The following is a 72,089-nucleotide window of genomic DNA, read 5'->3' as shown; positions in this document are numbered from 1 at the left end:
TTGCATATGTCACTTTCAAAGATGCACAAGGCGCAGAAACTGCACTTCTTCTTTCGGTCAGTGCCTGGAGGCCTTAGTATGATTCAGTAGTGTTCTTACAATACTTCATAGTGCTACAGCTAGTGTACCCCTTTGCTTGAGACAAAAAAATGTTGTTTTGTATTAGAGTTACGAGCAGATGCGTTACCCAAATAGATTGTTTGTGGATCTCTTTAGCAGAATTTGCAAATTGTATGGAATTTGCTGTCCTTGCAACATTGTGTTGTGTTCATGCTCCTATATAAATAACATCAATGCAATTTTATATGATTGTCACAGGGTGCCACAATAGTTGATCTTTCTGTGATCATTGGACCTGCTCCAGAGTATCAGCCACCCCCTATTGCCTCTGCTCCACCAATGGTATTATATAACTCTAGTTTTGTGCTCACCTTGTCTGCATTTTAATTGTTTATGTGAGGTTGTAGCTTGAATTGAACATGATACACAATTACAAATAGTCAAATATTTATCTTATATGTTGGGAAACTTAGTTTTTCTTTCATTTCGTCAATACCACAACATTGTACTTCTGCTGTCTGCAGTGTCTTTGACATATATGTATATACATTGCTTCTTCACTTCAAGTCAGTAGGTCAAATGGATGTTTATCTCTGTTCTAATTGTCAAGCACAACCTGTGGTGTTTTTATTTACATTCCACCGTCGTTGTTCTGTTAAGTAGTTTTGAAAGGACGCCCTCTAAATGACAAAATATATTTCGTTCCGCATTTCTAAGAATTAAGGTCCCCCAGGCCAAGTATAATGGTAAATTGCATATGTTTATCAATTTGATTGACATCCAGTTACCTTTTTGCAAGTCACACTTTTGAAAGTTATCTAGTTTAGATTTCCATGCACCAGAGACCAGAGCTTGTTTCATTATCTGTCCAGAATTGTATTCATGACATTGAAAGCCATTCCTTATTTTGTAGTAGTCAGATATGAACAGCCCCTGTATGTTTATATTTTTAACAAATACATCAGTATCTTGTGCTGAACATTATATTCTGCTGTCAGAGTGGAACCAGAGTTCCAGTTGGTGGAGACAACAACGTTGTCCACAAGGCCGAGGATGTTGTGAGCACTATGCTTGCCAAGGGTTTCGTGCTAGGAAAAGACGCGGTTGGCAAGGCCAAAGCGTTCGATGAGAAGCACGGCTTCACATCCACAGCCGGTGCTAAGGTGGCCTCCATCGACAAGAAGATTGGGCTGAGCAATAAGATTACCACAGGCACTTCGTTGGTCAGCGGGAAGGTGAAGGAGATGGACCAGAAGTTCCAGGTCTCTGACAAGACAAAGTCAGCGTTCGCGGCTGCCGAGCAGAAGGTGAGCAGTGCCGGGTCCGCCATCATGAAGAACAGGTACGTCTTCACCGGCGCGTCGTGGGTCACCGGCGCGTTCAACAAGGTCGCCAAGGCTGCCACGGACGTCGGGACAATGACCAAGGAGAAGATGGCGGCCGAGGAGCAGCAGAAGGGTTTCTCTGGCCCATCGTCTAGGAGCCACTCGTACACGCCCATCCGATGATTCGTTGGCTTTCTGTTATGCGCCCTCCCTCAGACAGACAATGTTGTATTGTATTACACATAACACATTGGTGGATGTAAGACATAGATAGCTATATATAGAACAGATCATCAGGCCCCCTCGCACCACTTGTTCACCGTTCCATGTTCTGTTAAATTTCGTACTGCAGGGATTTGTTTCTTTAGGACAAGCAAGTATGGTGGTGATACCAATCTGTTGGTTTTTACAAATCCATGTTCAGACTGTTTGTGGTTTGAATGAACATTTTGTAGAAGTGGTGGGAAGTTAACTGGATAATATGATGTTGCTGAAACAACATGCTATCACTATTTGCAGTTATTTGGAATGCTTCTTGTTTAAAGGGTGTTTCGGACCATAGCATGTACAATCTCCAGATCCGTATGTAACTATGATCACTCAGGCTTTATTCGGTTATTTCATTTCCATGTGGATTGGAGTGTATTAGAATAGATTGGAATGGATTTTAACTTGCTATAGATTTAAACCGATTCAATATCACCCAATCCACATGGATTAACGGGCTTTATTCGGTTATTTCATTTCCATGTGGATTGGAGTGTATTAGAATAGATTGGAATGGATTTTAACTTGCTATAGATTTAAACCGATTCAATATCACCCAATCCACATGGATTAACGGCGCTCAATTAGAATTGAATTGTAGGGAGGGCTGTGGTTTGTGTTCATAGATCCCTTTAGAAAATCCGGTAAGACGCACTGGCATCGAAGTCGTTGTAGTATAGTGGTGAGTATTCCCGCCTGTCACGCGGGTGACCCGGGTTCGATCCCCGGCAACGGCGTTTTTTTCCGTATTTTTGTCAGCTTCTATTTTTTTTTTGGTCAGTTCTGCCAGGGCCCTGCTTGGCCATGGCAGCCACTCACCGAGTCACAGTCACCCGTTACCGTCTGTGTATGTGCATGTGTCGCACTCAGGTCAAGATCAACTCAAAAACATCCCTTGGCAAGCTACACAAGTGCCATCAGCAGACACGGGTGGATGCTGCTGCAAGCTACAACCTTTGGCACTTTCCAATCAACCATGTGTAACTCACTTCTCCATTGGCCTCACCTGACCAATGCAAGCCATCAAGCAGCTCCAGCAGCATTTCAGGCTCCTAGCTGTGCTCCCCCAGTAGTAATCATCAGGCCCTGTTGCTAGTCACTCTGCACTCATGGATGGGCGTGTCACTGTCGTGCTCACTGCTCATGGCTTCTCCATGCTTCTCAGCTGACTTCATTCATCACAGGCTGCTCCTCTTCTCGCCTCCCAAAGAATGACATACTGCATTTTTTTTAGGAATATCGATCTCCCAAAAACATCGGTGTCATGCTTGCTACATTGGCTAAGTGTCTAATGTATTATTGTAAGAGGTAGGATTGCATGCATGGTCTCAACTCTGAACTATAGCATAAAAAAGAAGGGTCTGAAGCCACATTGTTCATTGGATGCAGGCCAGATAATACTTCCCCGTTATTTTTTTCTTCTCTCAAGTCAATCGTGGATCTTGCTAGTTCTATGCCTCTCATTGGTATGAATTGTAGTGGTTGATGGTTTCCTGCTCATCATCTGCCGTGTACACGGAGTGTGCAGGGTTAACTACTCACAGCTATATAAACAACAGATTCAGTTAACTAACTAAGCGTCAGCTTCAGCACGTAACAGCTAGCCTCCGGGTTACTTGGACAGACTTCATCGGCAATAAAAGTACACGAGTATAATAAATTTGCAAATGTTTGGGCATACAGGTGGTGGGGGTGGGGTAGGTAATTAGGTTACTACCTGCTGCCTGGTCTGGATTTGGGGGTTAACGTGTTTAGTACCTTACTTAGCTTAGCTCAGATGAGTTTAGCAAGCAGCCATAAATGCAACCGATCCTGTCTGTGCATGCTCACAGATCACAATCATCTCACTGAAGCGCACACACATAAGACGACAACAAGAAGACAGCTGAAAGAGTACTGTTCCGCAGATGATTATTAACTCTGTTAATGAATAGAGCCATATACCCTGAAAAAGGATTGAGCACACAAAGTGCTGCATATAATATTCTGGCATCTTCAGAAGTTGTGCAGGAACATTTCAGAGATCCACACTGTTGGTACTTGCTAGTAGGTGTATGGAATACCAGAATCAGGTAGCTTGTGCCTGTTTCCAGGCAGACACAGACACAGACACAGGGGTTCATTCAGGATTTAAACAGTTTCCTGTGCTATATATTTCTAAACACAGACACAGACTACCACAACAGTTTCCTGTGCTATATATTTCTAGACACAGACACAGACTGAAACTGAATTCCCTGTGCTATATATTTCTAAACACAACTATTGCTGCATGCCAGTAGGACCGACATGCTCCGAGACAAACTACCACAACAGTTTTTGCTTCATCCGCACGCACAAGCATCAAAGTTGACCTGACATGCATCCACTGAAACATGCATCACTCAATCAAAGACAGTTAGGCCTACAGATCTACAACGATGAAGGATTTGTTTGGGTTTTTTTTTACCACAGTTAAGTTACTGAAAGAAGAAGCACATATCGTCGTCGTCGTCGCTGTCCATCGGAGAAAAACGTCGCAGAAGCAAGCACAGTTGGGTTGGGTTGTGTGTCCATCTGACCATCTCGCGCTGTCCATGTCCATCGGAGGGGAGGGAACCTGCCCCACGCAAACTATTCCAATGGACACCGTGACACCATGGAGATCAGACTGTGCATTGCAAGTTGAACATCTGAAGATGAAAATGAGATGCATCGTCGGCCCTTATATATATATATATATATATATATATATATATATATATATATATATAGTATTTAGAGCCCTGGGCTCTCTCTAACTAATGGAAGCCCCGACCAGAAACCGACCAGGTGCGCTGACCGCACCGTACCGACCAGGCGCGCAGGCTTTTTTGGCTCACTGTACCACCTAGTTACGTCAATTAAAACTTCGCGTTATGCTCAATCTTGTTACGTTTTACACACTTTTGGTGTGCGCATGTTTCGTGACATCCGGGCCCACAAAAAGATCGTGTCCCCGCAATCTGGGCAGCTTACGTCTATCGGGCCCACGAATCCAGGAACCGAGCACTCATTTTTTCAGCTCATCTCTCCCGTAACTCTAGCGACGGCCGAACCCTAGCTAAATCGCCGCCGTCTGATTCTTCTCTTCCGCGGCCGTCGAACCCTAGACTAATCGCCGCCGTGAGCTTCTTCTCTACCGCGCCCGCCGAATACACAGAGATTCTCCCACTGTCGTTCCACCGCCGTCGCATTCTCCTTCTCCACCGCAGAGACCCGGACTCGCCTTCTCTGCCGCATAGACGCCGTCGCCTTATTCTTCCTCTCCGGGAAGGGACCCGGAATCGCGAAGGCGGTTGTTCCGCCCCTTCGTTCTTCTCCTCCGCAGAGACCGAGACCTCGATCTTCTCCACCGCGGCAGCCGAACGCCGAGTCCCCTACGCCGTCGCGAGCTCCGTCCCCAACGTCGAGTCCCCTACGCATTTGACACACCCGCGCGTCGCCTTGGGTTGTCCCCTGCAGAGGGGTCCCGAAATCGGCCGGCCTCCAGGCACATCCACACTCCGGTAAGTCATCAACCTTTAACTCTTACATTTGCATATTTACACAATCTGAATATTTTGCCAATTGTTTGATTTATCAAAAACCAATTCAGCATAAATTTATAGTTAAACGGAGACACAAATTTATACTATGCAATCTCTCACACGTTTATGCAGTTTACAATACTCTGTTATGCTGCTTTGTTGACAGAAGTATGATACATACATCAATATGTTATGCCATAAACATCTCACTGTTCAATTTGGGTCAGCACGCACGAAATAACCAGGTTATACATTAATTGGATGTCGCATATGAGCAGATTTTTTATTGATCCATTTAGTCTCACACGTTTATGCAATTTACAATACTGTGTTATGCTGCTTTGTTGACAGAATTATGCAATTTACAATTTAGTAGTGATGCTGCATGATTTGTTGGGATCTAATGGAATGCATGGTGTTGGAACTTGCTCTCTGCTGCAAGTGGGCCAACGGGGGTGAACAATGGCGACAACAGGGTTACGTGCACGGGGGCAATAGCTCTGTTGATCTAGCCTCTCACGGGCACTGTGCGGGGGTATTTATAGGTGTCTGAGTGCCCAGCGTCTTGTCTTAAGGACGCATGTGCCCTCAGACGCCTAGTTTATCCCCGGAATATTCCCATAAAGCAGGGTTACAAGCTGTAATTACAAGTATGCCTTTACAAGTCAGGCCCGTAAGACAGAGGCGGCCACGCGGGGCCCGTTACAATGGGCCAGATCACACGTGGGCCTTGGGGCTGAATGAGGCCGCGCCGTGTGAGGACGTCGCCGCAGGTCTTCGTCAAAGTGTCGAGTCCTGCGAAGGGTGTCCCTGCCCGCTTTGCCTCCGTCGGACCAGCGGCTGCAGCGAAGGCCTGGAGCGAAGGGTGGCGTCTTTGCCTTCGCCCCAACATTTGCCCTCCGAGGGACCAGTTCGACAAAGTCACCTGGTGCCGAAGACGTCGCTAGATGGCGGAGACGCTGCCCTCGCTCGAAGTGGTTCCGCGGGGGTTTTTGATGTGACCGTTGATGGACGGCGTACTGTTGGATTGCGGGTTTCCCGAAGCGTCGCGGCCTGTCGGGTTGTGGGTTCCCGAGGAGCCGCGCCCTGCCTATAAAAGGGGGGCGGGGGCGGCGCTGTTTGAATTCTGCTTTCCGCGCTCCGTAAAACCCTAGCCGCCCGCCGCCTTGCTGCTCCTTTTCCTCCGCTGCTCCCTTTGCTCGCCGTCGTTCTGGCTCGAGTGAAGCAAACCGCGCGCCGCCGCCGACGGTACGTAGCCATGCCATCCTCTTCTTCTTCCGCCACCGCCACGCCGCCGGCCGCCGCCTCGTCTGAGGAGACGTTGAGTGACGCGATGGTGGAAGAGTTGCGCGCCGGCGACTCTGTTGAATTCGGTGTGTCACGGATGACGTCAGGCCGTATTGAAGATATGCAGCGGTTGGGCTACTTTGGCGACGGAGTCGCTCGGGCCCCGGGGACGGAGGAAGTCCCCGAGCCGGAGGGCGAGTTGGTTGTTTTCGAGGCGTTCTTCGCCGCCGGACTCCGCCTGCCTGCGCACCGGTTTGTCAGCGAAGTCCTGCGCAGATTCAGTGTTCAAATACATCAGCTTACGCCGAACGCCATAGTGGCGCTGGCGAAGTATGTCTGGGCGACGACTTCGTACGGCGGGCAGCCGTCGGTTGAAGTTTTCGTGAAGAATTATTGCTTGCATTGGCAGAAAAGGGTGGTTGAGGGCGGAGTTGCGCAGTTCGGGTCGTGCACTTTCACGCCGAAGACCGGCAAGACCACGATGCCAGTAGTGGAGTTGGTCCCGTGCGCCCGCAACAAGTGGGGCAGTTGGAATGAGTTTTGGTTTTATGTTTCTGAGGCGACTGTCGAAGGCCATCAAGGGCTCCCCGTGTCCTTAATGTGCTCTCACTATTACTCTGCGTATCCGCCTTTCGAAGTGGCAGAAGAGGATACAGACGAAGAGGCCCTACGGTACGCCGCCGGTCAGAGCAGCGGGCGTGATTTGGTTGAAGAGTTTGCGGCGTACGGGGTCTGGCCCTTGGCGCACGGCTGGGCGCTGGGCGAAGTATGCCCTCGCCAGATGCCCTTTCACGGAGGAAGGGAGGTGCGAAGTCCTGCCTTCGCACTGAGTTTGCGGAACCGTGACCCGGCCGCCTTCGTGCGTGATGCAGAAGACTTGGCGGTGCGACTCGTGGGGCGCTACGTGCCGAAGACGGAAGGCCAGCGCAGTTTCGATATCCGTGGGTCAAACGATCGCTTGAACAGGGTCTTTGAATTAAATCAACTGCCGTACGACGGCTACCCTGGTCAGGACGAAGCAGACCGCCGCGGGAAGAAACCGGCGGTGGAGGCCGGAGGCGACCCTGCGCTGGCGGCCGCCACCTCTTCGAAAAAGAGAAAATTAGGTACTGCGATGGGAGGGCTTGGGGTGTCTGATAGTTTCGCTAGAGAGTTAATGAGGACGTGTGCGGCCCCGGGGGAGAGGATGTCTTCGCCCGAGCTCCGGGAGTCTTCGGCTCGGATGCTGAGGGTTACCGGGGGTTGCTGGCCTAAAAACATTCCTATCCCCTGGGATGAAGAGGACTGTTTTACATCTCGTATGGCTCGTCGGTGGAAAGTTTTTCCTTATGGGCGAAATATCGGTCATGTTGTGTGGGCAGTGATGGACAAGGATCGCCAAGCGGCGGCGCGGAAACGCCAGGCGACCGTGAGGGTTCACGAAGCCCGGCCGAAAAGGCAGCGGGGAGCATCGAAGGCTGAGGCCTCCGGCGGAGGCAAGCCGCCATTGCCGGCGAAGGCGGGTGCCTCCGCGCCTGGCAAGGCGCCGGAGGCGACGGTGGGCGCCGGAGGCCCCAAGCTGTCGAAGGTGGTGCCGTCCGCCAGCGGAGTGGCGGAGGCTGCGAAGGCGGCCCGATCGCTACCGCCGCCCGGCAAACGCGTTGCTGACTTCGGCACTGAGATTGATGTGGAGGATTATCTTGGGGGTGAGTCTATATGTATACACTTTTTTTTTTAATCTGTTGATGCGTTGCAGGGTTGGACGAGGGCTCGCTCGCTCTAGTTGTGCCTGGCGCGGCGGTCGCGACGGCTGCGCCAGCGCCGAAGGCGGGGGTAGAGACCCTTGGCGCTGGAGGCGAGGTGACTGCCCTCGCGCTGGTCAGAGACGAGGCGGACGCGGCGACCCGCCGGCTGAAAGGAGCAATGGAGGCGCTGAGTCAGGTCTGCCGAGCTTTTTTTTTTTTTTTTTTTTAACACGGGCCTTATGTGTGTTCTGCAGGTGGCTGACTTCACCAGCCGTACTGCGTCGGGGGCCCTTACGGCGACGTTGTCTGCCGAGGTCGAGAGACTTCGGACGCAACACGCGGACGCTGTCCGTGAGAAGTCGGCCTCCGACAGCAAGTGCCGCAAGCTGGCGGAGAAGGTGGCCGCCCTTGAGAAGGAGAAGGCAGACCTCCGGCGCCAGCTGATGGAGGAGAGAAGGGAGGCCAACGAAGCCATCGCCAAGGAGCAGTCTGCGCAGGCGGAGGCCAGGCTGGCGCGGGCGGAGGGCAATGTCGCCAAGGAGCTCGCCGGGGAGCTGCAGCGGCGGCTTGCTGCCTTCGAGAGCCGCGCGGAGGGGGCCGAGGCCGCGGCGCGAGCGGAGGCCGAACGGACGCGCACGCAGCTCATGACTTCATATCGCGAGCTGGGTGTGCGGACGAGCGACTTCGAGGTGCCGGAGCGAGAGGCCGGACTTCGCTGTCTGGAGTGGGTGCAGGAGGAACTGCAGGAGCTCCCCACTGTCTTGGCGGGGTTGATGTCGTTCACCTCCCTGGTCACCTGCGAGGCAGCGATGAACGCGCTCTCTCGCGAAGGCTGCCGGCACTTTGAGGCCATCGACCAGGTGGATGAAGATTTTGGGCGAGATATCTTTGAGGTCGAAGACCCCGTGGTGAAGGAGTCCGGCGGGGCCCTCTTTGACCGGATGTGGGGTTCGTACGGTCGAGAGGTGGTCCGGGCGCGGGCCGAGGCTGCAAGGGCTCAGGTAACGTTGTCGTTTACTCGGTGCTTGCTGGATGCGGTTTGTGCGTGTGTTTGCTGAATTTTTTGTACGTTTTGTCTTAGGCGGAGCGCGGCGAGCGGGTGGACGATTTTGGGGCGCTGAACAGCGCGCCGCCTGAGCCGGAGACCACCCCTGCGGAGGCCGCCACTGGAGTCGCCCCGGTGACCGCGGAAGATGCACCAGGCGCCCTTGTACCTGCTGCGGCCGGCGAAGGCCTACTCCCAAGGGTGGTCGAAGGCGCGTCTGATGCCCCCGCAGCTGCTGTGCCGGGCGCCGAAGATCCAGCGGAGACAACGGCGGAGGCGGCGGCGGAGGCTCCCGCAGCGGCAGGGCCTTCGCAGGTGGCGTAGGTGGTGTTTAGGGTTGAGGGATTTTTGGATGATGTACTGAATTTTGGTTGCTGCGCAGGTTCAAGATTTTGGGCCTGCGCACGCAACCGCTACTACTGGTTTTTTGGCGGCTTTGACCGCGGAAGGTGGAAATGAATGTGGTGGGTCTGTTTCTGAGTTTTTTGATTTTACTGACTCTGGGAGCTCGGCTGAATGGACCGAGGAGTCGTCGGAGGAGGACTTGGACTATTTTGCGGCCCTGGACGAGGCTGCGGCGGAGGCTGCGCTACATGCTGCGGACGCGCCAGGCGTGCCCGGTCCTAGCACCGGGCACCGACGACGAAGGGCGGTTGCGAAGCGTAGGATTAGTGCGGAGGAAGGGGCTCGTCTTCGCGTTAGTAGGGTTGGTCGGCAGGAGCTGCTGTCTTTGCCGGCCGTCTCGGGTGTGGGGGAAGGGGAGCTGCGAAGCCTTTTTGCTGGTGAGGAGCTTAGGATAATGTTATTTAATTATAGAGAGATGGGGATTATTCCTAAGGTTGAGCCGATGTAGGGCGTGGTGCCCTCGCTTGTGTATGTGCAAGGGTTTGTGAAATGGAGTGTTGTGCCCTCGCGTGCTTGTGCCTGCGAGGGCGCTGTGTACTTTGACTGGTGTGATTGATTGTGCTGTGCTAGTGTGATTATAATTGGTCTTGCTGTCGCTTCTGCTTTTGCCATACTGGGTCGGCTGCGCCCTTGGGCGGTTTTTGCGGTAGGCTCCGGCTGCGCCTTTTAGGCGACTTCTGCGCGAAAAGCCTTCGCGATAGACTTTGATTTTTGCGCACTTGTGGAGCTAAGTCCGGCTGCACCCTTGGGCGACTTCTGCGCGGTTAGTCTTCGCGATAAACTTTGATTTTTGCGCACTTGTTGTGCTAAGTCCGGCTGCACCCTTAGGCGACTTCTGCGCGGATAGTCTTCGCGATAGACTTTGATTTTTGCGCACTTGTTGTGCTAAGTCCGGCTGCACCCTTAGGCGACTTCTGCGCGGATAGTCTTCGCGATAGACTTTGATTTTTGCGCACTTGTTGTGCTAAGTCCGGCTGCACCCTTAGGCGACTTCTGCGCGGATAGTCTTCGCGATAGACTTTGATTTTTGCGCACTTGTTGTGCTAAGTCCGGCTGCACCCTTAGGCGACTTCTGCGCGGATAGTCTTCGCGATAGACTTTGATTTTTGCGCACTTGTTGTGCTAAGTCCGGCTGCACCCTTAGGCGACTTCTGCGCGGATAGTCTTCGCGATAGACTTTGATTTTTGCGCACTTGTTGTGCTAAGTCTGGCTGCACCCTTAGGCGACTTCTGCGCGGATAGTCTTCGCGATAGACTTTGATTTTTGCGCACTTGTTGTGCTAAGTCCGGCTGCACCCTTAGGCGACTTCTGCGCGGATTGGTCGCACGCGAGGGTGGCTAGCGCTTAGCCTCGCGGTGACTTCGAATTGGTCGAATGCCGAAGACCGTTGTCGCGGTCTTTTTTCGACACATGCTTTTGCGGGGGATTTTTCTCACATATATTACATGGCTCCGCCTCGTTAAAAACCTCACCCCCCGGGAGGAAAAGAGTGCGGGCCGGTACAAGATTGTTTGCGGTGAATTACAAGGGCGAACTCAGCCCTAGGAATTAAACAAAAAATTTACGAAGGTTGTCAATGTTCCAGGAGTGCTCCAGGTCCTCGCCATCTGGCGTTGCGAGCCTGTAAGCGCTGGGGGAAGCTTTTGTCTTGACTATGAAGGGGCCCTCCCACTTGGGCTCCAGCTTGCCCTTGGACTCCGTCCGAGCTGTTCGGATGAGTACGAGGTCCCCCGCGCTGAACTCCTTTGGGATGACTGCGCGGTCGCGCCATGCTTTGGTCTGGGCTTGGTATTTGTTTAAGGCCTGCAGGGCGAAGACCCGGTCTCCGTCAATGAGATCTTTGGAGGTTGGCTCATCCACGTCAGGGGTGGCTGACGGAGCTGTTCGCGGAGACCCGTGTTTTATTTCTTGCGGGGTCATTGCCTCTGATCCGTATAGAAGGCGGAAAGGAGTGAACCCGGTCGCCCTGCACTCGGTTGTGTTCAGCGCCCAGACTGCCTCCGGTAGCAAGTCGGTCCATCTGCCCTTTTTCTCGTCGAGGAGCATCTTCTTGATGGCTGTGAAGATTTTCCCATTGGCACGCTCCACGACTCCGTTGGACTGCGGATGATAGACTGAAGCGAAGGCAAGCTTGGTGCCAATGGAAAAACAGAAATCCTTGAAATCTTGATTGTCAAACTGCTTGCCGTTGTCAACTGTTAGCTCGGACGGTACTCCGAAGCGGCAAACAATGTTCTGCCAAAAGAATTTTTGGGCAGTCTTTGATGTGATTGTGGACACAGCCCTCGCTTCAATCCACTTGGTGAAGTATTCGACGGCTACGAAGGCGAACTTGAGGTTCCCCTGAGCGGTGGGCAAGGGCCCGACGATGTCCAGGCCCCAGCGCTGAAGAGGCCATGTATGGGCGACCAGCTTTGTGTATTGCGAGGGGTTGCCTGACCGAGGAGAGAACTTCTGGCAGGCTTCGCAGGATCTTGCGACTCGATTTGCGGCGCAGATCATTGCAGGCCAGTAAAACCCTTGTCGGATCACCTTAGCAGCCAGGGCCCTTGGCCCCGCGTGTGAGCCGCAAGTTCCACTGTGGACCTCGCGCAAGATTTGGATGCCTTCGGTTTCGGTGACGCATTTAAGCATTGGCTGACTGACCCCCTTCTTGTATAATTGGCCCTCGATTAGCGCGAAGTCCCGGCTCCGATGCTCGAGGCGCTTCGCCTCACTGACGTCGGTTGGGTGATAGTATCCCTGTAGAAACAGGGTTATTGGGGCCCGCCAGTCCTCGGTCATGATTAGGTGGACTATACGGTGGCCCTCGCTATCATTTGTTATTTGGAGCCCTTCGGGGCTCCGGACGGCTGGCGTGCCGATGGTGTGAAAGAATACGTCGGAGGGCAGGGGCTCGCCCCTGGCGGCGGCCTTGGCTAATGCATCGGCCTCCTCATTCTTGGCCCTGTCCACATGCTGTAGGGTGAATCCCTTGAACTGCCTCTCGAGACTTCGGATAGCCGCGAGGTATTGCATGAGCGCGGGGTCTTTTGCTGCATAGTCTTTTTCGACCTGACCGGCGACTATCTTGGAGTCTGTTTTGATGATACAGGTGGTGACTCCGAGGGCCCTTAGCTTGCGGAGGCCGAGGATGACTGCTTCATACTCTGCTATGTTGTTTGTACATTTGTCGGATTCCAGAGCGAAGCTGAGGCGTGCTGCATATCTGTGTTTGACTCCGGCTGGTGAGGTGATGACTGCAGCGACGCCTGCCCCCGCATGACACCATGCACCGTCGCAATGGATAGTCCAGACCTTTTCTGTGGATGGGTCCGGCTGTGTTACTGGCCCAGTCCAGTCGACGACGAAGTCTGCCAGGACTTGCGATTTGATGGCTGTCCTGGGCTCGAAGCTGATATGGTAGCCGGAGAGCTCGGCTGCCCACTTGGCGATTCTCACTGATGCCTCCGGGTTCCTGAATAGTTCGCCGAGTCCCCTGTCCGAGGTGACTCGGACCTTGAATGCTTCAAAATAATGGCGCAGCTTGCGCGAGGACATAACAACTGCGTAAGCAATCTTCTCCAGCTCTGTCATGTTGCATTTGGATGGTGTCAGGACCTCGGAGACATAATAAACAGGGCACTGTCTGACTGCGCCCTCGACTGTCTGCTCCTGCACTAGTGCCGCGCTGACCGCGTGCGGCGAAGCCGCGACATAGAGCAATAAGGGGAGCGAGGAGTCTGGGCTTGTGAGGATGGCCAGCTCCGCCAGGTACTGTTTTAATGAGGCGAAGGCCGCTGCTTGCTCCGGTCCCCAAGCGAAGTCCTTCGCGCCGCGGAGGGTTTTGAGGAAGGGGAGACTTCGCTCAGCGGACCTGGAGATGAATCTATTGAGGGCGGCCATCCTGCCTGTCAGGCGCTGGACGTCCCTGGCGGACTGCGGAGGCGACATGTCGACGATGGCCTGGATCTTGGTTGGGTTGGCCTCGATGCCTCGGCGGGACACCAGGTAGCCCAATATCTTGCCCTGGCGGACACCAAAAACGCACTTTTCCGGGTTTAGGCGGAGTCGTGCATCTCGCATGCTCGCGAATGTTTCCGCCAGGTCGGCGAGGTGGTCCTCCTTATTTTTGCTGGCGACGACGATGTCGTCCACATATGTGAATACGTTTCTGCCGACCTGCCCTTCGAGCACCGTTTTGGTGAGTCTGGAGAAGGTGGACCCGGCATTCTTGAGACCCTCCGGCATTCTGACAAAGCAATAAGTGCCGAAGGGTGTTATAAAGCTGGTGCTGGCCTTGTCTTCCTCCTTCATGTATATCTGGTGATAGCCGGAGAAGCAGTCGAGGAGGGACATGACCTCGCATCCGGCCGCGCTATCGACTATTTTGTCGATCCGTGGCAACGGGAAATTATCCTTTGGGCAGGACTTATTGAGACTGGTGAAGTCTATGCACATGCGCCATTTTCCGCTTTTCTTCTGCACCATCACAACATTGGAGAGCCACGTGGGGTAAGCCACCGGCTCGATGAATTTAGCCTCCAGGAGGCGATGCACCTCCGCCTTGGCGGCTTCTGTCTTTTCATCTGACATCTTGCGAAGCTTCTGCGTTTTGGGTCGCACCGAAGGGTCAATCCCCAGGCTGTGTTCGATTATGGCTCGGCTGACTCCGACCAGATCGAGGGCAGACCAGGCGAAGACGTCTTTATTCTTGGCCAGGCAGCAGAGAAGTTTCTCTTCTTCAAGTGACGTGAGGTCTTCGCTGATAGTTACAGTCTGCTTGGGCGTGGCCTGATCGAGGGGGACAGTCTTGGTCCCGTCTTGGCACTGCAACTGTGCCTTGTCGTGCTGCTTGTCGGCTGGGCTAGGCGGCGCAGGGACTTCGTGCTGGGTCGTGAGACAGTGTACATTTCTCTGACCGGGCACGAAGTCCCGCTCTATGTTGCGCGCCGTCTGCTGGTTGCCGTAGATTGTGATGGCGCCCAGCGGGCCTGGTATCTTCATACATAGGTACAACCCGTGGATGGCGGCTTCGAATTTGTTGATGGAGCCTCGGCCCATGATGGCGTTGTACGGATATACCATGTCGACAATGTCGAAGGTTATTTGCTCACTTCGGGCATTGGGTGCTACACCGAAGGAGAGGGGCAACTCTATCTTGCCAACTGGAAAGGTGCCCTTGCCGCCGAAACCATACAACGGGTTGTCCGAAGGCTTCAGCAAGCTGTGGCTTATACCCATGCGGTCGAAGGCGTGGAGGAAGATGATGTCCGCCTGACTGCCGTTGTCGACAAGGACTTTGTGTAAGTCCCAACCTGCCACGCTGCAGTTGATGACCATTGCGTCGATGTGGGGGGCGCTGCGCAGGTCGACGTCTCGCGCGTCGAAGGTTAGCGGTATGTGGGACCACTTCGTCTGCACGACTGGGCCAGTGACGGCGACATGGTTGATGCTGCGGTAGTGGTCCCGCTTCTGCCGCTTGGTGTCGAAGTCGGTGCTTGACCCCCCTGTTATCATGTGAATGACTCCGCGATAAGGTTGATCGGCGAAGTCTTCTTGCTTTGGGGGATGGGGAATGTTTTGGTGTTGCTGGTGTGGTGGTGGGGGTGGAGGAGGTACGATTTGTACTTCCTGATGATGTTGGTAAGCGTGGTGCGGTGGATGCGGAGCGGGGGCGTGGACGTATGGTGGAGGGGGTGGCTGGTAGTTATGCGCGACAATTCTGGGATTGTCGGCCGGCTGCGCCCTCGCCATTCTATCTCTGGTGGCCTTCGTCTCGGGGCAGTCTTTGGTCTGGTGGGCGCAGTCTTCGCCGTGGAAAAGGCAATAGAACCGGCGCGGCGGCTGCTGCGCCCGCCCTCGACCCCTGCCGCGCGTTCCATTTCCGCGGCCTTGGGGGGGATATTCCTGGCGGCGAGGGGGGTCAGTAGCAGGCTGTTGGTTGACGATGTTGTGGACTTGCTGCTGACTGCGGCTGTCTCGACTGGAGTCTGGCTGCGGAGTCCTTGTCCACGTGCGGCTGGACTGCGGAGTCTGACTGTTGGGTTTCCGTTGCGACTCGACCTTGCGCTGGTGGAGCTCTTCGGATTTGGCATACTTTTCGAAGAGCTGATATAGCTCCTGCAAGCTCTTGGGTGGATCCCTGATACAATGGCTGTAGAGGACGCCGGCCCGAAGGCCATTGATGGCGTAGTGGATAGCGATCTGATCGTCGACAGAGGGCAGCTGTGACTTGAGTGTTAAGAACTTGCGGTAATACTCCCGCAGAGTCTCCTTTTCCAGCTGTTTGCAAAGCGAGAGCTCGGCCAAAGCGTCGGTGTCTGGACGGTACCCTTGGAAGTTGAGGAGGAACTTGTCCCTGAGACTTCGCCACGAATCAATGGACAGCGGGGGCAATCTGGTGAACCAGGTGAGTGCTGGGCCCTCTAGGGCGATGATGAAAGACTTTGCCATTGTGACGTCGTCCCCTCCGGCTGATGCAACGGCGACTTGGTAACTCATGATGTATTGCGCCGGATCGGTGCTGCCGTTGTACTTGGGGTATGCCCCCGCTCGAAAGTTGGCTGGCCAAGGCGTCACTTGCAGGTGTGGCGCCAGGGGACTTCGCTCGTCGAGGTAGTTGATCCCTTGGAATGGCGCGCCGTGCTGGGGGGCGTAGTCATGCTGGGGGAAACGCGGGTTCTCCGGCTGCGCCCGGTGCTGCAGGGGTTGGCCGTGCTGTCGGCCGAGGTAGCCTTCGCGCATGTCCTCCGGCTGAGCGCGTTGTTGGAGGGGTGGTTCTTGCTGCAAACCGAGGTGGCCTTCGCGCTGCATCAGCGCGATCTCGCGCTCGAGGTCTTGGGCTTTCTGCTCCTCGTCGCGTATCATTTGCCGCACTTTGGCTAATGCGGAAACACGTTGGCGCTTGGCCTCCAGTATCTCTTTCTGCCTCTGGAGATTGCGGTTCCTGAGGCGCAGGGCGCGCAGCTGCAGCTGTTCTTCTGTTGAGACGCCGAGGGCCTCACCATCTTCGGTGAGGTCGGCGCCTTCCGGTGGGGCGAAGCCTGGGGGCGGCTGCGACTGTCCTTCGGTTCCGCAGGTGCGGAAGGTGTCGTCTTCGCCGGTGTGGGGAACATTGTCCTCGATGGGCTCTTGGTGGGTGGATTGGGTGAGGGCGAGGGCCTTGCCCTTTCTTGCGGCCAGCAGTGCTGCCTTCGCAGCCTCGTCAGCCTTGGGGTTAGCTCTCTTGGGTGCCATCGCGGGTGGTTTTGTCGTAGCACGAACGGTGGGCGCCAAATGTTGGAACTTGCTCTCTGCTGCAAGTGGGCCAACGGGGGTGAACAATGGCGACAACAGGGTTACGTGCACGGGGGCAATAGCTCTGTTGATCTAGCCTCTCACGGGCACTGTGCGGGGGTATTTATAGGTGTCTGAGTGCCCAGCGTCTTGTCTTAAGGACGCATGTGCCCTCAGACGCCTAGTTTATCCCCGGAATATTCCCATAAAGCAGGGTTACAAGCTGTAATTACAAGTATGCCTTTACAAGTCAAGCCCGTAAGACAGAGGCGGCCACGCGGGGCCCGTTACAATGGGCCAGATCACACGTGGGCCTTGGGGCTGAATGAGGCCGCGCCGTGTGAGGACGTCGCCGCAGGTCTTCGTCAAAGTGTCGAGTCCTGCGAAGGGTGTCCCTGCCCGCTTTGCCTCCGTCGGACCAGCGGCTGCAGCGAAGGCCTGGAGCGAAGGGTGGCGTCTTTGCCTTCGCCCCAACACATGGTCATGAACTGAACTGAATTGACTTGCGCTTATCTTTTTATTAATCCTTTACGTATTTTATGTATATGTGTTGTTTCATTTGGCAGGAACATCAGACATGAAGAACGTAGACCGACCTCCTTCTAATCTAAAACGGATTATAATCCAGTCTACTCAAGAGTGCTTCAGCGTTGACATACCCCGTGTTCCGGCGGAGACTGTTAGACACGAATCAAGGCAGGCTGCTGATGAGGATGATGACTTTATGCCATTATCCAAGAAGCGTAACTTCGACGACAGTCCTAGGAAAGTCTTGAAGAAGGTAGTCACAAAGCGGAGGAAAGTAGTGCCCCCCCGACAGGTTAGAGATTTATGGTCTATGGCAATATATCATTTTATGCGTGAAATCATGTTGTGTTGAGGTTTGAGCTAAATATTGAGTTGCGATTATGCAGATGTAAATGTTTACGATATTCATTGTATACTTTTTTTCAGCAGAGGCTTAACATGAGATGCAACCCCCAAGATGTATTAGTAAGCATCCAGATATTAAATGACAGACATCGCCAAGCAATTGCACGGAGGGGATTTTCCAGTATTCTTAATATGAGACTGGACGCACTCGGCAACAGATCACATTTAGCTTGGCTGATGGAAAAGCTCGACGATAATGACATGACAATTCGAGCCGGCCTAGGGAAGGAGCTGAAAATTACAAAGGATACGATGCACCTTATTTTGGGGTTACCAAATGCTGGTGGAGGAACTGCATTGGGCATCGATGAAGCTGTTGCTGCCAACAATTTAAGAGCTGAACTTGGTTTATCGAAAGAAGATTTTGGGGTTGCAGCTCTTCAAGATCGTCTGAGGAAAGGGTCTGACGATGATTTAAGCATCAGATCCTTTTTCTTGATACTGTTCAATAGGTTGTTGTTCCCTACTGCCAGCTGGGGAATAACCAACCATGAGGTTCTTTTAACCGAGGAGATGGATCGTTTCCACCAGATGGACTGGTGCCAACTTATTTTCAATGATTTATGCCAAGCTGCCAAGAAGTGGCATACTAGGAGCGTTACGAACGTTTCTACAACCATTTACGGATGTTCCATCGTCATTCTTGTAAGCATATCCTTTTTTTGTCTGTTATATGTAGCCATAATCTTGTATGCAAAATCCATATACACGTAGATTATGCTTTTGTTATGTCTCATAATGACTCATGTTATGATTTTTGTAGCTGTATTATTTGGATCATCTTCATGACTCAGCGGCACCTCAGAACAAACGTGGAACACCACAAATCAAATATTTTGATAGGAATATTATTCAAGCCCTGACAAGAGCTGACAAGGGCAAGATACGTAAAGGAGAAGAACCATTTGGACATTGTTCGGTATTTTTTTATGTGTCAATCATTTTTTTACATGCATATGATAACGCTCACATACCTTTATGCCCGTTTGTAAGCATATTTATGATGCTTTTTTGCATTGTCCATTAAACATATGAATCACATTTATCAATTTAATATGTGTGTATAAGTTTTACTCCATCTTTCACGCCTTTTTTAGTTCCGAAGCTCCACAGAGACCTGCTACACAGCTGTACCACCCGTTGAAGCACAATTCAAGGCATGATTCTATTTATATATTTTTTGTCATAGAATTTCAACATAATATTCAGTGATATGCTATGTATTTAATAATTTTCAATTTACAACAGCATAAGACCAGTACAAACACTTTTGATGTACCTCGTCCTGACCCATCTGGACAGCACTCAATTCACATCGAACTCCCGCTCATCAGGGATTTGATATCAAGCAAGCTGAATCAGCTTCCATCCCGCCACCGCCTGGGTTTCATAGAGAAGTTGTCACATTTTGATACGGAGGTTGGTAAGGCGTGTTCAGTTATTAAACAGACTCTTCAGCAGATTGTTGAGAAACAATACAATCTTTCTGATGTTTTTGGCGAGTTAATTGATGAGGTCCTCCGTGCTGAGTCGGGGGACAATGAAGATGGTTATGATGTGCAGAAAACAACTTCAAAATCAGATGATATTCTTCCCCAGACAACAGGTTAGTCAGTTTAATGTCTTTACGTCAATATAAAAAAGTTATGCAATCATTTGTCGATATCGTTTTGATGCCATTATTTTAAACAATGTTTTTTATTTACATGTGACGTACAGAAGGATGTACGTGTCCGGCCCCCCAACTGTACCCGATATGTCTACTCCAGTTTCCCAGCAGGATACGCAGTTTATAGACACACAGGTACATGAATTACTGTTAAGGCAACAACATATTCGTGTACTATTAGAAAGTTGCCCCGATGAAGCTGATATTGATCCACTGGTTCATACAAATATAATGAAACAGAACAAAACACCTACAACCACAGTGGTAATGTTTTTCTTATTAATTGTATTTTTCATTCTAGGGTTGTATTCATCGTTTTCTTTAAATAGCATATAACCATTACAATTTTTTCAGGGTAAACATGGTGACAGTGGCAAGAACATGCCGACCAACACAAACGTCACTCCTAAAGCAACACCACATATGGAACCTGACGCGCCGATATTTGATGCGACTCCGCAAATCAAGGTATGAGTACACCCCCTCGTGGTTTTTCTATATTATTATTAGTAGTTTACTAAATTTCTAATCCATTTATACCATGATTGTTAGTCTACTGGCGGCGTCCAACAAGCGGCAGAAACATACCTGCCCGACAGTGGTCCATGCTTTGATCAGACTCCATCTGAACATGTCAGCTCAGTAATTTTCATTTTCATTGTAGTTGTCAAAACTGTTAACAGATTTTGTACAGTCATGCTTCACAGTTTAACTAGTTTATGCATCATACAAATCAGTGTTATGCATATTTGCACATACATGTATGCTAAGTAGATGTGCATTCAGTTTTTACATAACTGTTAGCTGCTTATGATAAATTACACATACATTTATGCCAGTTTGCAAGCATATTTATGACTCTTGATTTGTATCAGTAATGTCAGCTCAATAATTTTATGCCAGTTTATGACACTTGATTCCACATAAGTTTATTCCACTTTATGTCAGCTCAGTAATTTTCATTTTCTTTATAGTTGTCAAAATTGTTCACAGATTTTTATGTATATTTTCATATATATTTTTAGGTTTTTGTTGAAACCGATCCAGCTACAAACACTCCACAGGTTGGCCAGGCTTCTCTTGATTCGGAGATGCAAACTGTGTTAGTTCTACGCGAATATTTGTGTGGTCTGCAATCTGACACCAGCAGGTATGAAGTACATACTAAATCAAAATCTGTTTATATGCTGGTAGTTTTACGCGACCTCTCTAATTGATATCAAAAATTCCCTAGGACCATAATAGATTATGGTGAATATTCAGCAACATGTTCTGATATATATGAATCTTTTGTCGATGGGAAGTGTCTCAACAATGTATTCATGCAGTGTTTCATCCAATGTGTTTTTGATGATGCAAAAAATCAGCAGACTTCCATGAGTTCAAACAGTTTGATTCTTGATGTTAATGTTGGGGTAAATTATCGTAACATACATACACCATATTCATATACAAATTGGATGAACCCAAGTATACTCACTCCATTTATATCGTTTATTGCAGTCACTACTCAACTTTGAGGAACAGGAACGACACAGTCGCAACCCTCAACCTTTTGATGAATCTGTACTCCACACACTTCTAGACAATTCATTGCCTGAGACAGATGAATTGGACCAATGCAAAGCGGTAACAATCGTATTTCATAATCCAAACATAATTTCTTTTAAATGGAACATATCACATTGTTATGATTTTGTAATTTACACTGTTCATTTTATGCTTTTTTACACGGTCAGATCATGGTCCCCATGGTAAGCAGGGGGCATTGGACATTGTATGTTGTCAATAAGGTCAAGAAGTGCATTCATATTTTAGATTCCAATCCATATGGGGCAACACTTGGTGGTACTACATGAAAGGACTATCATTTTGCACATTTGGGCTCAGGTGGCAGAAAGTTACCATGGGCTAAGGTTATTATGAGTAGATTAAACAAAGGAATACAACATGTACGGCCCAGGACATGCTTTCCCAAATTTGGTAACTTCACAATTGACTTGTGCCCAAATTATCCTAACATGGCAGCATGATCCAATGACTGTGGGTTTTATGTTATGGGTTACATTCTATTTTATCAATGCGACGAAGGATCTTTGCGGTCAGACATAGAAGCAGTGCGTACAAATTTACCAGTTAATTCTATAGTTGGCACAAGGCAACATATGGAACAGAGGTATAGCTAACTCAATGTTATTGTATTTCAGGGCAACACTAGTGAGATACGGTCTCTTGCGCTGCATTATATCACATTCCACCCAAAGAACAAAGCATTATCGCTGCTCGAAGACATCCAAAGATTCAAGGTCTAATGGATGTAGCTTAGTTTGGACATGTAATAAATTTTGTATACAATGGTTCCCTAAACTTCAGATCAGTCATGTGTGTATAATATGGACAAAGACCGTAGACGTTTCTTAGTTTATGTCAATGACAACTTTGGGGATCAGCTAACCTCTAAACTGGAATATTGTACCAAATGTGTTTGATAGTAATGTGTGTTTCTTGCATTTGATTCTGCCAAATTCCTGTACAATTTTGTGCTGTCAATAACCTCGAAGTATGTCTGTTTTGTCCAAAGTTTACGATATACTTATTGCCGGTCTCATGCATGTTTGCCCATACACTTATGATACAATAGTCATCATTCTATGCCCATACATTATTCTAGTTTTGTCTCAAGTGTATGATACAATTATCAGCGTTATATACTGGAAACAGGCTCATTTTTTTGCACAGTCATGGTTCATAGTCTAATCATCTTATGCATTACACAACACAGTGTTATGCATTTTTTCACATACATGTATGCTAAGTCTATGTACACTCAGTTTGCTACAGATTTGTTAATAGCTTATGACAAATGACACATACGTTTATGTCAGTTTGCAAGTATATTTATGATACTTTCTGGACTGTGTGAAATAAACACAGGAATCACATTTACATCCAGATATATTTTTATCTTATGGTCTTCTACTCTCTACCAGATGAATCATCATCTCCGACATCCACCGTTCGTTTTTTCGACGTTGATGTCTCATTCCATTGTGGGGCTGCAGCTATGATTTTGTTCCTTGAACCAGGAGGCCGTCCTCGCTTACGTCCAGATAGGTTAGCCAATCAAACCCTATTATCCTCGATAGTTAAACACGTACGACTATTGTGACCATCAGCTATGCCACATTTCTAGCACTTCCTGCTCATCTTCTTAGCTCCTTTCGCACCCAATTTAAAAACTTGTTGCTCACTACTTTTGATTGTTCTTCCCTTAGGCTTGGCCTTATCTGGTCTTGCTAAGTTTACACCTTCCATATGAAATTCCAGTTTCTACAAAACAAAGATATTAAGTCAGTTTTTATATTCACGTATTCTATCATATATTGTAGCAATGTTATTACCTTTCTAGCTTCTACATCCGTAGAACTACTATCAACCAGCCGAATGTCAGTGTTATGTTCCAATGTTAATATCGGCATATTACATTGATCATCCTTAGTATTGCATTCATTTGTATTAGACCCCATTAAAATTTCCTGTGAAATAAAGCAAAGTCCAGTCAAGACACAAATGTTATAGAGCAACATATGTAATACATTATAAAGATTTGTTCCATACCTCGTTCCCATCATCTAATTTGCGTAAGTTGTCTATAGCCATTTCATCTGTTTCATACGCTTCGACCTATATCATCATTACAAACATGGATCATTATCGACAAGTAATTATGCAAAATTCATATCAACACGATGTGCGTACCTGGATGTCATCGCAAGCACTTGTGCCACAACTCTCACCAGTACCTATATCAGGCTCCACACGCATCAATAACCCTAATAATTCGTCCATCATCTCTAGGGCTTTATCATTCCCAGCTTTAGACAGACTCGCATGGTGTACTACTTTCATTGCTTTTTTTAAGCAACATCTTCTGTCTATATGATCTAGTTTCTCCATCTTTTCCTTTCAAATTCCTATCGTCTCTTGAAAAACCACATCTTGATGCGCGGAGTATGTGTATCGTTGCAAAATATACTCACTCGGGATCCTTTCAATTTGTAGATGCATGAAAGCGCGTACAAGATGAACACAAAATATACCTATAATTGATTAAACATACATTATGTCATATATTAATTGCAAAACAACTATGTATTCGTAATAATTTAGAATTTTATATAGAAATAATCGTTTAGTATAACATACCTGTATGCTCCCAATGCTTGCACTCACATGAATACTTTCCGGCATCCACATCAGCCCTTATTTTGAATTGGTGTTGACCCCAAACAATTTTATTTGATCTTGTAGTATGTTTCACCACCCAATCATGTTCATCACCCTCTGTATCACGGTCTATTCGGTATGCAGTTGCATATTTTACTGTCTCCTGGAACCTTTTTATCACAGCTCTAGTGTATGCCCTTGCAACTCTTATTTCAAACATATACAATGTAGTTGTATCCTTTTGACCCTGCAAATTACACACTATAGTATTAATACCGTTTTGTTTTTAATAGCATAAAACATATGTTTATTAATTTTTTCACTTACCATGCATCCTAGTGCCTCTTTGGCCTCTTTCATCTTCCTACTATGCAGGAGCTTCATCATTTGCTTTGCAAATTGATGAAGCGGTGTGTTTGCATCCACGTGGGCACTCTTCACCAACTTGTTCATGCTCTCGCTTCGTTGTGTAGAGACCATAAGACCACAATAGTCTCCTTTGAAAAATGCAGGTACCCAATCTTTGCGTATTTCATATAATCTGGCAAGGGTGTTGTTCTCGTGTAGCTGGAAATCATTTACCATCATTTGCCAGGCAGCCTCGAACTCCATTTCATTCAACGGATGATGTATTATAGATTGGAACCTTGTTTTGAAATCCATCTCCTCAAATCTTGCATACAATTCATTCAAGTGGGGCATATACATGTTTTGCACATGCCACAAACACAATCGATGAATTGTGTTTGGGAATACTCTGCCTAGTGCGATTGGCATAGCAGGGTCTTGATCTGAAATAGATAAATTTACATCACATTATGCAAGCCAATATGATATCATATAGTACGTGCCATAATTAATAGGAGCCATCTATTGCAACATACCTGTCAACATCACTCGTGGTCCGTCACATCCCATGCATGTTTTGAACGTATTGAAGACCCACTCGAATGTATCAACTGTCTCGTCTCCTAGTAAAGCAAACCCAAATATTGTGCATTATAGGTGGTGGTTCGAGCCAACAAACATGCCTAATGGCTTATCGTACATATTAGTCTTATGTGTAGTATCAAATGTAACTGCATCACCAAAATCAATGTACTCGGCTTGCTGGCTAGCATGGGACCAAAATATGCTTAAAATTTTCCCTTCTTTGTCCAGTTGAAAGTCTGAAAAAAATTGTGGATTATCTTTCTTGCATAATGAAAAAAAGATAACAGCTTCGACACATCATTTGCATTTCTTTCCCTTTGCCATGCTTTTTTCCTGTCAAAAAATGTAATGATTATGCACTATATCTAACTCAACACATTACGATTGTTTCTGTAATATAAAATACAATTATTATCAATGCATAATACACTTACAGGTTACTCATGTCCTGCACGGTTATTGGAACGTTTTCTGGGCCACCATGCATTTCTGTAACAAAATCCATAATGCAATGTTGTGGAATCCTGCTTTCTTGCATCGCACTAAGGAACTCCATATATTCACGATCATGTGTTTTGTTGCATTGCAATTGCCCTTTTTCTGTATCTTTCTTCAAAAATTCATGATTATGCTCATAGTTTACCAGATCAATCCGAACGGAAATAACATTCTCTTTAGCATCATCGTAGATTTTTTAAAGTTTCATCCCAGCCTTGCACTGTGTTCGTTTCGAACATGTGTTACGTATCCTTGGATTTCTAGCTACTCTTTCAGCATTCTTTCCTTCCATTGAACAATTCAACCATTTACAATTCTTCCGCTCCCTATATTTCTTCAACGGAAATCCAACCTCGTATGCATATTGACTATAAAAATTATACGCCTCGTCCACGTTACTAAATGTCATACCGACTTTAGGTATCAATCTTATATCAATATTGTCCGGCTGCGCACAGAAATTTAACATTTACTATTCAATAGCGTCTAAATTTTACATGGTATATGTACAACATTACAAAGAAGTATGTAAGAAAATAAGAGTATCATATTTGGGAGAACTTACATGGCTCTGAAGAATATGAGGTGTGTCCTATTCATGCGGGCCAATATGTCTCATGGGGATGTGCTTCTCTGCGCCGACCACATCTGCCGTTTTTGTGTGCTCATCGATATGTCCAGGTGCCCTCAATGCTGCCGGGGGAGTAACGGAGACACCCTCTGTGTATGGGGCGATCGCAGACGCTACAGGATGCATGTCCATTGAAATAGACGTACCTGCTGGCGTATGCACAGATGATACAGGTGGCATGTCATCGCCAGCTCTGGTGCTGGACATTTTCTCGCCGCCGGCCGTACCTCTCACTTCCGCCGCCGCTAACCGCCGCTAATACCTCAGATAAAGACGTGGACGAGCGAACGTGGACGAGCGGCTGTAACCTTGTATTTGTTTCCTCCCGTAACTGGGCCTTTATTTACGCACACGAAGAGCACGTCTTTCCTTATCTCAAATCGGTTGGAGATTTTAAATGTTGCATGGTTTACGCTATCATGTCTCACAGCGTTATGATAGCGTAAACCAGCATGCACATGCAAATATTCGTTCCCGTGATTCGTGGCAGAAACTTTTCCATTTATGCATGAGTTATGCACATTTCCACATACCTTTATGCGTGCGTATATCGGTTGCAGCGTCTCAGCCGGGATACGTTGCTATCCTATGCATGGCTGACGCAAGCTGGCGTCCAGTGGGCCGAACGCGACCCGATCGGCCTCCTAGCTGGGGCTTCGTCCACTAACAGAAGCCCAGGGCTTCCATTACCTCTTCCCTATATATATATAGTTATAGTATTGCCCTGGGCTCTCAATATTTAGAGGAAGCCCTGGTCGATTGGTGCCTTCTGGTTTATCCATACCATCTAAATCCTTTTCAATTAAACCATATGAACTATTATAAGATGGCCCATTTAAAAGCCCATTAATTTAGGCTGAACCAAAGTTCCACACGTTTTGTACCGTAACATTTTCACTACTCTAGCGATGCATACAACCGCCGCCATTTCTTCGTCTCCCATCCTCATCTTCCTCGCAGTGTCGCCGCCCCGTGCGTCGCCATCAACCTCTCCTTCACTGTGTATCTGGGCAAAAGCCCCACCTACACTACCGGAATCGCGTTCTTTGCCGAGTGTCTAAGACACTCGGCAAAGGCTATTTTACACTCGGCAAAAGCTTTGCCGAGTGTAACACTCGGCAAAGAACACTCGACAAATATTTCATCGGCAAAGGGTTCTTTGCCGAGTGCTTTTTTTCGGACAGTCGGCAAAGGCAAAGACTTTGCCGAGTGTCAAAAAGCACTCGGCAAAGAAAAACACTCGGCAAATTAAGAATCGAAAAAATTAAAAAAAAACAGCAAAACATTTTTTAAATTCTAGGAACAACTCTCCAACCCTACCTTATTACCTTACCCGTTGCCCTATCATTTTTCACTATTATTTTGAATCAAACTTATATGTCTTGTAAATGGTGAGATTCGAACTCGCAACCTCTCTCTCGCGCATACCCTCCTATACCACTACACTACTACACCAATTATGATTATATTATGTTTTCATTCCCCATGTACTATAACAAATCGAGAGTAATTTGATTATTTAAGGCACTAAATGAGTTCATTTGAAAATGTGACCAACTATAAAGTTGCATAACTTTTTGAGATCTACAAGTTTTATTTTAATAGTTTCTACATCCGAGACCGTTTACAAAATTTGAATTTTAAATTTGAAAACTTCACACGAAATTTTCAATGATAAGATGATTTCAAATCAAAAAATTGTCAACTACAAAGTTTCATTACATTTCAAGACCTACAACTTTTATTTTGGTGGTTTTTCCATCCGAGACAGTTTGAAAAATTCAAATTTCAAAATTCAAACATAGTTTTGCATAACAAGATGATTTCAAACTAAAACATTGTCAACTACAAAGTTTCATAACTCTTCAATACCTACAACTTTCATGTTGGTGGTTTTTTCTTTCGAAGTCATTTTCAAAATTCAAATTTTAAATTTTTTAAGTCCAGACGTAGTTTTCGTTGACAATATGACTTCAAATGAAAAAGTTGTCAACTATAAACTTCTATAACTTCTCAAGATCTACAAAGTTTATTTTGGTTGTTTGGTCATTTGTTTATCTCAGATGATGGTTCTAACAATATGCACAAATTCTATACGTCTCTCTCGTAGTTTCATAAACTACGAGAAAGATATAGGTTTTATGAATAAATTTATTTTTATTTTATCATATGAAGAAATGTTCAATATATAAATTGTACATCATGATGAGTTATACAAATTTGTAGTTGAAAACTTTTTCATTTGAATTAATTTACTACTTTAAAATATGATTATTAAATTGTCTTTGCCTAGTGTTGGAGAAAAAACACTCGACAAAGAGCTCTTTGCCGAGTGTTGTATTTGTGACACTCGGCAAAGAGCTCTTTGCCGAGTGTCAAAAAAAGACACTCGGCAAAGAAACTCTTTGTCGAGTGTCAAAAATAAAACACTCGGCAAAGAGCTTCTTCGCCGAGTGTTTTTCTTTTACCGAGGGTTTTTTGCGTGGCACTCGACAAAGAGCTCTTTGCCGAGTGCCCGAAATAAAACACTCGGCAAAGAATATGGCACTCGGCAAAGAGCCAAATTCCGGTAGTGCTAGGACAACTCTTTGCCGAGTGTCAAAAATAAAACACTCGGCAAAGAGCTTCTTCGCCGAGTGTTTTTCTTTTACCGAGGGTTTTTTGCGTGGCACTCGGCAAAGAGCTCTTTGCCGAGTGCCCGAAATAAAACACTCGGCAAAGAATATGGCACTCGGCAAAGAGCCAAATTCCGGTAGTGCTAGGACGGAGGGAGGCTGGCATAGCGGCACGGCACCGGGACTAGCCCCGACCGCACCGGCCGATCCGCCGGGCAAGAGCCAGAACCACCACCAGGCCTCAGCCGCTTCAAGGCGTGGGTCGAGCGGTGGGTGATGATGCACTCTGTCTTAATAGTGTTGCCGCTGTAGATGTGATTAACCACGTCAACGTGCTGCAGGGGAAGGCCATGGCCTCCACGTATTCTCTGACATGCAAGAGGTACTCTTTATGCACTTCAGAGTCCAATTCGGAACCTTTGTTTTGTCTCATCCCTCCAGCAACCTGTCATCGAGGGGGATACTATTTAATTTCTAGTATTTTGATTACAATATCTTCAATAACTGTAACATGAATGTACGCAATTTTACAAATGTTGATATATTTACGGTCATTAAGATAAAAGTTATATGCATCGAATCACAAATTTATAGTTAAAATGCTCATTCTTTATGATACGGGTTGTCAACATATTTTATGTATATAGTCACAATATTTATGCGATTTTGTTGTCATTTTTATGCAATCAAACCTATTTGAATCCAGTTAATAATTTATCTTTAATTATCTTATTTGTTTGGTATAGTAGCATATATCATAATATAGATTGATTTCATTCTTTTTATATCGTAACAGGTGAACTCGCTTTAGATGCACAGGAAGCATGATTTTGAGGCTATTTTTGAGCACCGATGAAAAAAAATCAAAGCATAATTTTATAACAAATTAGTCAGTCTTTATGACTAGGGTTGTCACCATCGCTTATGTGTATAATCACAGTTTTATTCAATTTTTGCGGCATCTTTTTGTCAAATCATCACACAGCTTCTATTCCAAGTCATCAGTTCTTTTATGCACCGATTTTGCATATAGCAGATGCAACACAAGTATGTTTTTTAAAAAATAGTAATGCATAGTGAAGTACATTCCTTTACTATTATATATGCATTTTATGATAATATATGCATAATTTTTTTATTTTTTCACGCACTACCAATGGTTATCATTATTTTTTATGAATATAATACAAGGTGTGTTTATACGGATTGAGTACAATATATGCTTTGTTTTTTAGACTTTGAAAACTAGTAGTATGTGTTACCCATTTGTCTCACCACTTCTTTTATTCATTTCATTCATTTTCTGTATGATACGGACAGCGGAGACATTTTACTGTATTCTTTCACTTATAATTATAATGGTTTTTTATTACAATGTTCAAATTATTGTCCAATATATGCAGCGGAGACTACTAATTTTACATTGTTTATATTATTCCTTTTTATGCTTTTATGTTGATTTGAATTGGTCCTTTTATTTTAATTTACAAGCAGCCTGGTTTAGGATTCATGAAACAATTACAACAGAAACTAGGTCGGAAGCATAAAAAATCTTCATGTGGGTATCTTATGTGACCTCATTACCCGATTCTAGTTTTCAATTTGGAATATATAGTTTCTTGAAAACACAAACCTTTACAGACTATATACATACTCCACCTGACAATAGGATTGAGAATAATTGTCATGGCGATGCAGATTTTTGTTCACGGGGAGGTACTCACATTGCAACTAAATCAAAAATATGCTTTGAGCTATTTTTTTATTTGAATTTCTGTTTTTGTTTGGATTTGGTCTGGAAGAAAGGTGTATATCTCAACAGACTTGTGCATATATTCAAATATGCACCACGTGAACAACTAACCATTCCTGATTTTGTGTTCCCGGCATCGTGTTCGACGCTTACTATGTGTAAGGCAATGTAAGCCTGGCTATTTTTTATTCAGATGTTAGAATTTGAGAGGGCCTTCATTGATTTCTATAACTCAATATTGCATAAAAATGAAACCGTTCTTCAAGTAATTGGATGGAGAGTGGCTTATCGCCATAGGCATCTGTTTTGTTTGCATAGTCTGAAACTGAAGTGAACTTAGGAAAGCAGGGGATTCAGTGTAGCATGACTTCAGATTAAGGATTCAGTTGAAAAGAGAGCTGGGTTTTAGTGTAGCAGGGTGTGTATTTTTGCACCTTTTCGTCGTAATCTGATCTTCTAACTCAAGAGATTTTTCTTTTGGTAATCTGATCTTCTAACTCAAGTGTGCATTCAGTTTAGACTGTAGGTTATGTTAGTCATAACAAGCTAGAAAAGATGATCATATTAACAAGGAAATATCATATTAACAGTTCATGTTACGTTTGCAGATATGGATCTCGATGGTTTTCTCCACATTAGGAAAGTTGGAAGAGCCTTTTGAACTCACTTTTTTATTAACAATGGTGTTATGGTGGAACATAGTTTTGCGTGTATGTACCAACAACTAAAATGTAAACACGACATTATCATAGTTGAGTACAGGAATAATTATGTCTTATATCTTATTGTAAAATCTAAACAGTTCTCTTGTAGATGGTTAGCTTGCATTTTACACTACAATTACCTCAGATCACTTCTTGTTGTATTTTACACCATTTTACGATATTTATTGATGCATTTTATGACAACCTCGTGCGCAGAGAGATATATTCGGTCTACATTCGTTATTATGAAACAAATTAATGATTTACGTTAAAATTCGTACTCATTTACGTTGTTTTGGTTCACGTTTTACGTATAAATCCGTTCGAGCCAGAACCCGCGTACGACCGGTGACGCGCGATTTTCGCGCCGTAAATTTCGACTCCATTCGCCATTACGAAACAAATATATGATTTACGCTAACATTCGTACTAATTTACAATGTTTCTGTTCACGTTTACGCTAAAATCCATTCGAGCCAGAACCCGCGCACGATCGACCGCACATAATTTTCACGCCGTAATCTCGGGGCCCATTTGCTGTTACGAAACAGATAAATGATTTACGCTAAATTTCATACTCATTTACGTTGTTTTAGTTCACGATTTACGCTGAACTCTATTTGAGCCAGAACCCACGCACGATTGGCTGCACGCGATTTTCACGCCGTAATTTTGGGCCCCATTTGCTGTTACAAAACAAATATAGGATTTACGCTAAATTTCGTACTCATTTACGCTATTTTAGATCACATTTTACGCTGGAATCCGCCCGAGCCAGAACCAGCGCACGATCGGCTGCACACGATTTCCACGCCGTAATTTTCGGCCTCGTTTGCAGTTACAAAATAGATATAGGATTTACGCTAAATTTCGTACTCATTACGCTGTTTTATCTCACGTTTTACGCTGGAATCCGACCGAGCTAGAATCAGCACACGATCGAACACGCGTGGGTATACCTGACTGGGGCTTCCCATACTAATGGAAGCCCAGGGCTTCCATTACCTCGTCCATATATATATATATATATATAGTATTTAGAGCCCTAAGCTCTATTTAACTACAGGAAGCCCCGACCAGGTGCGCAGACCGCACCGGACCTTTTTTGGCTTATTGTACCTAACTGTGCTTACGCTAAATTATAATACGAGTTATGCTGATGTGTGTATCAGTTTATGCAAATATAGTCTGCGCATATTACGTGCATCGGGCCCACACGCTCACAATTATCCAGTCCCACGCTAGCACTATAAAAACACCCCACGCCGCCAGGGATTAGGTTTTAGCGGTGGCGGCGGTTTCCTCGGGCGTGCGAGCGGCGGTGATCCTGGGGGCCAGCAGCGGTGTTGCCTCGAGGCAGGCGACCGACGGTGGCGCTCCACCAGGAACGAGCGACAACGACGCTCCGAGGCAGGCGGGCAAGCGGTGACGGCGCTGTCGAAGCGGACGGACGACGGCAGCGCACCCTAGGCCCGGCGACAACGGCGGTTGTCCCGTCCGTCTCTGCGATAGCCACCGCCGCCGCCGCTCCAGCATCTGTGGCGCCGTCCCTTGCACCCAAGGCCAACGACAGCAGGAAGGCGGTGGTGCCTGTGGACGCGTCGGAGCTGGAGAAGCACGTGCTGGCGGTGGACGACAAATCCATCGACCGCGCCGCGATCGCTAGGATCCTGCGCGGCTCCAGGTACAGGGTGACCGCCGTGGAGTCGGCGATGCGCGCGCTGGAGTTGCTCGCGATGGGCCTGCTCCCCGATGTCAGCATGATCATCACCGACTACTGGATGCCTGGGATGTCCGGGTACGAGCTGCTCAAGCGCGTCAAGGAGTCGGCGGCGCTCAGGGGCATCTACGTCGCCATCATGTCGTCTATGACCATCGTGATTTATACATTTTCAAACAAAATTTTACGATAGCTCTTATTGCATTTTACGCTTCCACTAAAAAGCAAGTGCCACATTCGTCGTTACAAAACAGATCATTGATTTACGGTAAAATTTGTATCCATTTACGCTGTTTCGGACAACGTTTTACGCTTAAATCCACCTGACCTAGAACCCGAGCACGATCGGAGCGCGATTTTCACGTCGTAATTTAGGCCACATTCGTCGTTACGAAATAGATTGATGATGTACGATAAAATTTGTACCCATTTACGCTGTTTGGTTCGCGTTTTACGCTGAAATTTGACCAAGCCAAAATCCGTGCACGATCGAACGTGATCAATTTTCACGCCGTAATTTTCGGACCCTATTCGCTGTTACGAAACAGGTCTATAATTTACGTAAATTTCGTATTCATTTACGTTATGTCGATTCACATTTTATGATTAAATCCACCCGAGCCAGAACCCTAACACGATCGGCTGCACGCGATTTTCAGGCCGTAATTTTGGGCCTCGTTTGATGTTACAAAACAAATATAGGATTTACGCTAAATTTCGTATTCATTTACGCTGTTTTAGCTCATGTTTTACGCCGAAATCTGCCCTAGCCAGAACCAGCACACGATTGGGTGGACGCGATTTTCACGCCGTAATTTTGGGCTTCGTTTGCTGTTACAAAACAAATATATGATTTACGCTAAATTTCGTACTTATTTACGCTGTTTTAGCTCACGTTTTACGCTGGAATCCGCCCGAGCAGAACCCGCGAACTGCGGCTGTAAATTAAAATTTATTTCCTTTTACTAATGCTCCTCAAACAGTAACTGTCCCTTTATTTACGCGATTATGCAGCACGTCTTTCCTTATATCAAACCGGTCAAGATTTATATAATGCATGGTTTATGCTATCATGTTACACATCGTTATGCAGTCGTAAATGGCGTGCACGTGGTAATATTCGTTTCCGTGAGTCGAGGTACAAAAGATTCCTTCTATGCATGATTTATGCACATTACTAAATATATTTATGCGTGCGTATATCTCCTGACGCGTATCACCCGGGATTCGTGGCTATCATCTGCATGGCTGACGCAAGCACGCGTACACTGGGCCGACCGCGACCTGGCTGTCGTCCTGGCTGAGGCTTCCCCCACTAACGGAAGGCCAGAGCTTCCATTACCTCTTCCATATATATATATATATATATATATATATATATATATATATATATATATATATATATATATATATATATATATATATATATATATATATATATATATATATATATATATATATATATATATATATATATATATATATATATATATATATATATATATATACTCGGTTGTGCTCTTATTTATGCAACTATCCATTCATTAAGTCCTTATCTAATCCGAAACAAACAATAATGCATATTGATCTATGTTATCTGTAACCCAAGATTGTCTTCTCTCGATACGAGAAGGGAAAGCATGTAAAACGTGATAGTGCGTAATAGTGTAATACACTATATTTGAACCAAGCCAAACAAAAATCCAGCTTAACAAAGTTTTTTTTAAAAAAACAATATATCACAACACTCTAAATAAGTTTGCGGTGAAAATATATTCCAAGATACTTATTCAGTGTCGTAAATACGAGTATTTTTTAAATTAGATAAAATTAAATCTAAAACCTTTTAACTCTTTAAAAAGCAAAAACTATATATATATATTTTTGAGACAAATTAAAGGGAGTATACATCTCACTGATGCATGCATGCAAGATGACATATTTAAACAATCGATCAACTGACATCTAACTACACTTATTATTAAACACGAAGAACAGAGAGATAAATCAATGCAAGGACCGGAGCAGGGAATTCGGTCTCCAACAGTCTTTATTTGTTGACAGGCTCATGCATATGATCATATATATTCTATTGATGGCTTTCCATGCATACACGTCGTCTGCAATAGAACAGTGTACCCTCCAACTGGATATGCATCAAACTGTACTTCAGGTAAATAAACAACATAGTTCATCAATGCCCTAATTGCACGCTCTGACGATCGATTGGGACGATCGTTGTAACATGCGTGTAGAGATCTACGTACGTAGAAGCTAGCTAGCTTTGACATATATACAGGAGCCCCACCAAATTGCAGCAGACTATAGCTACAGGTTGCCTAACGGTGACATATATGTAGCGGACAATAATTCTATTGGATCATATATGTAAAGATAAGATCTGGTCCCATTTCTTTATCAGATTGTGTTTACTAACTGCTACGACGACATCAAGTTGCAGTTAACTAACATGTCTCCCTGTTGGTCCAGCATCATATATATGGAAGATTTCAGAAGTCACTTTTATACATATACTATTACGTAGTACGGTTGGATTAGACTAGGTTAATGATCCGTTCATCCTCTATGGCTCTATATAAAAGGTTAATGACCCCCCATATATATAGCGGTGCGTAACTGTTCATCCGGCCCTCTTGCATATTTCCATCACTTGACCTAATTAACCGTTTGCCTTGGAAATATGATCTGTTAGATTGTGCTAGTTAATTTAATCATCAGTTAAGTCGTAGTATAGTAACCAAACTAGTCCTCAACGGAATGAAATACGTTTCTCTCAAAACTGATTGGCAAATCCAGTCAGACAGATTTCTGCTTTATTCTATATATGTCTCCGTGTACTAATTTTGTCTATGATTATAAACCAGAGAAATAACATTCCCAATGATATGATGGACCAGGAAAGCACCCAAATTAAATTGAGATATCGGAAGTGGCAGTGGGGTGTACGATTTAGCACAAACTAGAAAGTTGTTTTCTGTCACATTTTCAATATTGTGTTGCTTCCTGTGATACACATTAATGATGAGATGAAAACGACTGTTTCATTGATGAACCTAAAGCCGTCAGCGTCCAATTTTTCTTGTGGGAGCAAGTTACCCAGCTTCTTGTCCGCAGCTACTGTTGTTTGTACTGCTGCAGCTACAACCAGATTAAAGTTTTTTGTTCTCGACCGTCGAATTAACAAAAATAATTAAAAATGTTTTCTCCGATTAGCTAGGATATATGGCTTGTAGTGGGTAAAAACATTGTTGTGTAGGTTTTTTTAGAAGGTTTCGGTATATTAGTGTACACAAAATGGTATATATAGACTCTTTACTACCCTGATATATAAATAAATACTGTTAGAGGTTTCCGTCGTGATGCTAACTAATAAAGCAAAAGGTAGCTATTGGTGTCTTTTGTCCTTATATATCTAGGCCACTAGCTACGTACTTGTGCATATCTAATTCTACTGTGCCATGCTTGCCAATTCATCCAAAGAGCCGGCCGGCCGGGATTACTTGCTGAAGCTACCAAAAAGAAAACAAGATTTTCTGATCTGTCACATCTAATCTAATATATATAGGTAATAAAGGAGGGTGAATATTTATGAATATTTCTACATAACTATAATAATATGTATATTCTTTTTTTGCAAAAAGCTACATATATTTATATGGTCCTCCCATACATGCATCCATGTTTATACTGGAATAATACTAGCTAGCTAGCACTGATGAACACCTTAATTACCTTTTTCCCAGCATGATGATTGCAAACATTCATGAATGAATGCCCCCTCGTGCATAACTAATTTGCTTCCTTCATCGGAACCCAGCTGGGTGAAATGGCAAATCATATGGTATTATAATATGACGCCAATTTGTTAATATGGCAAATCACTGATGAACACCTTAGTGATAATATGATTTGCAGTACCCAATTTGGTAGCCATCATATATCACGCCAAAATGGCAAATCATATGGTATTATATAGCTTATTGGTTAAACTAAACCAGGAGGGCCATTATAAAAATCAACTAGTTGAAGGTATATATGCCAAACTAACCAATAATGTTTCTTCTAATCTCGTAGAAATGTCAAAGGGGGTCAGGACCTCGCTGTTTAACACATGGAACTGGTTGTTCTTAAAATATCGTGCACAAGCATATATACCTGAAATTGATAGTACCAACTAGTTATGTTGTTGAACATATATCAACCCACATAAATGACTAGTATCTTAAGTGGTATATAAGGAGGCAAGTACAAAAAAAAACATAAGAAACGTATTTTGAGGAAGGAATGCCCTTTAGCATGTCCTCTAAAGTTTAAGATACCGTTCCACTTATACAACTCACATAAATGAGTTATGTCTTGAGTGATTCTAGTGGATAACATATCGAGTCTAGATACATTGGGTTTTTTTGATAATAGAAACAAGAGTTCTGGCTTTGGCTTTAGCATAAAGATGCATACAAGCATTACATGAGGATTATTGCACTAGTGAACAATTGCTTGAATAATGAAACGAACTCAAAGAAACAAAATGACATGACTATGGATAACACTAGCCATCTTCAATTCTTGCATTTGGGCGCCATCTATGATTTGCAAAGACTTCCATCGCCACTGTCGGTGTTTTGGGTCCGACCGCACACCCGAGGTTGCCCCTCAAGGTGTTTTTAGGAGTAGGACGGTGTCGACGACTGTAGCAAAATGGTTCGTGCTAGTTGCACGAGGGACAATGGACAATGTTTACAGGTTCGGGCCGCTTATAGATGTGTAACACCCTACGTCCTGGTGAGTATGCTGGGTGAATGAGGTTACAAGAGAGCTCTCTAAATTGAGAATGCAGAGAGTTGAAGTGGGTGACTGAGTAATAGGGTCGATCGTTCTGAAGGGGTGCCCCCTAGGCCTTATATACTCGACCGTGGGGCAATACACGTGGATATGATAACAATGTGTAGCTAAAAGATAGTGAACTGTTTGAGTTTATCTCCCTGTAGTTCTGCCGACCTATCCTCGCATGGCTCCGTTGCATGGGGGCTCCAGCGCGGGAAATATTTATGATCTAATGAAGAAATGCCCTTTAGCATGTATTTTGAGGAAGAAATGCCCTTTAGCATGTTCTCTAAGTTCAAGATTCTGTTCCACTTATACAACTCACATAAATGAGTTGTGTCTTGAGTGATTCTAGTGGATAGAGCCTAGATATATTGGGTTATTTTTTTTGATAATGGAAACAAGAGTTCCGGCTTTAGCATAACGATGCATACAACCATTACATGAGGATTATTGCACCAGTGAATAATTGCTTGAATAATGAAACGAACTCAAAGAAACAAAATGACATGACTATGGATAACACTAGCCATCTTCAATTCTTGCATTTGAGCGCCATCTATGATTTGCAAAGACTTCCATCGCCATCACTTCCAAAGCTCAATAGTCATCGAGGATTTGTTGATGTGTGTCCTTCTTCTGTAGAAGTCTCCAGAATCTAAACCACCTCTGAAAATGACATGCACAATTGATGATATTGATTTATGATTAAAAGCCACCTCGTTTTGACTAAGCCAAATAGACCAAAATAAAGCTGATATTCTAGTGAGTAATATTTTTTTGTAAGTCAGACCATTATTAGTTTTCCAAGACCCGATAATATGATTAATGCTAACGGGCATGTCTATTTTTAAAAGCAAAGCAAATAATTCTCCATATGCTTTTGGCAATGTAGCAGTCAAAAAAGAGATGGTGTATACTCTCACTTCGGTTGCAAAAGCTACAAGTCAAACTACCTCACTTGCTCACTAAGAGGTCAACTCGTTAACCATTTATTCTTCCAGGATTGATCCTTAACATAGATACATTAGGTTATGTATGAATGAGTTTCTTAGATATACATAATGCTTACCGCAACATAGTGTCTATCTTATACATGCCCTAATATTCTTATACAAGCATGTTCCCCCTTCATTTGTTTCCTCTATATATATAGATGCCTCTGCACGTTGTACCGTGATGCACAACTAATCTTTCTCAGGAAATTAAAGGCTTTATTATATTTGTCTGGCCTACCTAATTAATCAAGCTTAGCTATAACATTTCATGCTACATGCATGCACACGTACGCACGCTTATAAGTATATATACGTGAAAATGCAAACATTCATAGGCAATTAGATTGCAATTAAAGATGGAGTGGTGTGGAGGGATATTGGAAATTTTGTAAGGCGATCAAAAGGGCGAATTCGTATTATCTGATGATAGTGATCAGTCGTGCATGCACTACTATGAATTTAGTGATTTAGCTACTCTTTCAAATAGATTTAACAAGAAAAGGGGTGTTTGGGACGACTCCAGGTTCTAAAATGACTTATATAAATGTCTTTTATAAGGTTTATATCTTCAACTTCAAAATTTTCTAGAGCATCTAATGATCTAGATGCATCAAATTTTCTAGAGGCAACCGTGAACATACAATCCAGGGCCCCACATGGACGGGGCGGAGTAGGTTGGCCCCTGCGGGCCCCAAACCCTAGCATTGGCCATTGGGTGTGTCATGTCATGTGAGATGACCAACCTAACTAACAATAATCAGAAGGGAGCTGGGAACAGGTAGTTCCTTGTTCCGTGCTCCTCCTTGCTGCTGGGGCGACACGTGTCAGGTCAGCTAGGTCGCGTTGAAACCTAAATCTCCTCTTACACGTGCCAAACCATATGCATGTATATATACTAGTATGTAGTATAATGAATACGTATACGGTTGCCCATGCATGCATGCTTGTATATGCATGCGCTATGCTTTTGCCACCTCCGTATGTACCCTACCCTAGCTTTGGTTGGTAGTCTATATAACCCCCTCCCTGCCATCCACCCAACGAACCCCACCACCACCACAGCTTCTCTCTAGCTTTGATCTCCAAGCCCACGCCAACTAATTAATAAGCAACGTACAAGCAATGGGCAGGTCACCGTGCTGCGACCAGGACGCGGGGGTGAAGAAGGGTCCGTGGACGCCCGAGGAGGACAAGCTGCTGGTGGACTACATCAACGAGCACGGCCACGGCAGCTGGCGCCGCCTGCCCAAGCTCGCCGGCCTCAACCGCTGCGGCAAGAGCTGCCGCCTGCGATGGACCAACTACCTCCGCCCCGACATCAAGCGCGGCAGGTTCACCGACGACGAGGAAGACCTCATCGTCCACCTCCACTCCCTCCTCGGCAACAAGTGGTCCTCCATCGCCACCAAGCTCCCCGGCCGCACCGACAACGAGATCAAGAACTACTGGAACACGCACCTCCGCAAGAAGCTGCTCTCCATGGGGATCGACCCCGTCACGCACCAGCGACGCACCGACCTCAACCTCCTCGCAGCTGGCTTCCCCAGCCTCCTCGCCGCCGCCAACTTCGCGGCCGCCGCTGGTGCTCCAGCACCTACGGCGACAGGCCCACTCGCCGCCGCCCATGTTAGCAGCTGGGACATCAACGCGCTCAGGCTCCAGGCCGACGCCGCCAAGTACCAGCTCCTCGAGGGCCTCGTCCGCGTGCTCACCGCCCCCGCCGCCGCACCAACCGTCGGCCTCATGACCCTCCTCGCCGCCGCCAATGGAGGGGCGCCCAGCGGCCACCAGCAGAGCACCAGGGTCGTCCAGCAGTGCGACGGCATGCTCAGCCTGCCGGCGCTGACCAGCGTGCCGCCCGTCACGACGCCGCCGGGCACGTCCTCCGCCGCCTACTCCCTCTCCGGGCTCCTCTTCGGCGGTGCCGGCACGACGACCACCGCTCCGGCCGCCGGGGACGGGCTCAGCTCCACAGATCAGCTCGGCCACAGCGGGGCCACGACCGGGAGCAACATCACTGCCGCCGCGATGCCGCCACCTTTGTCATCAGCGGCGGCCGAGGGTTGTAATGGCGCCGGCAAAGGTTGCGGCAGGTCGACCCCATCGACGTGCGACGAGACGCCGGCGTCGAGCCCGTTCGATAGCCTGGACAGCCTCACCTTGGATTTTGACCACAACAGCGACAGTTGGAGAGAGTTGCTAGAGTGAGTATACCTACCTATAGCATACCATGTCGTCCATGCATCAACTTTTTTTTTAATTTACTTTCTAGCCACAAGGTATATATCTATGTATTCTTTTGTTAGGATTCCAAAAAAATAAAACTTTAATTAACTTACTATATAGCATGTATGTATGTATTATGTATACGGATAAAATTTTATAGCTATAACAGGTATATATATGGATACTACCTAGCTAGCTAGGAATAATAGGAATAAAAAAACCCTAGCTTAGTAGATGGTAGCGTGTATATATATAGTTTGTTTGCTTATTATAGTTAATTGCCTGCCTCCCTGATCTCACCATGCATTTTTTTCTTTGTCTTTGTCTTTTGGTGCATGCAGGCAAATGTCATGGTTGAACAACCCCAATGATCAGCTGTGAGAAGAAATGACACACATATATCTCTCTCATACTACATAGGAGTACGTACGTCGTCAGATGAAGAATTGATGAAAAGTTGAATGATATATATGATAGATGGAGCGATCGAGAAACCGTTTCTTTGCATTGGATTGGTTGTTGCATGCACACTTCTTTGAAGATGTGAAGTTTGTAATCTGTTGATAGGATAAAATTAAGGTGGTTTGGCCCACTTTGTTTTGGCTATATATGTACAGATTAAAGAACCAACGCGGCATAAATACATATATAGATATATGCTCACCTAAACGATTTCAATTTGTTGTTTTAGTTTTTTTTTTGCTTTTGATTTGCCTTTGCAAGGAGGGCACACACATAGATATACATATACTTTTGTAATGATTAGCTTGTGACATATATATAAAGTAAATGAGATTTCCTTTTCCATACACCAAGTGTTCACTCGCAGACAGTTACATACCTTATCCTCACTCATGTGCATCCGAGAAGACTTTTCGGTCGGCCACCGGTCGATCACCTATCTCAAGATATGACCATCCACCTGGGAAAGCATGCTTAATGACCTAGAGGTTTTTTTGAGATAAACTTCTGAAAAATGACATGGACCAAGATATCACCATCCACTTGGGCTAGGATATCACATATACTTGTTGGCACGCCATTTGACACTAATGTTACTTGCGAAATGAATGACTACATACAAAGAATGTCAACTGAAATCCATAGTCCAACTTAATTTTGTTTGGAGTGTCAAGTGTGTCAGAAATGTAAGGACACGATCGACATACATGCATGTGTGCTAGACAAAAAGAACAAGACAACAAACCAGATGTATATATATATTTCATGGATTATTAGTCTAAAAAAAGAAGCACTTTATTTTGTGTTTTGATAACTAGGAAGCTGCTAGCAGTGCTTGCATTGATCCAGCTAGTTATTGACTAGTACAAAGATACTTTGACAACATGCATGTAGTGAATTGAATGTGCTAAAAGCATATAAATATTATCTTACTGTGCCATGCATATAACTAGCTAGGTTCCCTCTGCTTCTTTCTTCCCTGACAGAGTCTTCTCAAAACAACGAGGCCAGGTTACTTGTTTGAGTAGAATTGACACATCACTAAACCAGGGTAGATGACATGTAAAACGTACGGTAACAAGACTAAAAAAATAGTTAGTTGGGGTTGGAGAAAGGACGGCCGGGGAAGCTTGTGACACTGGAGAAACTACGTACAGTGAGATAAGAAAGTTAATCCACTAATTATACTAGCTAGCTAGCTAGCCAGACACATGAGAATAACTTAAATTAGGTTAGCTAATGCTAGTTGTTCCATATATATTAGTAATTAAATTCACAAACTTATTAGAGAGATGCATGAATATAATCTGTACTGTTCTGTTCAGATTTAAAGACGACGTACGCACGCATGCATGCATGCTTTGAGAGCAATAAAGTATAATAAGGCCCGGGAAAGCAATCGAAAAATAAAAAAAAGGAGCTAGGCCCATGCATATATATGTCTCCGATATGCCTGGGGTGTTCTGTTTGCTTGTGTATGGATTCTTCTTCTTGTGCTGATTCCGTTGGAATGACAAAACTCGAAAAACGGCAGCAGAGCTAACTGTATAGCGATGGCTGGCCATTAGCTAGCTAGCTCCTCCATCTATCTATCATCCGGCCGGCCGGTCTAAAAGAAAGAAAGAAAGAAAGAAAGAAAGAAAGAAGAGAAAAATGAAAACTTGACGATGATATGTTATTCTCTGTGCCCCAGCTGGGAGATGGGATAGAGAACGAAGTCATAGAATTAGTTAGCATTAGGTAGGCCATCATTGACTGTCCTCCCTCTCTATATCTATCTGACCATCTTCCTCAAAATAAAGCTCCCCTTTTTAATTTAGTGCAATCCGTTTATTAATCTAGCTTGACACATCAAAAGGCTCTTGTTGCAAGCTGAAGCTGCTGCTTTGCTAGCTAGCTAGCTAGCTAGCTATTGACACAAAGTAACGATCACTTGTACGTACAGCAGCTAAACCTAGCTACCGGCCGGCCCTTCCCATTCAGTCCGGTCGATCGATGAGCTTAATTCCAATCGCGCGCAGAGATAAGATGATGATGAATAATCAATCAGTTGTGGTGAAAATTTACTTACTGTTCATTATTTAGTATATGTGTGTGTGCAGTAATCAAGAAAATGAGATTTTTTTTTCTCCCTTCGCTGTCCAATAATCACGTCATACTTTGACATATGACATATATATGTCAGGGGGGACAAACAGACCACGTACTACGTTTTATTGTTGAACGGCTATAGCTCAGGTTCCGTCTCATGTTTGGCTATTTTTGTCAAGTCGGTCTACAGTAGTGACTACTCATTGCATGGTTCCTTTCAGTATTTCAAATACATACATGCATGTTTGTAGACTTGGCTGCACTGCTGCTAGCTAGCTACTCACTGCCGGAAACCGGCTCTTTACTATTTACCGAGAATAATTTATCGAACACTCGATAAAATATTATTTACATACTAACTATTATTGATGTACAGTTCGCTAAGACTTTTTTTGCTAAGAGTACTCGACAAAACAGCTGTGTCCGATATTAACAAGGAAGGATAACAACTATTTATCTCTGACCGTATATCTATATCTATATAGTGGGTAGTAGTAGGTAAAAGAGGAGACAAGAGGGAGAGATACCGCATGCATGCGGATTACGTACACAAGGCTATTATATTAATTAATTAGCTGTATCTTGTTATATTTCAGACATGAATTCAGTCCACTATCACAGCATCCGGATGGAGCAATTAATCTATCTCTGACAGTAGCTAGTAGGGCCAACATCATCTCGTTAGTGGTGCAGTTGGAGATATCAGATGCTAGCTACGTACACCAGGTGAATGCATGCATGCATGCCCTTTGTTGCATCAAGATAATAATAATAAAAAAGGTACGTGTAGCTTAGTTTAACACACTGCACGTTTGTGAGGAAGGAAGCAGCCAAGTTAGTACGTTAGAGAGACGATCGAAGTTTCCAAGTCACCTGATGAAAAGATGCATGAGACCTGCTAGCTGCCACCGAATCTCACACTAGTATAGATACAGAGAAACTCTATAATAACGATCTTAGAGCTATTTGCACTGTTATTTTTTAGTATTGACAGTGATAGAGGTCAGTGGAAATTGATATTTTCACTTGCCGTTGTTTTGGAATCAGGAACAACATGCATATAGAATTCTCTTGCATTGGCAAAGCATTCATGAAGGCATGCATGTGCCACCCTCTCTTCAATCCTGTCCACAAGCAAGCATGTACAGTATATGTGTATGGTGACATCAACAGATTTACCTAACCGGCGAAAAAAGTATTGTGTGTGCAAGGCAAGAAAAGGACTCGCTCATTCTACATACAGTATGTGATGGCTGCGGCCGCGTGCTGCATTATGCATGGTCAGCTTGACTACAATGTGTCAAAACTGCGACCGCTTCTACGTGGAATTGATATGTTTGGATCCCTGGTGACTTGATGAATGAAACTAAGCAGATTTTGAAATGTTCGAGATGAGAAGAAAAAGGGCAGCATTGAGCACCATTTGTGGCACTGGATATGTCTGGACGGTCCGGCTATAGACGCGGACGATCCGCGATAGGATTAGATCAGGCGATTAGACTCTTATCTCATCGCGTGTTTATTCCCCTAATCTCGCGGAAGCTGCTGGAGGACGTCTAGAAACGAGTATAGACCTCCCCTTATATATTTGAAGGGGTACGACCAATTGAAGAACGAACAATCGAATCAACAATCAAATTATCTTCTCTTCTTTACCTTTTTCCCTAGGAGTAGACAGTAACATAGTTTCCTCTCTCTAATCTTCACCTCTCTCCGGCTCTATGTCGTTTAGAGACGTCTTGGGTGGCCTGCTGATTCCAAGATAAACCCTAGATCTCCTCCCCGACGGGGTCCCTCCCGGTCAGTGGTGTAGCAAGGATTTTTATGAGGTATGCCATAAAAAAATTCATAAATTATTTAGTATGATCTATAATGATTTGGTATACAATTCAAAACATAAAGATAACAACAACTTATGAAACTATAGATTTAACATTTAAGTCTATAAGCACAAACATTAAAATACAAATATAATATAAAATACTGTAAATATCAAACAGAAAATACACTAAACATCACTAATCAAAATTACAAAGAAAAAATAGGGTATACTAAAAATTTACCTTCTCCGATTGAGGCTCTACAGGCTAGAGAGGGCCAACGCTCAGCAGACGGTTGCGCTGCAGCCGACATGACTACGCGTGCGGTCTTCTGTGTCAGGTCAGGGCATCAAGAGGTGGAACGACTGGAGCCAAGAGCCAGACGACGTGACCTTGCCCCTGTTTGGTTCAGCTTCTGGGCGGCTTCTGGCCGCCAGAAGCAGAAGCTGGAGCCAAACAGGTAGATTCTCGCGCGGCTTCTCCGCGACACGCTTAGGTACGAAGCCGCCCGGCCACGGAACGCTAGAAGCGCCCGTCAGTTGGCTTCGGTTCGAAGCCCCGCGCCCACTTCGCTAGGGTTCTACCCCACATGCAACGCTCTTCCACCGCCACGAACCCATCGCGCCGCCGCTGCGCCCGCAACGCGCCGCCGCCGGTCCGTCTCCTCCCCGCATCGTCGTAGGTACGGGCGACCTCCTCCACGAACTCCTTGTCAATACCGGCGCCGGTGTGTGTTCTCCTCGTACGCCGCGTCTCATTCTTGTCTTGCCTAGGGTTCGCGCACCGAGGACACCGCCTCATCCCCGTCGCGAAGGAACCTCTCCCCCCCGTGTTCGTCGTCGCAGGTACGGGCTCTCTCCTCCATCCGGACCCTCTCATTCACCACCATCGCCGCGGTCGTTCCTTGACCCTTTACTGTCGCTAGGGTTGCCGCACCCGCACCGGCGCCGCTGCTCCGTCGTGAAGGTTCCTCTGCTCCCCCCCGTCGCGTCATCATCTACGCAGGTACGGTGTTGCTCGACTCGATCCCGACCCTCGGCGCCCCCTCCTGTCGTGTTGCTAGGGTTCGTCCTGCCCTGTTTATTCAGTACACGGCCACCTGATCTGCAGTTAATTCAGTACATCAAAAAGGGTATGGATCGAAGTAGTAACTAATTGTTTCTCCAATGTTGCCTGCAGATTTCCTTATCAACTCGAGGTCTTCGTCTTCGGTTCCAATTTCCAGTGCAACTAAGGTATTGTCATACTCAATTTGTTGCGCAGTTTACTGTCAACATGGGCTGAACCAATTACTGTTTAAGGTTTACTAGGGATACCATTGCTCTGTTGCATCAATACTATTTGTTCAGGGATTAGTTCTTAGTTTGTTTTTCACAACCTGTATGGTCAGGGTTCAGTTCATACTTTGTTCATACTTTTGTTTGTTACTACCTGTATGTTTGTTGCTTCAACCAACATTTGTCCCTTGTCGGCAATTCATGTCAATACATGGAAGTTAGTAGATTGTCCCCTTGTCTAGTACACTAACCACCTAAATCCACATCAGATGGATTCAGCAGACTCCATAGCCGACAAGGCAATTGGAAGGATGCAAGAGATTGCGGACAAGATTTTTTCCGTAGCTCGGGAAACAATCCGTCCAGGACGTGGGTTGACCTCCTTTGATGCTACCAAACTTCGTGTAGCATTGGAGGACATTGCTTGCATGATGGAGCAAGATTCTCTGGTGTTCCAAGAGTATTTGGACAAGGTCAACAACGTAACCCACCAGCCTGACAGCAACTACGAACCCTCAGACTTGTCCTCACCACCCCCTGGTGAAGACAACCTTAGTCCAGACTGGGACTTTGCCGAGCACTTCGAAAGGTTTTGGGGTATTGAATATAACTCCGATCAGATGCCTTCCTTTAGTGACAATGAGGTTTAAGTTACAACTTGGTTAAGCTTGTAGTAAGGTCTTAGGGAAACAGGGATATGATCAGGCTTTTGCTTAATGGGCTGCTGTAAATGTCTTCCCTGTCCTTTTGTGTCCAGTAGCAGTTTAATTAAGGTTGTCTTTGTGTAATTAAGCAAATCCGAATGTTACTACTTATGGTACTACCTGATGTTATTATGGTCAGTTCAGTGTTCTTTTTGTTTTCTTCTTAATCCGAGAGCACTACGTATTTTCAAAACTCTACACTTGTTTTGCACTAGATGGACAAGTCTGGCAAAGTGATTGCAAAGTGGGATAGTAGAGCAACAAAAGTTTACACAAAAATTTGTGTAGAAGAGGTCAATGCTCGGAATAGGCCACAACAGTTTCTAAATGCAGAAGGGTATGCTAACCTGATAAGGAAGTTTAAGGAACGCACTGGTCGCACTTACACCAGGGATCAAATGAAGAATAGGTGGGACTCCTTAAAGAGAATGTTCACCCAGTGGAAAACTCTTAATGAAAGGGCTACAGGTCTTGGTCGAGACCCTCATACTGGTTCAATCAGTGCTCCAGATGAGTGGTGGGCTAAGCAAAATGAAGTAAGTAGACTTCATTTTTTTTAGATTAACAATAGTAATGGCCATCTGAAAGTAGGAAATACCATGTTGCTGCAGGCAATGCCAGGGTGTATTATGTTCAAAACATCCCCCTTGAGAATGAGGACGAGCTTAAGGTTATGTTTGGACCCATTGTCTGCACAAATGAAACAACCCTTGTTCCGGGCGTCGAGGATGCAAATTCATCATCCGATGATCATGTCGAAGCCAATTTAGGTGGGGGTGAAAACAACACACCTGACCCTTGCTCAAATGCGACTGGGAAGCGTAAGGTGCGGCATGATTCTCCTAAACCTAAGAAGAAAAAAGATACAAGGGAAGAATACATGAAACACCTAGTGGAGGCTTTTGAGTCGCGTTCCATGACCACTAACAAGTCCATCACCTCTGCTGAGACCGACCCTGTTCGTGTTGAGGTTGCTGCTCAGTTGCAACAAGTGATCGAAGATGGTTCACCTGAAGGCAGCGATTTACATTTCTTTGCCACTCATTTGTTGATGGAGAAAAAGTATAGAGATGTTTTTGCAACACTGAAGACCAAAGAAGGAAGGAACGCTTGGCTGCGCCGTGCTTTCGAGATGAATGTTAAGTCCAATTAGATGGTGGTCGTCCGACAACAGAGCCTGCTTGGTCCAAACTATGTTGCTGTTCATTTTATAGTCTAAACTGTCGTCACTACTATGAGTCTTGTCATGGTACATGTCGTCAGTATTTCTTTTCCACATCGCATAATTTTCGAATTATTCGAGTTGAACATGTATTTGAGTAATCAGAGTTGTATGTTCGTGAACAATGTCAATCTGTGAACTTTGTTTGAGGTTTGATACATGAATATGTGTCTTATATATTGTGCTTATTCAAGAAATGTGGCTGTTGTTTGTGTGCATGCAGATGTGTGATCCTGATGCACACACATATGATGCTGACAGGGATGACAGGGATGGTCAATTGCTTGTTGCCCTATATGCTGTAGACATTTGGGGGAGGTCATCCACTGGGGTATCTAGAAGAACAATGGTTGAATCAGGTATTCAATGGGTTGAGCGAACTTTGGAGAATAGTAACGACTGCTTTGATATGTTTCGCATGCGGCGTACTGTTTTTAGACGATTGCATGATACGTTGGTGGAAAGTTACGGTCTGCTTCCAAGCCGAGGTGTCAGTACAACAGAAGCTCTAGGAATTTTCTTGTGGGCATGTGGGGGTCCACAATCATTTAGGCAGATAAGGAATAAGTTTGGTCACTCCTTGGAAACTACTAGTCGCAAGTATAGTGAAGTCCTGAATGCACTATATAAGATGTCATCTGACATAATCAAGCCCAAAGACCCAAATTTCATAGAGATTCATCCTCGTTTGCGAGAGGGGAGATTTTGGCCCCACTTCAAGGATTGCATAGGAGCAATTGATGGTAGTCACTTTCCAGCCTCTGTCCCGGCCTCGGAGCAAGCCAAATATATTGGTCGGCACGGTTACGCATCGCAGAATGTAATGGCCGTTTGTGACTTCGATATGAGGTTCACATTTGTTGTCACAGGTTGGCTAGGTTCCGTACATGACACTAGAGTATTACAAGATACTTTGATAACTTATGCGGACAGGTTCCCCCATCCACCGGAAGGTATATAAGTATGTTGTACTTTTGTATCATACGGTATTAATTTATGTCTTAAGTATTTAACTTTTTATTTTCTGTTTGTGCAGGTAAATACTATCTTGTCGATTCAGGTTATCCAAATAGAAAAGGGTACCTTGCACCTTATAAGGGTCAGAAGTACCACATTTTAGAATGGCAAAATGCGAGGCAACCTATTGGGAGCAAAGAAGTATTCAACTATGCACACTCTTCGCTACGCAATGTTATAGAGCGATCTTTTGGGGTGCTTAAAATGAAGTGGAGAATTTTGTTAAGTCTCCCTTCTTTTTCGCTTAAGAAACAATCGAAGATAATTATTGCATGTATGACATTGCATAACTTGATTAGAGACAGTGCTCTACACGATAGAGACTTTGATGAACTAGGACCTAATAGCCTTGGTCATGATGTACCTGTAGGTGAGAGTAGTAGTAGCACATCTGATGAGTTAGACATGAGTGCTTTTCGAGATGGAATTGCTAATGCATTAGTGTCGTAGTTAAATATGTGAATGTAACGGTACTTATGATGTAATCAACTCCACTAATTATTATGTAATGACCTTTTGTTGGTTCAGGGTTTAAGTGTATCGTTTGTTCAAACAGAATCTGCAATCTGAGAATCTGTGTATCCAAACACCTAGATTCTAACGAACAGCTTTTCTGCACAGCTGGCGAACCAAACACCTAAATTCTAACCACCAGCTTTTCCCAACAGCCAGCTTTTCCCCACAGCCAGCTTTTCAGAAAAGCTATTCAGAAAAAAGCCGAACCAAACACGCCTTGCTGCCTGCTTTTTTTGTATAGCTGCTGCTGCAAGCCTACAAGACTGAGTCAATCTCCACCTAGCACCTACACGTTTTTTTGTTGTTGGCTCCATTGCATTAGTGGTCGGGTGGGCCGGCCCACATGGTATGCCATGGCCCACCCGGACCACCCAGCAGCTACGCCACTGCTCCCGGGAGCGAGATCCAGGTGTTGTTCGACGAACTCTGCTGCCTCTGCGCATGTGCGGACCGTCCGACCATCAGGCGCGAACCATCCGGCTCGTCATGGAGAAAACCTAGCCTCTACGCTAGGTCCCGGACCGTCCGGCCCTCGGCCACGCTTCCACAGAGAGTGCCGCCGCTAGTACTCATTGCAGTGATTGGCGCCAACACACTTTTTGGTGACTCCGCTAGGGACATCACGTGAGGACCTATCAGATCGGCCCTTAATGGCCGGTTCAAAAGATAGCTCTGACGTCTCCTCCAGCAACACCATCGAGCCGACTTGGGAAACCCTGCCCGCTAAAGAACAACTGGAGGTTGAAGAGCACCAGGAGCAGCTCATCAAGTAAGAAAAAGCAAAGTTCCTAGCCAACTTCAAAGTGGATAGGAACAATAAGGTTGTTCGACAAAGAGCGACTAATCTGGCTTCGCTCCGACCTGCTGCGGCTACCCCAAGGTAAGCGAAACAAACGAAATCCAATCTCTTAGAGCTTACAATGATGAGCAGCGAGACCAAATGCAACCGATTATAGGGGGTATGCAAAATGATTATAAGAGGCTAGTGCGTGCATTTGATAAATCTACTATCGCAAACTTCCCTCGGACGAGGTTGAATCAGGGGAAAATACATGTGATTCATTGACTGTAGATTGTCATGACAAGTCACAACCCCTTTACGGGATGCCGATGGACACATACCCTGGACAACCACAACCTCCTATGCAAATCGGTGGTAAATCCGTTGATCTACGCATGGCCGGACCATCCGCGCGTGAGCGCGGACCATCCGGGCCAGCGGTGGCCGGTCCAGTTTTTAGAATCGAATTACCGAGATCCGCACCTGAGTCGCCACGTACTGTGCAAGCCCTAAATGACCCATTCAGACCATCCGCGTATAAAGTAGACAGTCCAAATACATTACCGGACGGTCCGGCCATATGTCTGGACAGTCCGCGCACGTAGCCGGAAGGTCCGCATATCTAACCAGACAGTCCGACACAGAGTACATAGAACCCTATGAGGATGTTTATTATCCACATGCACGTCCATCCCAGCTAAACCTCCTGTCACATCCTATAGCGCGCTAGCACCGTAATATAATATCACAAACACGTGGGAGTGAGTACTTTCTGGTCCCTCCTAGAATGCCAGAATGGAATGACCAGTCATATGATCCGCATAGGGCAAGCATTAATGCACCACAAAACCCAAACCAGTGGGTAGGAAAACAACATACTAATATCCAAACAATCACACCTATGTTGGACATGGTGGACTACCACCGGCCGCTATTGATGTAGTAAGGGAGGAGATAGCTAGGACGTTCTGAGATAAGTTCAGAGTTAGCATGATCTCTGGGGGCAGTCATATCGAAAACACTATGACAGCCGATTTGATTACCACCCATACTCCCAGGGAACAAGGATACCTGAAGTTGCAAAATTTTCGGGTGAGCAAGGTAAAAGCACACACGAGCACATAGGCCAGTTCGTAGAACAGTTAGGAGAATTGGCTGATACAGAGGCATTCCGCGTCCGTTTATTTTCATTGTCTCTAACTGGGACTACATTTGCTTGGTACGCAACGCTGCCACCTAACTCTATTTATTCGTGAGAGAATTTAGAACAGAAATTCCATGATCACTTTTTCTCTGTCGATTATGAGTTAGACCTGGTAAATCTAGTAGCTCTGCGACAAGGGAAGTATGAATCGATTAATGACTACATTAGGTGATTCCGGGACACAAGAAACCGATGTTTCCAGATTCACCTTAAAGAAAAACAGCTAGTTGGATTAGCATTTGATGTAATGTCTTATAGTTAAGAGAGAGATTAGAAGGCATTCAATTTTTACGCTAGCTCAATTACACCAGAAAGCTTTGGCTTGCGAAAGCCGATGCAGAGACACAACTAAAACAGTTCGTCACAACATCCATACAGTAGATTATAACCTGAGTAGCTCGTATGACGAACCGCAAGAGGTGTACGTCGCTGAGATGGTTTGGCCGAAATAGGCTAAATACTCAGTTTGTTCCTCTTTGCAGCCGATTCAAAAGAAACGACAAGAAGAGAATAAATTTACATTTAATGTTAGCAAGTGTGGTAAAATATTCGATAAATTACTCAAAAACGACAACATTAAAATAAATCATATTATTCCATCTGCCGACAAACTTAAATGTCGTGCTTATTGTAAGTGGAATAATTCTTTTTCTCATGCCACTAATGATTGTAATGTGTTTTGACGACAGATCCAATCGGCCATTAACGAGGAACGGTTGAAATTTTAGGAAATGCAGGTGTACACAGAGCCCTTCCCAATAAATATGATCAACTTTGACAATAAAAAGTCCTAGTTCGGCCTAGCATGGCCGTAAGGGCAAGGGCAAGGAGGTCATCATCGAAAATACACGAGAGGCTGGTGAAAACGTAAAAGTTTCCTGCAGGAAAGTGATGACGAAAAAGATCCCAAATGGAGGGAAAACACTAAAGATCACCATCACAACCTCCAACGCTGGGAGCAGGCGTGGGCCCCTGTTTTGCGCACCGCAGACGGTCTAGCGTGCAGACACGGATGGTCCAGGACATCGCCAGACAGTCCGAGCGGGTCAGGCGGACATTCTGGCAGCGCCTAGGAACAACGACAACCACGTACCTTCAAACCCCGACGACCAGAAATAGGTACGTGGAAGATGAATACTTTTGAAATATCCTATCGGTTGGTCAAAATCGGCCTGATGTTTGATCAATTATTATCCACTAGTAGAAAAGAGCTCTAAGGTGGCGGCACACAGAAATTTATACTGTCGGTTTCAGTTACAGCACGCGAGTGAAAAAAACAGGCGGGCCCGCCTTAACGAACCGGCAGTGTAAATATATATACACTGGCGGTTCACTTAACAGAACCGTCAGTGTAAACGATGCATTTACACTGGCGGCTATATTAAGTAAACCGCTAGTGGAAATATCATATACACTGGCGGCTGTATAAAGTGCACCGTCAGTGTAAAGGATATATATACACTGGCGGCTGTATAAAGTACGCCGCCAGTGGAAATATCATATACACTGGCGGCTGTATAAAGTGCACCGTCAGTGTAAAGGATGTATATACACAGGCGGCTGTATAAAGTACACCGCCAGTGGAAATATCATATACACTGGCGGCTGTATAAAGTGCACCGTCAGTGTAAAGGATATATATACACTGGCGGCTGTATAAAGTACGCCGCCAGTGGAAATACCATATACATTGGCGGTTGTATAAAGTACACCGTCAGTATAAAGGATGTATATACACTGGCATTCACTTATTGAAACCGTTAATACATTGCATGAATAATCGGTACCAGAGAGGATTCCGTACCCCAATACATTGCGTGATTACTTAGTGATCGGTACCCCAATACATTGCATCAATACCAGAGAGGTGATCAATACATCTAAGATAAACAATATATCACTAACTACTTCATTACATATAACTACTTCATTACATACACTACATCATTGATATTCCAGCAACGATCCAATCTCTCAATAATGTCATTTCTAGACTTGCATTTACAACGTAATTAGCATGGCCATGCGAACTACTCCCTGATCCTCCTATGTGGTCTCGGTCCAACAAATAGTTATGCAAAGCAAAACAAGCAATTATAATCTTCACTTGCATGCTTCTTTCATAAAATGGGAGTCCTCGTAGCACATGCCACCTTGATTTGAGTAGTCCAAAAGCCTGTTCAACTACATTACGTAGACTCGAGTGGTGGAAATTAAACTTTTCCTGCACACTCTCTACTCCTGTTTGATTAAAATCTTCTAAGTGATGTCTCTGATTCCGATATGGTGGCAAGTAACCTTCGCGAATTGAGTAACCCGCATCCACTAGATAATACCTCGCTGTACAAACAAATAAACCCAGAAAAAGATATACTACATCGTAATGCATGTATGCAATGGCGCCAACAAAACATGCATGCCACCATACCTGCTGGTGGGTGTGGATAGTTCGCTTCTCCCATACAATTCCTGAGCACTGCCATGTCATGGCAAGAACCAGGCAACCCAACACCTACAAAAGTGAACAGCATATCCATGTCCACTATAGCTAATACATTGTAGCTAGGCCACCCTTTTCTATTTATGTGTTCAAGCCTCGACTCATGACATACATGAGCTGGAATGTGTGTGCCATCTAAGGCTCCTATGCACCCATCAAAGAAAGGGGCATAAGGTCTAAGCTTGTTATGCACTTTAGAAAATGTTGGATCCTTTGGACATATAGTGGTTTGTGCAAAACTATACAGTGCATCTGCCACCATAGCCATTTTTCTATGGATGGTATCCAAAGACCTTTCAAATCTGTCTCTAATTTGTCGTGTTGCTTGTTGTGTCCCACATGCCCATAAGAACATCCCTAATGCTTCACATGACTCCACCTCTTGTGTTGACCTTAACCCATGATACCTCACTAAAGTATCATGCAATTCTCTAAAAAATCTGGAGTCATATGAAAATTGTCGTGACACCTCCTGAAGTCCCTCATATTAAGTTCCACCCATTGCCGTCCTATCACGTGCGACAATGGAGTATGAAGATTGATCATAGGATCAAGAGTATATGAACTAGAAGCGAAAGCAGCTAGAACCGCCGCTGCACCAGCTTGTTGGAATATGTTGGAGCTATCATCACTTGCCGTGTCGCTATGGCTGGAGTCTTCTGCACTACTCATCCCGGAGTTGCCTACATTTAACAGAAATGCAATACTCACCAATTTGATTATAGACCATTCAAAACAAAAATACAATACTTAACATACAATGTTATAAAACTAAAGTGCACAAGCACATAAGTTAAATTGAACTACAATATGTCCGCAAACATCAAATAATACCAGAGTGATTACAACACACACATTCAAAACTAGACGGGAAAACTTAACAGTGTATCAAAGCATTATTACAACACCACACATACAAGCTACTTGTTATTAATATGATTCCATTGAAACCTAATCCAATGGAGGCATCCCTCTTTGCTTGTCAGTTGAAGAAAAAACTTCCTATTTATATCGTTTTTGCAAAGAATATTTGCCATGCAGTACAAATCAGAGTCTTCTTCAAGTCCATCTTCCTTTAAGAGTCGCACAACCTCGACAACTTCTTCGTTTCCATGATTAAGAGTCTTCTTCAACTCCAGCTGGTTTCTGATGCTAATGCAATCAGAAATATTAGCAATGTGATCTTCCAAACTCATCCTTTTCACCTTAGGGGGGCTATCCACTGTGGCTTCTCTGATCCTTTTGGACGAGCAACCCACACCGTCATCAGGAGTACCGTGGCTGCCATAGCTTCGCAAGGGTTCACGGACACCTCCAGCACTAATCAAATTGCCCCTGTCGTGTGTGGTTCGACCAAACAAAGTGTAAAGCTCATCAAGAAAGGGTGGTGGTTTTCCTCGACTGCCATGAGGACTAGGATCCTGTGTTTGTGAAAGTCGCCTAGAGGGGGGGTGAATAGGGCGAATCTGAAATTTAACAACTTAAGCACAACTACAAGCCGGGTTAGCGTTAGAAATATGAACGAGTCCGAGAGAGGGTGTAAAAACAAATCGCAAGCGAATAAGAAGTGAGACACAAGGATTTGTTTTACCGAGGTTCGGTTCTCGCAAACCTACTCCCCGTTGAGGTGGTCACAAAGACCGGGTCTCTTTCAACCCTTTCCCTCTCTCAAACGGTCACTTAGACCGAGTGAGCTTCTCTTCTCAATCAAACGGAACACGAAGTTCCCGCAAGGACCACCACACAATTGGTGTGTCTTGACTTGGTTACAATTGAGTTTGATCACAAGAATGAAGGAAGAAAAGAAGCAATCCAAGCGCAAGAGCTCAAATGAACACAACAAATCACTCTCTCTAATCACTAAAGCTTTGTGTGGAGTTGGGAGAGGATTTGATCTCTTTGGTGTGTCTTGTATTGAATACTAGCTCTTGTAAGGTGTAGAAGAGTGGAAAACTTGGATGCCATTGAATGTGGGGTGGTTGGGGTATTTATAGCCCAAACCACCAAAAATGGTCGTTGGAAGTGTGTTGTCGCATGGTGCACCGGACAGTCCGGTGCTCCACCGGACACTGTCCGGTGCGCCAGCCACGTCAGCAGACCATTGGGGTTCGACCGTTGGAGCTCTGACTTATGGGGCCTCTGGGCTGTCCGGTGGTGCACCGGACAAGTCCTGTAGACTGTCCGGTGCGCCAACTGCGCGTCTTCTGACCTCTGCGCGTGCAGACGTTGCATTTAATGTGTTGCAGTCGACCGTTGCGTGCGAAGTAGCCGTTGCTCCGCTGGCACACCAGACAGTCCGGTGTGCACCGGACACTGTCCGGTGACTCACCGGACAGTCTGGTGAATTATAGCGGAGCGCCCACTGAATTTCCCGAAGGTGAAGAGTTCAGCCTCGAGTGCCCTGGTGCACCAGACAGTGTCCGGTGGCACACCGGACAGTCCGGTACGCCAGACCAGAGTGCCTTTCGGGTTATCCTTTGCTCTCTTGTTGGAACCCTTTTCTTGGTCTTTTTATTGGCTTATTGTGAACCTTTGGCACCTGTAGAACTTATAGACTAGAGCAAACTAGTTAGTCCAATTATTTGTGTTGGGCAATTCAACCACCAAAATCAATTAGGAAATAGGTGTAAGCCTAATTCCCTTTAAATCTCCCCCTTTTTGGTGATTGATGCCAACACAAACCAAAGCAAATATTGAAGTGCATAATTGAACTAGTTTGCATAATTGTACGTGCAAAGGTTACTTAGAATTGAGCCAATATAAATTCATAAGATATGCATGGATTGTTTCTTTAATTTTTGACATTTTGGACCACGCTTGCACCACTTATTTTGTTTTTGCAAATTTTTTGTAAATTCTTTTCAAAGTTCTTTTGCAAATAGTCAAAGGTAAATGAATAAGATTTTGAGAAGCATTTTCAAGATTTTAAATTTTCTCCCCCTGTTTCAAATGCTTTTCCTTTGATTTAAACAAAACTCCCCCTCAATAAATTCCTCCTCTTAGTGTTCAAGAGGGTTTTAAGATACTAAATTTTGAAGGTGCTACTTTCTTCCCCTTTTGAACACAATAAGATACCAATTTGAAAAACTCTTTTAAAATAAGGGTGGTGGTGCGGTCCTTTTGCTTTGGGCTAATACTTTCTCCCCCTTTGGCATGAATCGCCAAAAACGGATACTTTGAGTGAAATATAAGCCCTTTTTAAACTACTTTCTCACCCTTTGGCAAACAATAATATGAGTGAATATTATACCAAAGTTGGAGAGTTGCTCGGAGCGACGGTGAAGGATGAGTTATGGAGTGGAGTGGAAGCCTTTGTCTTCGCCGAAGACTCCAATTCCCTTTCAATACACCTATGACTTGGTTTGAAATCCACTTGAAAACACATTAGTCATAGCATATATAAAAGAGACATGATCAAAGGTATACCTGTGAGCTAAGTGTGCAAGACATCAAAAGAAATTCTTAGAATCAAGAATATTTAGCTCATGCCTAAGTTTGTTAAAAGTTTGTTCATCAAGTGGCTTGGTAAAGATATCGGCTAATTGATCTTTAGTGTTAATATATGCAATCTCGATATCTCCCTTTTGTTGGTGATCCCTTAAGAAATGATACCGAATGGCTATGTGTTTAGTGCGGCTATGCTCAACGGGATTATCCGCCATGCAGATTGCACTCTCATTATCACATAGAAGAGGAACTTTGGTTAATTTGTAACCATAGTCCCTAAGGGTTTGCCTCATCCAAAGTAGTTGCGCACAACAATGACCTGCGGCAATGTACTCGGCTTCGGCGGTAGAAAGAGCTACGGAATTTTTCTTCTTTGAAGCCCAAGACACCAAGGATCTTCCCAAGAACTGGCAAGTCCCCGATGTGCTCTTTCTATTAATTTTACACCCTGCCCAATCGACATCCGAATAACCAATTAAATCAAATGTGGATCCCCGAGGATACCAAAGCCCAAACTTAGGAGTAGGAACTAAATATCTCAAGATTCGTTTTACGGCCATAAGGTGAGCTTCCTTAGGGTCGGCTTGGAATCTTGCACACATGCATACGGAAAGCATAATATCCGGTCGAGATGCACATAAATAGAGTAAAGAGCCAATCATCGACCGGTATACCTTTTGATCGACGGATTTACCTCCCATGTCGAGGTCGAGATGCCCATTGGTTCCCATGGGTGTCTTGATGGGCTTGGCATCCTTCATTCTAAACTTGTTTAGAATGTCTTGAATATACTTCGTTTGGCTAATGAAGGTGCCCTCTTGGAGTTGCTTCACTTGAAATCCCAAGAAGTACTTCAACACCCCCATCATAGACATCTCGAATTTTTGTGTCATGATCCTACTAAATTCCTCACAAGTAGATTCGTTAGTAGACCCAAATATAATATCATCAACATAAATTTGGCATACAAACAAATCATTGTTAAGAGTTTTAGTAAATAAAGTAGGATCGGCTTTTCCGAATTTGAAGCCATTAGTGATAAGGAAATCTCTTAGGCATTCATACCATGCTCTTGGGGCTTGCTTTAGCCCATAAAGCGCCTTAGAGAGTTTGTAAACATGGTTAGGATACTCACTATCTTCAAAGCCGGAAGGTTGCTCAACATAGACCTCTTCCTTGATTGGTCCATTGAGAAAGGCACTTTTCACGTCCATTTGATAAAGCTTAAAGCCATGGTAAGTAGCATAGGCAAGTAATATACGAATTGATTCAAGCCTAGCTACAGGTGCATAGGTTTCACCAAAATCCAAACCTTCGACTTATGAATATCCCTTGGCCACAAGTCGGGCTTTGTTCCCTGTCACCACACCAGGCTCATCTTGCTTGTTGCGGAAGACCCACTTGGTTCCTACAACATTTTGATTAGGACGGGGAACTAAATGCCATACCTCATTTCTAGTGAAGTTGTTGAGCTCCTCTTGCATCGCCACCACCCAATCCGAATCTTGTAGTGCTTCCTCTACCCTGTGTGGCTCAATAGAGGAAACAAAAGAGTAATGCTCACAAAAATGTGCAACACGAGATCTAGTGGTTACCCCCTTATGAATATCGTCGAGGATGGTGTCGACGGGGTGATCTCGTTGGATTGCTTGGTGGACTCTTGGGTGTGGCGGTCTCGGTTCTTCATCCTCCTTGTCTTGATCATTTGCATCTCCCCCTTGATCATTGCCGTCATCTTGAGGTGGCTCATCTCTTTGATCTTCTCCTTCATCAACTTGAGCCTCATCCTCATTTTGAGTTCGTGGAGATGCTTGTGTGGAGGAGGATGGTTGATCTTGTGCATTTGGAGGCTCTTCGGATCCCTTAGGACACACATCCCCAATGGACATGTTCCTTAGTGCGATGCATGGAGCCTCTTCATCACCTATCTCATCAAGATCAACTTGCTCTACTTGAGAGCCGTTAGTCTCATCAAACACAACGTCACAAGAAACTTCAACTAGTCCTGATGACTTGTTAAAGACTCTATATGCCCTTGTGTTTGAGTCATATCCTAGTAAAAAGCCTTCTACAGTCTTAGGAGCAAATTTAGATTTTCTACCTCTTTTAACAAGAATAAAGCATTTTCTACCAAAGACTCTAAAATATGAAATATTGGGCTTTTTACCGGTTAGGAGTTTGTATGATGTCTTCTTGAGGATTCGGTGTAGATACAACCGGTTGATGGCGTAGCAGGCGGTGTTGACTGCCTTGGCCCAAAACCGATCCGAAGTCTTGTACTCATCAAGCATGGTTCTTGCCATGTCCAGTAGAGTTTGATTCTTCCTTTCCACTACACCATTCTATTGTGGGGTGTAGGGAGAAGAGAACTCATGCTTGATGCCCTCCTCCTCAAGGAAGCCTTCAATTTGAGAGTTCTTGAACTCCGTCCCGTTGTCGCTTCTTATTTTCTTGATCCTTAAGCCGAACTCATTTTGAGCCCATCTCAAGAATCCTTTTAGGATCTCTTGGGTATGAGATTTTTCCTGCAAAAAGAACACCCAAGTGAAGCGAGAATAATCATCCACAATAACTAGACAGTACTTACTCCCGCCGATGCTTAAGTAAGCAATCGGGCCGAATAGGTCCATGTGTAGGAGCTCCAGTGGCCTGTCAGTCGTCATGATGTTCTTATGCGGATGATGAACACCAACTTGCTTCCCTGCTTGGCTTGCGCTACAAATCCTGTCTTTCTCAAAATGAACATTTGTTAATCCTAAAATGTGCTCTCCCTTTAGAAGCTTATGAAGATTCTTCATCCCAACATGGGCTAGTCGGCGGTGCCAGAGCCAACCCATGTTAGTCTTAGCAATTAAGCAAGTGTCAAATTCAGCTCTATCGAAATCTACCAAGTATAGCTGACCCTCTAACACTCCCTTAAATGCTATTGAATCATCACTTCTTCTAAAGACAGTGACACCTACATCAGTAAAAAGACAGTTGTAGCCCATTTGACATAATTGTGAAACGGAAAGCAAATTGTAGTTTAAAGAATCTACAAGAAAAACATTGGAAATGGAATGGTCAGGTGAAATAGCAATTTTACCCAAACCTTTGACCAAACCTTGGTTTCCATCCCCGAATGTGATAGCTCGTTGGGGATCTTGGTTTTTCTCATAGGAGGAGAACATCTTCTTCTCCCCTGTCATATGGTTTGTGCACCCGCTATCGAAGATCCAACTTGAGCCCCCAGATGCATAAACCTACAAAACAAGTTTAGTTCTTGGTTTTAGGTACCCAAATGGTTTTGGGTCCTTTGGCATTAGATACAAGAACTTTGGGTACCCAAACACAATTCTTGGTGCCCTTGTGTTTGTCCCCAACATACTTGGCAACTACCTTGCCGGATTTGTTAGTTAAAACATAGGATGCATCAAAAGTCTTAAATGAAATGTTATGATCATTTGATGCACTAGGAGTTTTCTTCTTAGGCAACTTAGCACGGGTTGGTTGCCTAGAGCTAGATGTCTCACCCTTATACATAAAAGCATGATTAGGGCCAGAGTGAGACTTCCTAGAGTGAATTCTCCTAATCTTGTCCTCGGGATAACCGACAGGGTACAAAATGTAACCCTCGTTATCCTGAGGCATGGGAGCCTTGCCCTTAACAAAATTAGATAATTTCTTAGGAGGGGCACTGAGTTTGACATTGCCTCCCTGTTGGAAGCCAATGCCATCCTTAATGCCAGGGCGTCTCTCATTATAGAGCATGCTTCTAGCAAATTTGAATTTTTCATTTTCTAAGTCATGCTCATTAATCTTGGCATTAAGTTGAGCTATGTGATCATTTTGTTTCTTAATTAAAGCTAGATGGTCATGGATAGCATCAACATTAATGTCTCTACATCTAGTGCAAATAGTGACATGTTCAACGATAGATGTAGAGGGTTTGCAAGATTTTAATTCTACAACCTTAGCATGTAATATATCGTTTTCACTTCTAAGGTTAGAAATAGTAACATTGCAAACATCAAAATCTTTAGCCTTAGCAAGCAATTTTTCATTTTCAATCCTAAGGCTAGCAAGAGAGATATTCAATTCTTCAATCTTAGCAAGCAAATCAACATTTTCATTTCTAAGATTGGGAATTGAGACATCACAGACATTTGAATAACCTTAGCAATTAAATTAGCATTCTCATTTCTAAGGTTGGCAATAGTATCATGGCAAGTGCTTAGCTCACTAGATAGTTTTTCACATTTTTCTACTTCTAGAGCGTAAGCATTTTTAACCTTAACATGCTTCTTGTTTTCTTTAATAAGGAAGTCCTCTTGGGAGTCCAAGAGATCATCCTTCTCATGAATAGCACTAATTAATTCATTTAATTTTTCTTTTTGTTGCATGTTTAGGTTGGCAAAAAGGGTGCGCAAGTTATCCTCCTCATCACTAGCATTATCCTCATCACTAGAGGTTTCATATTTGGTGGAGGATCTTGATTTTACCTTCTTCCTTTTGCCGTCTTTTGCCATGAGGTACTTGTGGCCGACGTTGGGGAAGAGAAGTCCCTTGGTGACGGCGATGTTTGCGGCGTCCTCGTCGGAGAAGGAGTCGGAGGAGCTCTCGTCGGAGTCCCATTCCCGGCAAACATGGGCATCGCCGCCCTTCTTCTTGTAATACTTCTTCTTTTCCTTTCTTCTCCCCTTCTTGTCGTCGCCCCTGTCACTATCACTAGATAATGGACATTTAGCAATGAAATGACCGCGCTTACCACATTTGTAGCACACCTTCTTGGAACGGGGCTTGTAATCTTTCCCCTTCCTTTGCTTGAGGATTTGGCAGAATCTCCTGATGATGAGCGCCATCTCCTCATTGTCGAGCTTAGAGGCGTCGATGGGTTGTCTTGTCTACTTGATGTAGACTCCTCCTTCTCCTCCTCCGTCACCTTGAATGCGACTGATTGTGCTTCGGACGTGGAGGGACCATCTAGCTCGATGATTTTCTTTGAGCCTTTGATCATCAACTCAAAGCTCATAAAATTCCCTATTACTTCCTCGGGAGACATTAGTGTATATCTAGGATTACCTCGAATTAATTGAACTTGCGTAGGATTAAGAAAAACTAGGGATCTTAGAATAACCTTGACCATTTCATGGTCATCCCATTTGGTGCTCCCGAGGTTGCGCACTTGGTTCACCAAGGTTTTGAGCCGGTTGTACATGTCTTGTGGCTCCTCCCCTTGGCGAAGTCGGAAGCGACCGAGCTCCCCCTCGATCGTCTCCCGCTTGGTGATCTTGGTCACCTCGTCTCCTTCGTGCGCGGTCTTTAGCACGTCCCAAATCTTCTTTGCGCTCTTCAACCCTTGTACCTTATTATACTCCTCTCGACTTAGAGAGGCGAGGAGTATCGTGGTAGCTTGGGAGTTGAAGTGCACAATTTGGGCAACTTCGTCCTCATCATAGTCTTCATCCCCTACGGATGGTACCTGTACACCAAACTCAACAACATCCCATATACTTTTGTGGAGTGAGGTTAGGTGATATCGCATCATATCACTCCACCTAGCATAATCTTCACCGTCAAACGTTGGTGGTTTGCCCAATGGAACGGAAAGTAATGGCGTATGTTTAGAAATGCGAGGGTAGCGTAGGGGGATCTTACTAAACTTCTTGCGCTCATGGCGCTTAGAAGTTACGGACGGCGTGTCGGAGCCGGAGGTGGATGGTGATGAGGAGTCGGTCTCGTAGTAGACCACCTTCCTCGTCTTCTTCTTCTTGTCACCGCTCCGACGCGACTTGTGTGAAGGGGATTCTTTTTCCTTCCCGTTCCCTTTGTTGTAGGACTCTCCTGATGGAGCCTTCCCGTGGCTTGTAATGGGCTTCTCGCCGGTCCCCATCTCTTTCTTGGCGTGATCTCCCGACATCACTTCGAGCGGTTAGGCTCTAATGAAGTACCGGGCTCCGATACCAATTGAAAGTCGCCTAGAAGTGGGGGTGAATAGGGCGAATCTGAAATTTAACAACTTAAGCACAACTACAAGCCGGGTTAGCGTTAGAAATATGAACGAGTCCGAGAGAGGGTGTAAAAACAAATCGCAAGCGAATAAGAAGTGAGACACAAGGATTTGTTTTACCGAGGTTCGGTTCTCGCAAACCTACTCCCCGTTGAGGTGGTCACAAAGACCGGGTCTCTTTCAACCCTTTCCCTCTCTCAAACGGTCACTTAGACCGAGTGAGCTTCTCTTCTCAATCAAACAGAACACGAAGTTCCCGCAAGGACCACCACACAATTGGTGTCTCTTGCCTTGGTTACAATTGAGTTTGATCACAAGAATGAAGGAAGAAAAGAAGCAATCCAAGTGCAAGAGCTCAAATGAACACAACAAATCACTCTCTCTAATCACTAAAGCTTTGTGTGGAGTTGGGAGATGATTTGATCTCTTTGGTGTGTATTGTATTGAATGCTAGCTCTTGTAAGGTGTAGAAGAGTGGAAAACTTGGATGCCATTGAATGTGGGGTGGTTGGGGTATTTATAGCCCCAACCACAAAAAATGGCCGTTGAAAGTGTGCTGTCGCATGGTGCACCGGACAATCCGGTGCGCCAGCCACGTCAGCAGACCGTTGGGGTTCGACCGTTGGAGCTCTGACTTGTGGGGCCTCTGGGCTGTCCGGTGGTGTACCGGACAAGTCCTGTAGACTGTCCGGTGCGCCAACTGCGCGTCTTCTGACCTCTGCGCGCGCAGACGTTGCATTTAATGCGTTGCAGTCGACCGTTGCGCGCGAAGTAGCCGTTGCTCCGCTGGCACACCGGACAGTCCGGTGTCCACCGGACACTGTCCGGTGACTCACCAGACAGTCCAGTGAATTATAGCGGAGCGCCCACTGAATTTCCCGAAGGTGAAGAGTTCAGCCTCGAGTGCCCTGGTGCACCGGACACTGTCCGGTGGCACACCGGACAGTCCGGTGCGCCAGACTAGGGTGCCTTTCGGGTTATCCTTTGCTCCCTTGTTGGAACCCTTTTCTTGGTCTTTTTATTGGCTTATTGTGAACCTTTGGCACCTGTAGAACTTATAGACTAGAGCAAACTAGTTAGTCCAATTATTTGTGTTGGACAATTCAACCACCAAAATCAATTAGGAAATAGGTGTAAGCCTAATTCCCTTTCAGTTTGAACATAGTGCAGATTTAGTATTGGTCCATAAAAAACTTGTAATCAATTCATGAACAATGTACCCCTTCCTAGGTCCCCCAGTATGAATCATCTGCTGCTATATCACCAGTCCTTGGTTCAAGGCCAAGCCCAGTATGGTTCTGCAAGTATTGCCACTGCTGGAAAGACCTTCGGAGCAAGTTCAATTTGTTTTGCAGTTTTTTGTTGTCATAATCAAGACCAGTCTGCTCTCTGAAGCTGTGATACACTTGTTGCCATCCATATTTAGTTAAGCCCATGCTATTGAAGTTATTAAGGTCCTTCTGATTGATGCATAGGTCAATGAATATTTTAGTTGTCATCGGATCCCAACTGGCACGGTCCGACGAACTCATATGTGGGCAAGTTGCACATGCACGTAACTATTTGGAACATAGGACATCTAGTAAAAGAAACAAGAACTTGCCATGGTCAAAGAAACAAGATAAGAACTTGCTGTAAGTCAATGAATACAAAGGCGCATTTAACAATTTCTGAAACAGAGGACATAAGAAACAAGATAAGTTATGCACAAAAGAACTTACCGTGGAAGTGGTTTTGGCACGCTTCTTGCGTAGGTTGTACTGAAAAGGTGCAGTTCTCTTGTCACGCGCAGGTTTGTCCGGGGAACAAGAATCAGTGAATGAATGTGCCAGATTGGGCAAACTTATGCAGGAACTGCGCCGAAAGAAGAGTGATTTAATACATTAAAATGGAGGCACGAGGGCAGATAGCAACAATAAAATGGAGGAACTAAGCAGTTCACCTAGATCTAGTGTCTGGCGCGTGGTGTGCAGAGTCGACGGCCGAGCCCACCGCCTACTTCACTTCGGCTAGGACGACGGAGGGAGGGTGGATCCGGCAACGACAATGAAGGAGAGGGACATCAGCGGCTGGAGCGACAACGGCGGCTGGAGCGATTGGGATATACTAGGACGTCTGGAGCGGCAGAAACCATTGAGTCGCATATATGTCCCAACCGCATCATTATCACTGGCGGTTTTCTTTAGTATCCCGATTGTGTAAATAATATTAGCACTGGCGGTTTGCTTAAAAAACTGCATATGGAATTTTCACAGGCGACCTGCTTAAGACACCGCTTATGGAAATGTTATTATCACTGGCGGTTTTCTTTAGTAGACCGCCAGTGTAAATAATATTAGCACTGGCGGTTCGCTTAAGAAACCGCATGTGGAAACATTATTTTTCACAGGCGGCCTGCTTAAGACACCGCTTGTGGAATGTTATTATCACTGGCGGTTTTCTTTAGTAGCCAGCCAGTGTAAATATATTAGCACTGGCGGTTTGCTTAAGAAACCGCATGTGGAAACATGATTTTTCACAGGCGGACTGCTTAAGGCACCTCTTGTGGAAATATTATCACTGTCGGTTTTCTTTAGTGGCCCGCCAGTATAAGTTTTCCTGCCTTTTTTCAAAATTTCAGAATCTTTTTCAGTGGCGGTTCCTTAAGCCAGCCGCCATTGTAAACAAGAACTGCTTTATTCATTTAAAAAGATTTGTCATCCAGTACAAACTACTTTCCCTACCAGAATAAGCTATCATGTTGCAGCCGACGACGCTTGCTGGGAGGCATCTCATCGCATTGGCTTGCCCCGCCATCATCATCGCCATCATCGTCGCCACTGCCGTCGCTGTCCTTGTCACTGCTGCCGTCGTCGTCGTTCTCGTCATCTTCGTCGTCCGAGGAGACCATGCACATCCAATGTCCAGACATCGGGTCATCATCGTTGTCAAAGGACTCCACATCTGATGATTCTCCGTCATACGCCCAAGACCACTCAGTGCTGGTGTCGGAGTCCAGCTCCCCGTCAACGAGGAACTGGAGGTCGTCCCCGTCGGTGAGGTCGCCGTCGGATTCCGATGCAACTGCAAAGTCCCATCCATCTGCATCCCAGTGCAAAGGTGTCTGTTTTTCATATGCTGCTATAGGATCCCACTCTGGGGTTGGTTCACGGCTAGAAGAATGGGAGACAAAAGAAGCAGAGGAATCACTCGGTGATGTCGACATGGAGCCATTTATCTAACAACACATCAATGAGCTTCGCGAGCAAAATCCTGGGCAAACAAATGATTGGGTAATGAAGCGACATAAGCTGCGGTTCAACACATGGCTAATTGTGAAGGACATTCCACACGGAGATACAATAGAAGAACAAACCATTAAGGGGTTGGCATCTGGACCATCACGCCAGGTCACGACATGGCAAACATATGACATTAGTGGATTTACATTTTGTACCAAGGACAAAAGAAGCATATCACAAAACAACGGTGTTCGATGCGAGGCCATAAACGATGAAACTGGTCATACTATTACATATTTTGGCTTTATTGAGGACATATGGGAGATAGACTATGGTACATTTAATATCTTAGTTTTCCGATGTCAATGGGTTGAAGACAAACATGTCATGATAGACAAATATGGGGTGCGAGTTCTGGATCTAAATAAGACCGGTTACAAAGATGACCCATGGATCCTTGCTAATCGTGCTGCACAGCTCTTCTATGCTGAACAGATCATCCCTGACAATGAGAAGAAAAGCAAAGACAAATTGAAGCATGTAGTTTTTCTAGGAAAACAATAAGCTATAGGAATTGATGGTGTATCTGATATGGAGGATTTTAACCAATTCAACGACATGTCTCTTTTCATAGACCATCCAACCAAGATAAGGAACATTGAGCGAAGCATCCCACGTAAAATGTTGCCCTAGGTCCGCCACGATGGACAAGGTAGAATAATAGCTCCCTAGATTATAAACTTGTCTTGTAATTAATTATTGTTAGGACCATGTATACTACAAGTTTGAGATCAATATATATATTTCTTCAATGTCCTATGATATACTGTCACAGGAAGTTTTGGCTTTGAGATGAAGGTTTGCATGGTATGAGGCACGATCTGGAAGAACAATGAATCAGTTCCGAAGCTGTGGATGGAGAAGCTTCGGCTTAGCACAAAGACGGTGATGGAGAATGAAACTGACATAAGGGGAAAAGACTGCTTAGTCCTCGACAGATTACCCTTTAGCCAATAGTAAATGTCAATGACATGAATGTAATTTTACCCAGGCTACGTATAAATAGATGAGAACACCGATAATCTAATAATTGGATACGGTTATTCATGTTCTTTATATGTCTCATATGTCCCTCTGCTTTTCATTACATATTGAGATGATGAAGGTTTGTCCTTCATAACCTTCGTCTGGAGATCATTATATCCTAAGAGAGATAGGAGATCATTATATCCTAAGGGAGATAATGCTTTGAAGGATGAAGGTCTTTAACCATTAACATTTGTGGTTCTTAACTCATAGCATTTGACAACAAGTGACCAACAGTGGCGGTTCTCTAACAAAACGAACTAAGACAACCATTGTAATAATGCATAAAGGAAATCCATTGTAAATACTTTATAGTGGCGGTTCTCTAACAAAACCGCCAGTGGGAAACTAATTATACTGGCGGTTCTCTAACAAAACCGCCAGTGGGAAACTAATTATACTGGCGGTTCTCTAAGACAACCGCTAGTGGAAAACAATCTATACTGGCGGTTCTCTAGGACAACCGCCAGTGGAAAACAATCTGTACTGACGATTCTCTAAGATAACCGCGAGTACAAAATGAGCCTTTATAACTAGTGGCGAGTGGGAGCTCGAAAAATTTACAAGTCCCCTGGAGCCAGTTCATCTCATCACGTCGTCAGGCTGTTCGATTTAGTCCCCGAGGGTTTCTTCGCCGGTGATCCTCCGCGCCGTCCCCGTGCCCCCACGCCACCTTCAGGTTTTCCTCTTTCTTTTTTATTTGCTCTTTCCCTTTCGCCTATGCCACCGCCGCCGCCGTCATCTGCCACGCCGGTCGTGGTCGTAAACCCTAAGCATCGCCGCACCGGTTAGTAAACCCTAGGGCGTACTTGCTTTCACAGCCGCTGCCAGCCTGTAGTATATATATAGTTCAATCTAGTCTTTTTCGTCGTCGACACAGCCTCAAATTAGACCCAGCGAATGCCATCGCAGCGCGGCTCAAGGCACGTACACTAGCGGAGCAGCTGGCAACGACGTGGCTCATGCATCGCCGCCACCTCAAGCTCCGTCACCAGTCGAGGCTCAATCATCAAGACGTCGTACGCCGTATTTTCGTGTGCGCCTCAAGAGTTCTCTCGAAGCGTCGCCGCCGCCATCAACGCGCCATTGTGGGCTCCTCGGCTTCGACGAATGCACGTGAGGTTGTCTCCGCGCCTGTGCATCTGGAGCCGGTAGCGCCAGTCATCATCCTCTCCGACGATGAAGATGAGATCGATTGGACGGCACTGATGGACGACGACGACGACGAGTAGAAATTACGATATATGCTCCTAATCTTAGTATGATGGATGACGTACTATATATCTAAGAACTTATTATGATGTACTGCGTATTATGTAAGAACCTAGTGTGATTATATATATATATTGTGTTCTAATATTTTGTTCCAAACTGTGTGTTCAATTTTTTGAATCTTTGTTGCAATCTTTTATATATATAGCTCAATGAGTTCTGTAAACAAGGACCAAGGGTTAATGCCCGACCACATGAACAAGGGTGTTTCTCAAGAACATTTAAGTGATGAAAGATATGAAACACCTACCGACCCCTGTCCTAGCATAGATCGGGCCGCTCGGCGTCAATTGCATCGTGACCCGGATTATCATCCACAAGAGTGTGAGGTAAAGTACACATCTTTAGTTTCATATGTGTATACCTAATTAGTTGATTTCATAATGTCTATTACACATGAATAGGAGGTATTGTCTCAATATCGTGCGATACTTGATGAAGTCGTGGCACATTACCAAGACGCACCGGGGCTGAATCAAGACAAAGACGCACCGGTACCGACCGATACAACCACCGAGAGGTCAAGGAAAAGGACACAGAGCGACTGGAAAAGAGGTGATAGAGGACTGAACAAGTTTACTGACAAAACATATAAAATCTCAGATGTGAGCCCGAAAGGTCAGCCCCTAGCTCCAGAAGAGGCACTCCCTAAGTTTCGGAATGCAGTTGGGTTCTTAGTTAGGGATAATCTTGACATCACAATCCGACATTGGAAAGATGTGTCAGATGATGTCAAGAATCAAATATGGAATAAGCTATTAACGAGGTTTGTTCTACCTCGGGGTTCAGAAGAACTCATGAAGGAATACACGATGAAGCAACTTGCAATCAATTTCTGAAACTGGAGGTCTGAGATGAATACAAAATTTGCAAAGAAGGGCCTAGACCCGACAAAAAAAATATAAAATCTCAGAAGGTCAGTGGACAGTATTTCTAGAGCAGAGGAGCAATCCTAAATTCATATCTCTAAGCGAGGCAAATTCAGAACTATCTAAGAAGAACAAGTACCACCACCACTTAGGCACAGGTGGTTACAAGCGTCAAGTTTCTAAATGGAGACAAGAAGACACTGAGAAGAAGGCCGCAGGGTTGCCGATGCTTTCCGAGCAACTTGGTGAAAGGACGGCAAATTGGATCTGTGCTAGAAAACCCAGGCAAACTGAGTCTGGTGCATCTTTTGATGATCCAAATGTCAAAGAAGTTGCGAAAAACATATATGCAATGGCAGATAAGCAGAGCCAAGGATCATTTAAGCCACAAATGGAGAGAGATATCCTAACGGCTGGTCTCGGTAACCATGAGCATCCAGGCCGTGTATGAGGAATCTCGTCTAAGGAAGGATGTAAGGAAGGATTCAGACCACAGTGAGAAGGTTTGTACAAGAAACGTGATCGATACAAAGAAGAGTTGTCGGATTATTTTAAGCAGGAGGCAAAGAAAGAGTTTAAAGACTTGATGTCTCAAATGCTATCGAATCCTCCACTAGAATTGATGCTGCAGTTGGCAAGTGCGATGTCTGTTCAACAGATGACCACTCCACAGCTGCAAATAATTCCAGCAGCTCAACCGCCGGCTTGCACCGACTGTACAACCATCCCAAGCTCTATCGCGTCAACAGGAAATAAGGTCCGTTATCCAGTTGATGACATAACAAGGCCAGTGACGTGCACACTGGTTATAAGATATGGTATTAACAATAATCACACGAAGAAAGTAGGAACAGGCATTGCGATCCTAGGACGTAAGTTTCATGGAAGCGACATACCATATGATTATTGTAGGGTAGAAGTGACGATGGTTGTCCAAGGATCTAAGGACGACATGCTAGACATTCCTGGGCCCGAAGGAATCGAGACACTTGGACAAGCCATCAAAAATTTCATCCTTTGGCCTCGAAGGGATGTCGAATTGGTTGATCCACCAACGTCGTCGTCATCTCATCCCCAACCATCTCCGCCTCCTCAAACTTTAGTACCTTTACATCCATCATCACCTCCACAATCTTCCCATGCTGCTCCGCAATCTCTTTCTAATCCACCGTCTCCGCCACAGCCATCAAGGGATTCACGACAATCAAAGAAATCTAAATTCCCTCTACCAAAATTGGTGTCCACATTCGAGAAAAAGAAGAGTAAAGCTACTACTGCTGGCACATCACGATTTTTGAAAGGGATTGGACGGGACCTCACGTCATGTACTCTTGATTTGGCCAAGCACGAGGAGTCTGCAGAAAAGGCTAAGGCAATGGCCGCAAAGATAAAGATCCCAACTAAGGCAGATTATAAAAATGTGCCTAAACATTATGTGCCGGCCAAACCTCTACTAACTCTTGAGAAACTGAGGAAGGTCCCTGCTGGTATTAAAAGGTTGCATGACTGGTACATGCGTGCATCATCAGTTGGCATTAACGCCATTAGTGTGCATATACCAGACCATGTTTTATTGGTTCGCACCAAAAGGCCTTTCTTGCATTCGAGGATATGTGGTTAATGATGAACCTTCAGAAACTCGACGTGCAACTTGTGACTCTATTTGCACTATAAGTGTCGCTCATATTTCCACATCTATGTGTTATTAATTTTCAATATCTGACACTCGCACGTGTGACTTGTAGAATGCAACATGACCAACAAGAGATCCTGTACAGTACCAAGCCCGATGCTAATGCCGGTAAAAGGATTGGGTATCTGAACCCAATACTGATATGTGAGGAAAGCCACACTTTTAGAATCGGCAAACACAATGAAGTGTTAAAGGGAAAGACGGACGAAGAAGTTGAGCATTGCATAAATACTAAGAAGAATGATTT

General features: G+C 45.1%; 3 protein-coding genes, 1 long non-coding RNA gene and 1 other non-coding gene across 6 annotated transcripts in view; all 5 read left to right on the top strand.

Moving 5' to 3' along the window:
- The window catches only part of LOC100193283 (putative RNA recognition motif containing family protein), a 3,339-nt gene extending 1,413 nt beyond the window's left edge, over positions 1 to 1,926 (top strand). The window contains exons 3-5 of one of the 2 annotated variants that reach the window (NM_001138426.2): positions 1 to 56; positions 319 to 402; positions 1,059 to 1,926. The exon at positions 1 to 56 is cut by the window's left edge and continues 20 nt beyond it. In NM_001138426.2, coding sequence (NP_001131898.1) covers positions 1 to 56; positions 319 to 402; positions 1,059 to 1,568 — 650 coding nt within the window. In that variant the 3' untranslated portion in view covers positions 1,569 to 1,926. The other variant, NR_183541.1, reaches the window with a different exon arrangement.
- A 391-nt stretch (positions 1,927 to 2,317) lies between these two features.
- Positions 2,318 to 2,389, top strand: TRNAD-GUC (transfer RNA aspartic acid (anticodon GUC)). Its single transcript has one exon. It is a non-coding gene; the product is annotated as a tRNA-Asp (tRNA).
- Positions 2,390 to 20,890: 18,501 nt separating this feature from the next.
- Positions 20,891 to 21,310, top strand: LOC103629378 (uncharacterized). Its single transcript, XR_554340.2, has 3 exons — positions 20,891 to 20,936; positions 21,025 to 21,150; positions 21,261 to 21,310. It is a non-coding gene; the product is annotated as an uncharacterized lncRNA (long non-coding RNA).
- Positions 21,311 to 26,718: 5,408 nt separating this feature from the next.
- On the top strand, positions 26,719 to 32,795 carry LOC103631080 (two-component response regulator ORR6-like). The gene is made up of 2 exons (XM_020539952.1): positions 26,719 to 26,782; positions 32,395 to 32,795. Exons 1-2 carry the CDS (start codon positions 26,719 to 26,721, stop codon positions 32,793 to 32,795), a joined length of 465 nt encoding a protein of 154 aa, XP_020395541.1.
- Positions 32,796 to 39,487: 6,692 nt separating this feature from the next.
- On the top strand, positions 39,488 to 41,480 carry LOC103629377 (transcription factor MYB39). The gene is made up of 2 exons (XM_008650518.2): positions 39,488 to 40,649; positions 41,013 to 41,480. The coding sequence occupies exons 1-2, from the start codon at positions 39,568 to 39,570 to the stop codon at positions 41,050 to 41,052; spliced, it is 1,122 nt and encodes a 373-aa protein (XP_008648740.1). The 5' UTR covers positions 39,488 to 39,567; the 3' UTR covers positions 41,053 to 41,480.
- The last annotated feature ends 30,609 nt before the right edge of the window (positions 41,481 to 72,089 follow it).

This window comes from Zea mays, chromosome 6 (assembly GCF_902167145.1).
Source record: "Zea mays cultivar B73 chromosome 6, Zm-B73-REFERENCE-NAM-5.0, whole genome shotgun sequence".
Taxonomy (NCBI): domain Eukaryota; kingdom Viridiplantae; phylum Streptophyta; class Magnoliopsida; order Poales; family Poaceae; genus Zea; species Zea mays.
Note: the sequence above shows the minus strand (reverse complement) of the source record. Positions and strands in the feature narration are given on the sequence as shown.

Excerpts from the sequence above, each read along its gene's own strand:
- LOC103631080 (XM_020539952.1), top strand. The coding sequence starts at position 26,719 with ATGCATACAACCGCCGCCATTTCTTCGTCTCCCATCCTCATCTTCCTC. Across the intron at positions 26,783-32,394 it reads CCTCGCAGTGTCGCCGCCCC|CCACCGCCGCCGCCGCTCCA; the intron begins GTGCGTCGCCAT and ends TCTCTGCGATAG.
- LOC103629377 (XM_008650518.2), top strand. The coding sequence starts at position 39,568 with ATGGGCAGGTCACCGTGCTGCGACCAGGACGCGGGGGTGAAGAAGGGT. Across the intron at positions 40,650-41,012 it reads AGTTGGAGAGAGTTGCTAGA|GCAAATGTCATGGTTGAACA; the intron begins GTGAGTATACCT and ends TGGTGCATGCAG.